A 72,089-nucleotide genomic window follows, 5' to 3' on the forward strand; every position below is an offset into this window, starting at 1 on the left:
TCCCCTCCTCCCACCCTGCTGTTTTTGCTGTCTGTGTTGTCTTCTCTTTTCATTTTCTCTCCTCTAGGATTCACTGGGATTCAATCCTGGAGACCTCTGATGGGGAGAGAGGTTCCCTGTTGATTGTACCACCTCAGTTCCTGGTTTCTGCTGTACTTCACCTTGACTCTCTCCATGTCTCTCTTTTAATGTGCCATCATCTTGCTGTGTGACTCACTTGCACGGGGCACTGGCTCACCATGTGGGCACTTGCACGGGCACTTGGCTTGCCATGCGGGCATGCTTTCTCTTCTTTTTCACCAGGAGGCCCCAGGGATTGAAGCCAGGTCCTCCCATATGGTAGGCTGAAGCTCTGAGCCACATCTGCGCCCCTCAGCTGTGATGTTTAGTATGAAAATGATAGGCTTATGTTTGTAGACTCCAATCAGGTTTGAACCTTCAATTTTAGTGATAGTCTCAAAATTTTCAGAACCAAGTTGGGAAACAACCCCACCCCCCAAATAGCAGAAGGGGCTAGCTAGATCACCCTACACCTATGGTCTGCCCTGACATTGACCAGGTACCTCCAGATCAGTTCTCTAGGTCTAGAAACTATTTTAGAATTTGAAGCCATCCCATGGATTACCTCGTTACCACTCAGATATTTTATATTAGGTGCCCAGGAAGCAGACTCTGAGATGGATTTTAGCAGAATGCTTATTAAGGAGTGCCCTTGGAACCAACACTTATGGAGATGAGGGGAAGGAAGCAGGATTGGGCAGAGGGCCAAATTGAGCTGTGATGCAGACCCAGTGACAATCCCAGTTGGCTCATATGCTGCTCTAAAGTTAGCATGACTCTTCAGACTTTTCCAACTTCCTGACAGCACTCCCAGCAGGTGGGGCAACAAGTCCATGGAAGGGGATCTGGGAAGCACATCTCAGTGGCCCCACACTAGGGAACCACAATCAGTAGATCCCATGGCAGAGTCTCAGACTTTGAATGAAGCACTGAAAGATGCCCATGAATCTTTTTAGGGTGCCTGAGTACCACATTAAATTTTCACATATCTTGTTAGGATGAATAAGGTTCTTTTGTCAGGCCTTAAAAGGAAAGCTAATAGTGGTATTCTATTTCCTTCTTCTCTGCCCCCCCTTTTTTTTCAGGTGCTGGGGACTGAACCCAGGACCTCGTATGTGGGAAGCTGGCACTCAACCACTGAGGCACATCAGCTCCTCTGAGTTGGTTTTTTACATTTATTTGCTTGTGTGTTTTTTTTTTTTAGGAGGCACCAGGGATCGAACCTGGAACCTCCCATGTGGGAAGCAGGTACTCAACTTTTTGAGCCACATCTACTTTCATTCCATATTTATTTATTTAAATATATTTTTAAACAATACTTAGATTACATAAAATGTTACATTAAAAAAATATAAGGGATTCCCATATGCCCACCTCTCCACATCTCCCACTTTTCCCCACATTAGCAACTTCTTTCATTAGTGTGGCACATTCACTGCAATTGATGAACACATTTTGGAGTGTTGCCACTAAGCATGGATTATAATTTACATTGTAATTCACACTCTCTCATTCAATTCTGTAGGTTATGCAGGATATATACTGGCCTGTATTTGTCATTGTAATGTCATTGAGGACAACTCCAAGTCCTGAAAATGCCCCCATATTACATTTCTTTGTCCCTCAGCACCTTCAGTGGTCACTGTCTCCACATCAGTGATATGATTTCTTCCATTGCTAGAATCATAATAAGTCTATAGTAGAATAGCAGGAAGTCTACTCTAGTCTATTTTATTGCCCAATCCTGAGGATTCTGGGTCATTCCACATTTATTAATTGAAATTTTACTTAAGGAAGAGCTGTTCCTTATCCCCCATTTATCTATCTGTATTTATTAAATTGCTCTTCATATCAGTGTGGACTCTTGGGTTTTTATTTTATTCTATGGATTATAATTTAATACCATTATTTTCTTGCTCAATTTGTTCCAGCTTTGGCCATTGGGAACTCTTTCAGGTTGGTTCCTATGTTCTTTTGAGAAGACCCCATCTTTTTGTGAGCTCTTTCTTTATGACTCTACAAAATGTTCCAGATTCATCCTGTATTTTTCACTGCCCCAACCCTGGAATCAACCACTTTATTTGGAAATGAGAAAAATACATCATATATTCAAACATTAAACAGGAGAGTGGACTCGGTGCTCTGTAACAATTTATATGTGCGTATGTATGTGTATACATGTACATACATAAGTCCATACATATATAAACAATAAATTTTATTTTAACATTTTTGCAACTTTCTGGACTCCCACCTCCGGTCCTCTTTGTAGACTTCCCTCTGAGTATCGGAACCTTCGTTTGACTCTCAGGCTGTCCAGGGAGGTTTTAGGCGGTGATACCCGTCAACAAAAGGGAACCAATAGCCGAGAGCACGGGGATAGAAGACCTGCGCGGGGTGGGGGTCGGGGTGGGAGGTTAGGGAGCAGAGGCAGGGGCTGAGCGGAGCGGCCGTTGGATGTCGCTGTAGGCCCAGGGCCCGAACTGTCGGGCTGCGCCGCTGGTGGTGCGGCGCTGCTAGCCGGAGAAGTAGGGAATGGCCGGCCCTAAACGCCCGCGGCGACGCGGCCCGCGGGCTCGAGAGAGGCTGGCAGCTGGGGGCGTGGCCTCAGCCGCGGCCGGCCCGAGGGGTGGGGCTTCTTCTGGGTCTGCGCCAACCGCCGCTCCCCACGGCCGGCCGGCTGCGCTTCGCCAAACGGTCTACGCGTCGCTGCCGCCGCCGCTCTCCCTCGTCTTTTGGTCCCGGGTCTTTCGGCGTCCCGTCGCTCGGGGTTTTTGTCGTCTTCTTTCGGGCCATTTCTCCGCTCTTCACTTCTCGCGGTTTCTCCCCGTGTCCTCAGTCTGTTCTGCTCCTCTTCCTCTCTGGGTCAACGTGCCCTCCCTGTCTCCCGAGCCTCGGTGCCGGACTCTCCCCCGGCCTTCGGTGTCCGCGGTCTGAGAGCCTGGCCCCGCGCCCCGTGGAAGAGCCTCCCGCGCCCAGCCCTGCTCCCAGAGAGACCGAGGAGCCGGGGTCCCGCGCAGGTGAGCGGGGCTGCGAGACAGGACCCCCTTCCCCACCGGCAGGTGGGAGTTGTGACTGGGGAGACGGGATCAGCGGCTGCATCTGCGCTGAGGAAATCCAGTCCGTTAGGATCCCAGACAGAGCCGGAGAATATAACAGGCTAGTTCTGTTTTTGTTTTCCTCCTACTGAAGCCAAACTTAAACCTTAGAATTTGCATTTTAGAGGTGAAGGGGAACTGAGACCAAGAAAACCTTACTTACTAACGAGGGGTCTGTGGGCAGCAGAAAGGACCCTGAGCTCTTGGTCCAGGTTTTGCTGCTGACCGTATATAATTTTTTCCCCCTGAGTTTTGCCTGGGTTTTCCTATCTGTACAATGAAGGATCTCTAAAAGCCCTTTCAGTGCAGATATCATATGTAACTCTTTATCTTCAGTGCAGAGCACAGGCCTAGCACATGGTAAGAGCTCCTTAAATATTGTTAGAAGTGACTAAATGTGATAGGGAGGCCTCCTTTAATGGTTCACCGCTGCATTGGATTAATTGGAAGCTGTTGATTTAGTGTTACTACATCCTGAGAAATAGGTGGTATCCCTGTTTTACCAGTTTGGAAACTGAGGCTCAGAGGTAAAGCGACTTGCTAATAAGTGTCAAAGCCAAGCAGACTTCCAAGTCCATGGTACACTATACCCTCCCACTAAGTGAGCAGGGAGGCCTTGATGGAAAGTTGAATATATGGAGCAACAGTAAGTAACTTGAATTCTCTGCTAAAATGAACAACTCTAAAGTAGATCTATATCTGATTCTTCTTTATCCCTAGATCCCAGCATATGGTCTGTGTGAAATAATTTGAGTGTCAATGCTAGAGCCACCATCTGTTACTGCTGTCATCAACTTGATCAACATTTTTATGATTAGTAAAAATTAATGATAGTAACTCTACTTCGTATAGTGATAACAGAGCTATAAAGTAATTGTGAAGATATAAAAATTTATAATCAAGACTTATATAGTGCTTTAAAGTTTATATCTCGAGTGGGTCTTCATATTGTTCCTCTGAGGTAGGTATTATCCATATTTTACAAGTGAGGAATCTAAGATTTCAAGCTCACGGACCCCTTGTTAAGAACTCCTGTTTAAAGTATGATGTGTTCCAGAGGTGAAGAGGGGTTTAAATGTTTTTAAGAAGGTGAATTTTAATTATCATCATCATCATGACCATCATGTGAAGAATTCAAAGAATAAAATAAAATATACAGTGATTGATTAATAGTCTAAGAATAATAATAACTCATATATTGAGCTCACAACTCTTGCACTCCACCTCACTGTAGCCATACTTAACTACTAATAGTCTGCACCACTCACTATGCTTTCTATTACCTATAGGTTTCATATCCACTTCCTCTGCTTTCAGTTGACCCGTTGTTCATCCTTTAAGACCCAGCTCACTCACTAATTCAATCATTCAGTAAATTTCTGAGTACCTGTCATGTATCAGGCATCGGTCTAGGTGTGGGGGTGTAGCAGTGAAAAAAACAGGTATTGCCCTCCCCTTTACAGAGCTTATATTCCATAGTGTTTATTAAACAAGTACCTAAGGCATCAGATGGTGATGAATGGTATGGAGAATACAGCAGGGTAAAAAAGAGCTAGAAAGTGGCAGAGGAGTAGCCAGGGAAAGCTTGAATAGAGTTTGGATAGAGTTGAAAGTGAGGGAGTGAGCCCTATGGCTATCTGGGAGTATAGTGTTCTAGAAAGAGAATATAAAGATATGAGGCAGGAGCTTGCTTGGCTCAATTATTGTCCTCTCTGAAAATCCTTCCTCGATGCCTTGACCTCGACAGGTGCTCTTTTCTCTTTCCCTATGTCCTTGTGTTCACACAAATAGCACTTATTACACCATATTGTGATGGTTCTTGTGTATGTTTACCTCCATAGGATGCGGGTTTCTTTAAGGCAGGGATCTCTGGTTCTTCTCTAGCTTCTCAGCATCTACTTTATGGCCTGACAGAGTAGGCACCCAGAAATATTGAATGAATGAATAAGGCCTTGCTGGCCTAAGTTATAGAGCCTGATCATTTTTACAAATGGTTTATAAGATAGGGCTTGGACAGTTTGGGGGGAAAATAATTTTAAGCTTGGTTCTTTCTGTCACTGACTTGATTCCCCTTTTTGTACCTTTAAGAGTGAAACCCTCTTCAAATTTGGAACTACCTAAGCAAATACTGAACATGGAAAAGACTTCCAAAGCAAATGTAATAGAGACTGTGAGGCTGAATCATACTGAAAAATTAAAACAGATCACTCCCAAACCTGTGTTTCTAGTTCCACTTTCTCACCAAAGGTCTAGAAGCTTGTTTGCAACTACCTCATGAATATCTCACCTGAATGGCTTTCTTTGAGAAGAATATCTGGAGACTTTAATTTTCAGCATATGGCAGGCTACCTAACCTGCAAAATGGTGAATAAAATATAACAAAGTCCTTCATAGCTGAATTTTCAAGAAAGTAGGAGAAATCTCTAAGGATCTAAAACCCAGAGTGAACTGAAAACCAGAGTAGTTAGTCCCTTAAATTGATCTCAGCTGCCCTGGGTATTTGCTGGTCTCAGTTACCTAAAAACTTGGGCTTTAATAGACTTGCTATTAAGGCTAATGAAGCTATGGGTTCTCATTGGTTAGGTTCTAGTTAGAACTGAGATCTGGGCATGAAACTTGCTCCCTTGAATATAAGAATATGAGGCAGGAGCCTCTCTGATAGGGTGGACTTAGGGGTGGGATCCACAGGGAGAAGACAAAAAAGATTGCCTATTAGGCTAGGGACCAGTAGAGGGGGAAAAAAGTTTCCCCCAGAATTCTTAACCACAGGCATTAACTCATCTGGATTTGGATTTATACTTATATTACCTGAATGACCTAAAAAAAAAAAACCAAGCCAAGAAATTGACATTGAAAACCATCCCAGGCTGATAATACTCGTAGAGTACTTGGCAAAAGCAAATGCAAAATTTCTCTGGAGAGAGACAAACTTGACACACTGCATGGGATTCCCACAGAATCTGGAGAATAAGTTTTTAAAATGAAAATGCATATTGCTTGCTTTTGTGTTAAGATGATGGTTTTATTTTTATTTTATTTTATTTTTTTTTCAATTTTATTCATTTTGTAAAAATATTACATTAAAAAAATATGAGGTCCCATTCAACCCCACCACCAAGATGATGGTTTTAAATGTATTAACAAACATGAGGGGAAATGGACTTGGCCCAGTGGTTAGGGCGTCCATCTACCACATGGGAGGTCCGCGGTTCAAACCCCGGGCCTCCTTGACCCGTGTGGAACTGGCCCACGCGCGGTGCTGATGTGCGCAAGGAGTGCCCTGCCATGCAGGGGTGTCCCCCGCGTAGGGGAGCCCCACGCGCAAGGAGTGCGCCCGTAAGGAGAGCTGCCCAGCGCGAAAGAAAGTGCTGCCTGCCCAGGAATGGCACCGCCCACACTTCCCTTGCCGCTGACGATAACAGAAGCGGACAAAGAAACAAGACGCAGCAAATAGACACAGAGAACAGGCAACTGGGGGGGGGGGAATTAAATAAATAAATCTTTAAACAAACAAACAAACAAACATGAGTAAATCTGTGCATCCACTATGGTCTGCAGAAATGGAATGATAGAGCAGAACATGTATGCAAGCCAGCATCTGGGTATGGACACACATTTAGTTTTCTCTTGTCCTTGCAGAAGTCATGGAAGAAGTGGTATCATGCTCCTTCAACAACCCTCTGTTTCATCAGGAAGACAAGAGTGGGATCACTTACCGGATCCCAGCCCTGCTCTACATCCCCACTGCCCACACCTTCCTGGCCTTTGCAGAGAAGCGCTCAACCAGCAGGGATGAGGATGCTCTCCATCTGGTGCTGAGGCGAGGGTTGAGGACTGGGCACTCAGTACAGGTGATTCTTTTTTTTAATATTTATTTTTTCCCACCCACTTGTTGTTTGCACTTGCTATGTCTGTTCATCTTCCTTGTTTCTTTAGGAGGCACTGGGAACCAGACCTGGGACCTCCATTGTGGAAGAGAAACGCTTAATCACTTGAGCTACCTCTGCTCCCTGCTTTGTTAGGTCTCTCATTATGTTTTCCTCATGTCTCTTGTTGCATCATCTTGTTGTAACAGCTCGCTGTACCTGCCCATCATGCCAGCTTGCTGTCTTCTTTTTTTTTTTTTTTTTTAAAGATTTATTTATTTATTTAATTTCCCCCCCTCCCCTGGTTGTCTGTTCTTGGTATCTATTTGCTGCTTGTTTCTTTGTCCGCTTCTGTTGTCGTCAGCAGGCACGGGAAGTGTGGGCGGCGCCATTCCTGGGCAGGCTGCTCTTTCTTTTCACGCTGGGCGGCTTTCCTCACGGGCGCACTCCTTGCGCGTGGGGCTCCCCCACGCGGGGGACACCCTTGCGTGGCACGGCACTCCTTGCGCGCATCAGCACTGCCCATGGCCAGCTCCACACGGGTCAAGGAGGCCCGGGGGTTTGAACCGCGGACCTCCCATATGGTAGACGGACGCCCTAACCACTGGGCCAAAGTCCGTTTCCCATTGCTGTCTTCTTTAAGAGGCACTGGGAACTGAACCAGGGACCTCCCATGTGGTAGGTGGGAGCCCAATCGCTTGAGCCCCATCCACTTCCCTACAGATGACTCTTGATCCCAAATCTGGGCCCAGGCCTCAGTTTCTCTCCACAGAGCTCAGAGCAATGCAGAGTCTGTGCCTTTTCCCATCAGTGCAGGAAAGGCCCTGTCTGGGGAGCTGGGCATAAAAAAAAAGCAAAAACAATGGCTTTTATTTATTGAGTGCTTATTGTATGCCAGGGGCTGAGATAGGTGTTTTATACTTATTTCATTGGCTCCTCACAGCCACTCTGTGACACAGGTATACATTTTACAGATGAGGAAATTGGGTCTGAGGCTGTCACATGCTCAAGGTCACACAGCTAATAAAATAGTAGAAACAGGCTTCAAACTTGATCTCTGACACCAGTGGCCTCCATAATTCAGCTTCATACTAAGCTAGCATTATCCCCTTTAATCCTCAGAAGCCACCCATGACTAGCTGACAGAGGGGATAACAGTAACAACCATACTACTACTATTACTACTACTACTGCTGCTGCTGCTGCTGCTGCTGCTGCTGCTGCTACTGCTGCTACTGCTGCTACTGCTACTACTACTACTAAACATTTTGTATGAGGTATATCCAGTTTTACAGGAGGAAACAGACTCATGAAATTAAAGTCACTTGCCTAAAGCACATACCTAATTAAGTGGCAGAACTGGGATTGGAGCCCTTGCCCTTAAGTAGTACATTGTTTTCCTGCATTTTTAATGGTGAAAGAATGGTTGCTGCCCTTGGGCCTGTGGGCTGCAGGGATATTTCATACCAAATTTTTTGCATTGTAGCTTTCCTTTATCTTCCAGAGCTGTAGGGAGGACCAGAAGAGACTGGATTTGGTTTTTTGTAAACTTTAATGTGCTATATACATGGCTTTATAATAGGTACTTTAAGCCCCCCTAACTTGCCCTGCTCTTCTGCCACAGAAGTCTGACAATCTCACTCTTAAAGCTTCATAGCCATAGTCGATGCCTAGTTCTCCTGTTATAGTACAAATGCTACTCTGCTGAAGGTGGACCTTGCCAGCAACTCCTGTCTTTGGGCATTTTGGCTCACAATTTCCTATGGGGAAGTTTTTTGCTTTAGGGAATTTCCAGTCCCTGCTTTTTTGCCTTATCTTGTCATGAGGCTTCCTCATGACTTCCCAGGTCCAACCACTGCCTTCCCCAAAGTTCAGCCCTGCATCCCATCAGAGCTTGGAATTCTACTTTTTTTATTTCCTTTTTTTTTTTTTTTTTTTTTTTACCACAGATAACTGGGTACTGTTATCTGGCCAACTTGGCACATGAGCCTAAACATCACAGGCCTTTAAACATTTTCTGTCAGATTATACCTGTTGTATAACTTTACTACCTAGTATCCACACACATTCACAAACTTATGCCCTTGAATTCATTCTCTTGTTTCTTTATTTTCTTCAATTTCATTATCTGATTTACTTAAGTGTAAGATCTTGGAGTTAGAAGAATCATCTAGTCCAACTTCCTTCTCAAAATAGAAATCTGTATTCCATTGGTAGGTACTAATAACTTATGATCAAGAGCATGATCTTTGGAGTTAGGCAAGTCCTATCACTTACTGGGTCTGTGACCATGGACACTTGACTCTTCTCTATTTCATTGTCTGCAAAATGTAACTAATAATAGTAATTACACATAGTAAAAACTCAACATTAGTCATCTTCCATAAAGGGCCAACTTGCATATCTCTAGTGATGAAGAACTTAATCCTGTGGCACCTCTAGTGATGAAGAACTTAATCCTGTGGCAACTGTTAAAATTATTTTTTGAACCAAGAATCTCTACTTCTTTATAACCCCTCATTGGTCTTGTGCCTTCTGAGGCTGTTGATCTATACGTAAAACATGTAAAGTCCATTTTCCAAAGACCTGCTCCTTGAAGATCCAAAAGCAGCATTTATGCTGAGTCTTCTATTTTCTGTGCTGAATTCTTTTTAGTGGCTGCTCATACCACAGTCCTGATACAGTGTCTGGTCCCTTAAAAACTGATAACTGTCCTTGGGACCTAGTCTGAGATGTTAGTGCCCTTTTACAAAGTGTGGGCCTCAGAATTGAACTTAGGACTCCAATGGTAGTCTGATCAGTCAGCAAGGAGGTAGGTGTCCTATCTTGTATTCTTTTAATACATTCCGAGGTAAAGTAGCAGTTACTTTTTGGCAGGTGAATAACACAGTTGTCTAATACTGAGTAGATGGTCACCTAAACCCCCCAAGTCTTTTTCACATTTGTTGTTCTTTAATCAGGTTTTTCCATCAAGATTTTTAAGCCCAGGACCTGTTTTACCCCTGTCAAGTCTCAGCTTGTGTGATTGTTCTGTTGTTCCAGCTGGTTGAGATCATCTTTGATCCTATGTTTTCATGCTTTCTTTACTATTTCTTTGGTTTCATGTCAACTTTATATTAGACATAGCTGGGCCAAATAATTTTCTGTTCTCAGCCACTAAGGATAAGTGAACTTCTGACTTCCAACAAGTAGACTGCCCAATAATTAAGTTGACTTTATCACATTCTTTGAACTAAATACAGTACACAGGCACTCTAGAATAGAATGGGCTGCCCCAGAGATAGACTAGTTGAAGGAAACGGAATTGGCCTTTTATCCAGACTGAAAAGAATTCTCTGTAGGGTGGAAGTTAGCACGAGTGACTGTGAGAGTCTGTGATCTAAACTTTGCTTTGTAGTCTGTTTTGCCCATTCATAAAGGAATTGAATTTTTTAAAAACTTATTTCTTTTTTGTGTTGGATAGTTAGTATATTCATATCATATGCCTGAAAAATGCAAATGGTATGAAAAGGTATACATTCCATTCCCCTACCTTCTATTGAGAGTTACTATTGTTTCTTGTATATCCTTCCAGTACTTCTTCCTATAGAAACAAAGAAATGCAATTTAACAAAAGAAGCCAAGCATAAAAGAATACACTTGAGTTTAGTTTTGCTTATTTTTAACATATATATTTTTTTTGTTCAGTATTATAATCTTGAGATTCATAGAGTTGTGGGCAGCTTTAATTTGTTCATTTTCATTGTTATATACGTTCCATTATTTGAACATACCAGTTTATCCATTCTATTACTGGTGGATATTGAACATTCTGATTATAAATAATGCTCCTATGAATATTCTTGTACATGTGTTTTGGTGCTGTGAGCATGCATTTTTGTTGGGTATGTATCTCAGAGTGGAAATTCTGGATCATAGGGTATGTTATTTTCAGTATTAGTAGATAATGCTTGCCAATTTTTTTCTAGAGTGGCTGTTGTGAGGGCTGGTCTGCTTCAGTTTGATCCTTACTCCTAGGATTTAGTCTTTTAGGGTTCTAACTCAAAGCATGGGTGGTTTACCAGGGCCTCTGATGTTTTTCCTTTTAGCTCATAAGGCTATTAGATGAATTGTTCAGCTTCTCATCCTTTCACTTACCTCTTGAGAATTAGTAGAGATATCCTGAGGGGAAAAGGGATTCCAAATGTCGTGCTGACCTCTCTGAATGAACTTCTCTCAATTCTTAGCCTATAATTTTTCATTAACTTGTTTGTCCTCAGGTTCTTTCAAACAGATGTTTTTGTTTCAATATTTTATTTGTCTTTTCTAGTTCTTAGTGGAAGGGTTGGTCCAAATTACCTAGTTGGCCATAACTGGAAGTCCATTTCCTCTACCTTTGTTGTGCAAAAAGAAGCATACTACATTTACTGTTCTGTACTTGCTGTGTTCATTTAACAAAATATCATGGAGATCTTTGTATATCAATATAGAGAGGCCTTTTTCTCTTTTACCCCATGTATTGTGTGTTCATTTAGCTAATCCCCTATTAATGCAGTTTTGGGATGGATATTTTGCTGTTTCAAGCAATACTACAATGAATAATCCTATATATACTTAACTTGATGAGCCGATACATCTTAAGGAAAATACCCAGAATTGGTAGGAAAAGATAAAAGCATTTGTAATTTTGATATATGTTATGTAAGTGTTCAGACATTTTTATATGAGTGCCTATTTCTCTACCAACAGAGTTTTGTCAAACTTTTTGATTTTGTCAATTTGTTAGATGAAAAATATTATGACTGTTTAACTCTAATTTGCATTAATTTTTTCATATGTGAGCTTATTTCCATTTTTTTTTCCTCTTTCTGCTGAATTGTCTGACCTTGTTCTTTCCCCATTTCTATTAGGTTTCTGAAAATTTTCTTACTAATTTCTAGTGTTATTTTAAAATATATTGAGATTAGGCCTTTGTGTGTGATATGTTTGATTAGACATTATTTCCTTTAATCCTTAGAATTCCTCTGTAAGGATGTTACTAAATTTTCCATTTCACTGATGAAGAAATAGAGCTAAAATAAGATCAAGTAAGTTGTCCAAGGTCACACAGTAAGTGATGAAGCAAGGGTTTAAATTTAGGTGTCTCTGCCTCTATGCTTGAATTTTTTTTTTGTCGTTCTTTTTTAATGTTTTTTTTTTTTTCCTTTTCTTTTTTTAAATTATTTGTTTTTATTTTCATTTATTTTTTTCTTTTTCTTTTTCTTTTTTTTCTTTTTAAATTTTTTTCCTGAGATGCTGGGGCTGGGGATTGAACCCAGGACCTCGTAAGTGGGAAGCTGGTGCTCAACCACTGAGCCACATTGGCTCCCCTGAGTTGACTTTGTTTGCTTGCTTGTTGTTGTTTTTGTTTTGTTTTGTTTTTAGGAGGCACTGGGAACTGAACCCAGGGCCTCCCATGTGGGAAGCAAGCACTCATCTGCTCCCCTTTAATTTAAAAAATTTTATTTTTTCTCATGCTTGAACTTCTTTTTTTAAGTACATTTTTTTTCAAAGATTTATTTTTTATTTATTTCTCTCCCCTTCCCTGCCCCCCCACCCCGTTGTCTGCTCTCTGTGTCCATTCATTGTGTGTTCTTCTGTGCCCGCTTGTATTCTTGTCAGCAGCACCTGGAATCTATGTCTCATTGCATCATCTTGCTGCATCAGCTCTCCTCCTTGTGCGCGGCGCCATTCCTGGGCAGGCTGCACTTTTTTCCCACTGGGTGGCTCTCCTTATGGGGCGCACTTCTTGTGCGTGGGGCTCCCCTACACAGGGGACACCGCTGCGTGTCTTGGCACTCCTTGCGCGCATCTCATGCTTGAACTTTTAATGACACTGTTATGAACTGTGTCCTCAGGTAGTACAGGAAGGAAAAACAATCTGTCTTAAATTTCCCTTTATTTGCCTAAAACTTCCTTATTTTCCTGCCTTGCTTTGCTTTTCTTCCCTTTCTTTAATTTTTATTCTTTTGTCTGCCTTTCTTTTTAAAAACATTTATTTAGCGCCTATCATGTGCCACATGCTAGAGATACAAAATTAGTAAAATTTGCTCTACTTTCAAAAGGCTTATAGTTTAGGAAGGGAGATAGTCATATGAAAAAATCACAGTGTTATATAATAGGTGCTATAACAACTGTGTACACAGAGTAAGCACTGATTGCTTTCTGTAGAGGAAGGGAGGAAATTTCCCAGAAGGCTTCATAAAGGAGTTGACTTTTGAGTGTTTTTTCAATATAAAATTTTATTTACATATACATACATGCAAATATGTAAGCAGTAGATGTACAGTAAAAGTTATGAACTTACAAAACAAACACACATATCACCATCTTGGGCTCCCATATATCACCCCACCATCAACATCTGGAATTGTTGTGAAACATTTGTTACAAACTATGAACTCTACAATAGCCCATATCTTCACATTTGGTGTATTTTCCCCCACTTCACCTGATTACTAACACCCTGTGTTAGTATTATATATTTGTTATATTTCATGAGAGAACGTTCTCATATTTGTTCTTTTAACCACAGTCGATTTTCCATCACAGGATTCCCTGTGTTATGAAATCCCATGCTTTGTACAATCCATTCAGAATGTACACTCAGTGGCTCTCATTTTCTTCACATAGTTATTCTGTCATCACCTCAATTTTAGAATGTTTTCATTATTCCACAAGGAAAAATTCCATACCCCTTATTCTCCCCTATTGTTGTCCCTTAGAATTGATAAATCTTCTTTACCATTGTTGCAAAAATATTACAATATTACTGTTAACTACCATCCATAAGTTATATTAGTTATAATTTTCCTATGTATCACCATTTTTTTTAAGATTTATTTTATTTATTTCTCCTCCCATTCCCCCCATTGTCTGCTCTCTGTACATTCACAGTGTGTTCTTCTGTGTCTGCTTGTATTCTTATTAGGCGGCTCTGGGAACCGATCCTGGGACCTTCTGGAGTAGGAGAGAAGCGATTATTCTCTTGCACCACCTCAGCTCCCTATTCTATGTCTTCTCTCTCCTCTGTGTCTCCCGTTGCATCATCTTGCCATGCCAGCTCTCCACATCGGCCAGCACTCTGTATGGGATGGCTTTTCCATGCCAAGCGGCATTCCCACACAGGGCAGTACTCCTGCGTGGGGCTGCATTCCCATGTGGGCTGGCACTCCGCATGGACCAGCTCTCTGCATGGGCCAGCTTGTCCTCACCAGGAGGCCCTGGGCATCGAACCCTGGACCTCCTATATGGTAGATGGGAGCCCAGTTGGTTGAGCCACATCCATTTCCCCCATGTATCACCATTTGAGTACGTTTTGAAGGGTGAATTGGGAATCTAGGTAAAGTGAGGAAGAGTATTCCCTGGTATTTCCCCTTTCCAGCTTCATGAGGCATCCTATAATATTTGCGAATTTAGTGAATCCCTGGGCTTCACGGTTTTATAGATTTCAGTACCATTTCTTATCTCTGAAAAGTACTAATGCTTTTAATGCACCTCATATCTTCCTATTGTTCTCTCATTCCTTCTTTTTCTCTCTCTTCCCCTTGTCTAGTGGGGACCCCAGGAGGCCCTGATGAAAGCCACATTACCTGGGCATCGGACCATGAACCCTTGTCCTGTATGGGAGCAGAGGAGTGGTCGTGTGTACCTGTTCTTCATCTGTGTACAGGACCATGTCACTGAGCGGCAACAGATTGTGTCAGGCAGGAATGCTGCCCGTCTCTGCTTCATCTGCAGTCAGGATGCTGGCTACTCATGGAGCGAGGTGAGGGACCTGACTGAGGAGGTCATTGGCCCAGAAGTGAAACACTGGGCCACATTTGCTGTGGGCCCGGGTCACGGCATCCAGCTCCAGTCGGGGCGGCTGGTCATTCCTGCCTATGCCTACTACATCCCTCACTGGTTCTTTTGCATCCGCCTACCATGTAAAACCAGGCCTCATTCTCTGATGATCTACAGTGATGACCTAGGGGCTACATGGCACCATGGCAGGCTTATTAGATCCATGGAGACAGTGGAGTGTGAGGTGGCAGAGGTGACTGGAAGATCTGGCCACCTTGTGCTGTATTGCAGTGCCCGGACGCCCAATAGGTGTCGGGCAGAGGCTCTCAGCACTGACCATGGTGAATGCTTTCAGAGACTGGCCCTGAACCAACAGCTCTGCGAGCCCCCACATGGCTGTCAAGGTAGTGTTGTGAGTTTCCAGCCCCTGGAGAGTCTCCATGGTTGCCAGGATCCTAGTGACAAAGATGCTCCCCACATTCAGCAGAGCTTTTTGCCTGACAGCTCACTGAGACTGGAGCAGGAATGTGGAACTCTGTCAGAATCATGGCTCTTGTACTCACATCCAATTAATAAGAAACGGAGGGTTGACCTAGGCATCTACCTCAACCAGGCCCCCTTGGATGCTGCCTGCTGGTCCCGCCCCTGGATCTTGCACTGTGGGCCCTGTGGCTACTCTGATATGGCTGCTGTGGAGGAGGAAGGCTTATTTGGGTGTTTGTTTGAGTGTGGGATCAAGCGGGAGTGTGAGCAAATTGCTTTCCGCCTGTTTACACACCAGGAGATCCTGAGCCATGTGCAGGGGGACTGCTCTAATCCTTGTAGGAACCCTGAGACAATTCAAGACTAGCTAATTGGCTTAGGACCTACCTTTCCATAGAAAGGAATAGGAACCACAGCCAAGATAGGGGGGCTATCCTAACAGGGGTTACTGAAGTCTACAGAGAATCCAAAAGCCTAGTATTCTGTTTCCTACCTTTCTTCGCTCCTCCTCCAAAAAGCAAAATGAAAATTTTGCCATAGTTTCTGCAGTGGAAAGAGCACTGAACTGGGAGCTGGGAGACCATGGACATGGTCCTGGCTCTGCCACAGACATGCTTCATGACCTGTGCCACCTTACCTCTCTGGGCCTCAAGTCTTCTGTAAAATGAAAGGATTGGTTCTATGATTTCTCTTCTTCCCATCTCTGGGAGAGGCAGAGTGCCTGGGTGCTCCATGATCAGTAAGTCCTGGCTGCCTGTAGGACTGTGATCTCCAAATGGAAATCAGAGGGCTTACCTTTTCAAATGACACTCCCCTCATTCAAATGTAAGGTTACAAGCAGGTGTCATAGCAGGAATGATGATTTGGATGGTTTGTTCCCATTTTTAATAACAAAAGCCCCTACACCCTTCTAATCATGCTCAGAGCTCTGCAGTTCCTCTGTCTTAGAGGAACTGGGCACAACAGTAGAATCATGAAGTCACCTACCTTCTCCAGCTTTGCAGTTCTGCTCAACCTTCCTTTCCTTATCCAGAAAGCATCATTTGCTATGGAGATAATGAGAAGCTCAGTGTCAGTGGTCTTTGATAATGGGACTTTTTCCTATGAAAGATGGACCTGAGGTTCACTTACTAGGATGATTCCTGATAGGATAAGATCATGGTTAGGACTTTAAAGCATTGGGTAAAACTTCCCACAAGGAGCTCACAGTTTATGGGGTCAGAAGAGGGAGAAAGTAAATATACCTGGTGGAATAGTTTATAGACATTGGGCCTAATGGGTAATGGTAGCTCTTGATGTCATTTTCTTAGTTGCATTTTCAGTGTAATGAGTCATCTGACCAAAGGCTTATCAAAGCTGCTTGTTTCCCTCAAGTTGTTTTCTTAGAATGTTGTCCTGGCCCAGCCACTCCTTTACTCATGGGGAAGGTCTTCAACCTCCCTCTTAGGAAGATCTCTGGACTCCCAACCCACTGAGTTGGGTCTATTTGTTTCAACCTACTGGAATCACTGTTTGTGAAGTAGGGAAGGATGACTCTTTGTCTTATAGGTTTGGGGCTGAAAAAAAGTGATGCTAGGTCTTTCAGATGATACCAGATTGGTTGCTCTTATCTCAGATTTCCTCCCCCGTTGCTTGTTACTGTGACAGAAATCTATCATGAGAGATTTATTCCTTTGGGTAGGAAAGCTCTTTTGTCCCTTTTTAGGAGGACAGTGCATTACACTGGTATCTGCTAATATATTTCATGCTCAGTATGGACCATGGAAAGCAAGTCTTAGCAATAGAATATAGTCTGGGGGCTAGGGGTTGCAGTTGTACTAGTAGGATGGAGGAAGATCCTACAGGATGAAAGTAGAGATTAACTTCCCCTACTTTAGCATAATGTTTAAGGCCATGGCTTTTAAAAATTCTCTTAGCATCTCATACATTGCTATAGTAATCTTCTTACTACAGAATTGTCATTCATTCGCTTATTTATACATTTATCTAAATATTTCTTGAGTGCCTGTACATAATGCAAGGTACTTTTATTGCCATCTCTGATGGAAAATTACCTTTAGCTCCCTATTGCTTGCTAAATGGTGTTTACATTCAGCCTGGCATGCAGGACCTTCCAGTTATATGAGGCCTACTGTCAGGGAAGTGGGATAAAGTAATGAAATAAATACTTCCCACTGCTTCCTTCTATGAAGCCCAGTGTCAGGGAAGATCTCTGTCAGGTTGACAGGTTGAGAGACTGGGGACTTGGGGATGAGCAGGTGCAGGGAGGAATGAAGAAGGGGAGAGGATTAAAAAGGCAGGCTTCTTTTCAATAGTAGAAACTCCTTGTTCAACAAAGCCTTACTGAGCACCATACCCCAAATATATAGGAATAGGAAGGATGGCTAAGTTCTACAGCCAAGACTAAAGGATGATAAAAACAAGAATATTAAGACTTCCTTGGAACTATTGAAGAAGAGAGTCAGTGAAGGAAACTCAGTTACATGCCAGTATGGATCAGAGCTGTCATACTAGTACTCATAAGATGTCTCATTTGTCTCTAAATTCTACTCCCTCACACCTTCCCTTTTACTTTAAGTTTGCTTCTCCTTAATGACTAGCCTAGAAACTTCATAACAGGGAAAGGGCCTTTGTGTATATTTCAGGAATAGTAAGAAAAGAGGGTTGGGGGACAGAGAAACTGAGTATGAGTACTGGAGATGAATGGAGTAGGTGATGGCAGCTGTGAAGAAAAAGAATGGCAGGTAGGAGTCCAGGCATCTTCAGGGAGAGAGAGAAAGTGGCATAGATGTGAGGCCTAGGCTAGAGTGATGGTGTCGATGGTGTCCACTGTGAAGAAGAAATTACCACAGAATAGAGCTGTTCCCTGAAACCTGTGGGAAGAGAAAGAGGCCTGCACAGGCCAGCAGCTTGGCTGCAGAGAAGGTCCTACCCAACCCTGTAACTTTAAGCTGGTTCAAACTTGCTCATGCTCCAGGGGACCAATGAAGACTTATTTGGTCACACCAGCCCTGCTTGTACAAATTACTCAAAGCTTTCAGGTCCCTGGGACCTATACCATGATAACGGTACCCTAGGTGAGCTTATTTCAGCCACCCTCAGATTGGGAGAGAATGGAAAAGATGGGATAGGTGATGGCAGCTGTGAAGAAAAGAGGAAAGGAGACTGGAGACCCATAACATGTGCAAATGAGAGAGGACTACATAGGCTGTGGTCCTTTGCCCCCAGGTGTCTTCTCACCCTCTCCCTTAGACCCTTATATCTATCCAACCCATGGCTCATCATTGGGAGTGCAGGAAAGCATGGGTAGGAGCCTCCTGTTGCTGGTATTTAGTTACCCAGACTAGCCTCCCACCCACTCATTCAATCTGCTGGTCCTGCCCATTCTCCCTGGTTCCCTAACTCCAAAGCAACTAATATCCATGTCAAACCCTTGTTATTTGGATGCTTTATTTGGATTTGCTTTTTCTGGTTACCGGGACTTCCCACTGATGTCCACAGGGTATCATGCAGCTGCAGCTGTGGGTAAGAGACCTTTCACCCTGCTTGCCAGGTAGCCTGAGGGACCCACAGAAGTCAACTTGAGGCTGCACAGCCTCCTCCCCAAGGCAGTATTCACTACTGACACTCTGGACAGATTAAGCTGCTCACTCTTCTCCAGCAGGCCCTGAGTTTTTCCCACTTCATTATTCAAATAGATGTCATGTCATCCTTCTCTGTGCTGTGAGAGTGTATTGTCTCCCTTTGGTCCTTACCACAGGCTGTGCTGTATTATTGTTGTCTGCAATTGTATCCTCTAGCCCTCTCTCAGGCTGTGAACTCCTTGAAGGCTAAGTCTCTAGGACCTCTGTGTGTCCTTTTTACTTTGATTTATCTATAAATATATGCTTTCTACCATATTTTGAATTCCCTGAAGGTAAGGACTGGATTTGATTCCTCTCTTTATCCTCTGTACCCAGCACAGGGCCTGGCACATAGTAGACAGCAGTAAAGATATGCTGAATAAATGAAGGAATCAAATACCCTTGCCCTTTTGGAGCTAATTGAGGAGGCCAGGGGGAGTTCCACCCCAAAGGGGAAGAGGTTGCATCCCTCTGTGGTTTGCATAGCATTCTAAACCTGCCTAACACTCACCCTAAGTGAATATTCTCTATGCTGACCTGCTTCCAAGCCAGTTATAGTTCTTCCTGGGAACAGGTTTTGCTCTGACTCAATCTTGGCCCTGCCTGGGTGTCCCACAGATCACAGCCCAAGCCCCAAATCAAACCTTTGGTTGGTGGTCTCATTTCACTGGCATGTACCCTCTATCCCTGATTAGTTTTTCTGTAACTGCCGCTGCAGCATGACTCAGAGATGCTGGGGCTCAAGGTATTCCTAGCATGTGTTGGCTCTGTGGTGACAAGTGTAAGAAATGTGCCATATAAACTACTATGACTCTTTGATAACAAGGACGATGAATAAAGAGCTTAATTCTGGGGACTTCTGTTTTGTTTTATTTTTAAGGAAATTGTGAGATGATAATTGTCTTAACTGTGTCTAGTTTGTACCCAACTTCTTTCCAAAAAAAAAATACATTCAAGGTAATTTCTTGCTTTTCATAATAATTTTTACTTTCAGAAAACTTTATTAATAGTAATCCATTGCACTTTGATACATTGTCATTTGAACATAATTTCCTATTAAGGGAAGCAAGGTAGGGATTACTATGACTGGTCTCATTGCATGATAATACACAGAAGCTATTAAGTGGAGAGCCAGGATGCATGGAATCAGCACTGTCTGCCACCAGCTCCAGTGCTTGTTGCTGCACATCTTCCTCTTTCTTTAAAACACCTTGAGGTTGTTCTCAAACTGTTGCTGGAGAGGCCACGAATACTTACCTCAATGAAGTGGGGTGACAGCTTTAACTTGACTCATGATTTTTATTTATTTTCTGTTTGTTTCATTGAGATTCTTAAGGCACAACTGAATTTGACCAAATGTTTTGGCATAATTACTCGAGCTCCATCAGCAGGCCTTTCTATTTTCTTAAAGCAAACTGACAGTAGAAAAAAGGTTTCAAGTGGACATATCTTCTGTCATAACACTGAGAGTCATATAATGATGAAAGAATAAATGTTCAGATAACTGCTAGTTTACCTCTTAAAAGTTTTATGATAATTATTTACATAATCATTTAAAAAGAGAAATCCAATGATGCAACCACATTAACATTTCTATTTTCTTTTTTCATGTTTTATTAGATTGCTTAATTTCTGAGGGGCTTTGGGGCCTGAAAATAATGTGCATTACTACACGAACTTCAGTGCTCAATTAAACTTATATCCACTAAAACATCTAAAACATTGGAGGCCTCTTGCATATTTAAACATCAATAACAAATTTGATTAATTAAACTGCCTTAAACATACATACCAATTGCAAGTTTAGTATCACAGTCTTTTTGAAAATTTCAGACACCATAAGCCGTAGATAGAACATGGAAGTCCAATGGTTACAAAACCTATCCTTATACCAAAATGGGGTGAAAAAGAACTGATACCATGAATTTAACATTGTTGCTTATTATTTCACCTTTTGGAAATTTTAATTTTTAAGTCTTTCTAGAGTTTCAGTAATTTCACCAGATTTCCGTTCCCCCCCCCCGCCCCCTCAACCTTCCTGGGGATTTAGTAATAGCAGATCCAAAGGAAAAAGAATACCATTTCAGACAAGCTCACTCTACCGGAAACATTAAACTGGGAGGTTGAAGGCCTGGAGCCACAGACAACTATCTTGTCTTCCTTGCCCAGTGGAGAATGCCTTTATGCAGTAAAGGTGGAAAGAATGGAGCCAGGGAGAAACATGAGTGCTGAGAGGCAACAAGGCTCATTATGATACCCAGTAGGGTCTTTCCCTGTTATGGAAACTGATGACCCCCCTTCCCAACCTTTATTTATGTCTTAAGCTAGTTCGAGGTGGATATGTATATTGTGCAACCATAAGAAATCTAAATAACACCCACCCTCACAGAAAACTTGATTAATTAATTAGTACTGCAGCCTATTAGTCACTCCCTGGAGCTGAACTACAAGCCGGAAGAAATGAACTTAACACAGACTTCTGAAGTTGGTCTGACAGTATTCCTAGAGGGTATGTTACCAAGAGAGACATTAGGATAGGATATAGAGAGACTGGTCTAGGAGTCAGGAGTCCAGGAGTCTAATTCTAGAGCTTGCCACGGACAAGATGGATGACTTTATGCAAGCAGTGGTCCTGCCTGGGAACCAGTTTGTTCAGCTATAGCATGAGTATAATATTTACCCTGCCACCTCACCAGGGGTTTGATGAGCTAGTGAATCTCTAAAAGGGTTTGGTAAATAGTGAAGTGTTGTATAAATGGAGGATAAATTACCTTTCCTTTGTTGAACTCTATTGTCTATCAGCATTTGCAACATTTCACTTAATAGCTGAATGCTGAGAATGGTGGTGATTTGATGGAGGACGGGAGGGAAGGAAGGCAGGGCCCACTGAGGAGGGTGCTCCAAGGTTTCTTCAGATTGGACAGCTTTTGTAATCTCACCTAAGTCATATCCTTAGCAAATTGCAAACCCAATGACTTTGACCAACCTTCTGACTGCCCCAAACCTTTTGCTTCCTTACTGTGAGGAATGACCCATTCTATTTATGGAAGAGGGGAATCTCAACCCCAAGTAGTCAGAAAGGGACTTGATCTGAGTCATCTCTGTCTTCTGTGCTTACCACAGGGTCAGATAGAGCAAACTATAGTAATTGAAGGATGCAAGGGGAATAACATTTTTCAAGTGCTTACTGGGTGCTGTGAGTTATACATGTATTCTCTTATTTAACAGTCCCTTTTTTAGAGACAGGAAAGCCAGGACATAAAGGTTGCATATTGTGGTTCCACTTGTCACACACCAGTAAGCGAAGTCAGATTTTATTCCAAACCTTTGTTTTGGTGATAGATAAAATGGAAGGCAGAACTGGGGGTGATGTGTACTTTTGATGTGAGGCAGAGACAATGTTCGTTAAGTCCTTGGAACATGGTAGAGCACTCAGCAGTTGGTAAGAAACTGGTAATGATCCCTATAGTAATAATATATCTCACAGTTGTGCTTGAGTGGCCTCTCAAATCAAAGACCTTCCCCTTCCACTCCATCCAAGAGAAATGCATTAGTTTCAGGTCTCATTAAATTCAGGCCTTTCCTTGGAAGTCTAGACCTAGCCAGAGATAACTTTCTAGAACTTCCAACCTTCAAAGCAGCTGCCTTCTAAGACCCAGGTCATCCTAAACATAGACTTTGTATGTCATCAACTAGGAATAGAATCAGGAACAAGAGCATGGATTTCCTTGAGGAGTAAACATGGAACTCGATAGCAGGTGAAGCTGACTTAGGTGCCAGGTGAGAAGGTCAGCGCCCTGGCAGCTAAACCACATGTTGGGAGACAGGTTTTATTTGGGGCTGTAGCCAGCAACCCTCTACCTTTCCCTGTGGTGGGACAGTCTCTGGAGCTGCACCCAGTGGCTGGGTCTGCACCCATCACACAGTGATTGGCCTTCCATACATTGTAACCCTCAAAACCACTAGGGAAGTTCAGGCATTATTGTCTCCAACCTACAGATGAAGAAACAGCCTCAGAAGCGGTGAAGGTACTTGGCCAAGTATCTTAACTATAGTTTCTTCATCCGTAAAGAGAAGGATGATAAAAGTACATAACAGGGTTGTTGTGAGGATTAAGTTAGTTAAAGTATCTAAATTGTCTAGCACTTAGATAAAAGTTAAAAAGAGCCTGGTACATAGTAGATATTTAACAATGGAGTGGCCATGATTATGATGATTTTTCTTAGCCCATCACATGTACACTGTGTTAACAGTGCTTTTCAAACATACACGTGCATTTGAATCACCTGGAGAGATTTAAAAAATATATGTAGATTCCTGGATCCCACCCCTCACCCCCACCTCCAGAGAACCTAATTCAGTAGGTGTGCAATGAGCCTTGGGAATGTTCACCTTGAGTAAGCTCTCAAGTAGTGCTGATGCCTCCGGTCCACAGACCACTCTTTGAGTAACTATGTTACAGTACTTCTCCATCTGTTACCTCACCTACCTCCTGCTTACACTTCTGCCAGCCCCATGATGTAGGAGAAACTGAGACTGTAACTACCAATGTCCATGTGGAACCAAGCTGCCATTCTCAAATAGTGTCTAAGTTGGGTCCCTGCCTGCCAGCCAGCTGTATCTTTCCTGGGTCAGAAATTCAACTTCTCTCATAGCACAGGATGGTAATTGCCTGGGATTCCTACTGAGATTCTTGCCAAAATCTCATGGAGATTAAAGGTGATACCACAGCTTGGGCACAGACCTGTAGATCAGGCACAGACCTGTAAGAGCCCCAGCTGAGTGCAAGACCCCTGGGCTTAGCCAAGGACTGACTGGGTGGGCTGTGGGCAAAGAGACCCTTACATGAGTTGCCGAGAACTCATCTCTTTGAAGAGTGGATTTCTCATGCCTGCAAGGGTGAGAATGAGTGTCAGAGCACAGACCAATTAAGCCCAGACAGTGATCAAGATTCAAACTGCTGGACCCCTTGGGATTGGGAGTCAAATGTGGATGCAAGGGTGAAGTGGTTGGGTCCACTTGATGCCTGTCAGATAATAACCTGACCCTATATATGATCTGGACTGTCTTGCTCTGTTCTTGATGGCCACACTGTGTGACCATAAGGCAAAGGTCCCCTGTGCTGTCTCCTGAAACCCCTCTCCTTACTTCCCTCCACTCAGGGTCTGCAGACCTAAGTTTCTTTGGGGTCAAAGATTTGGAAAATCGTCAGGAAGCTACAGAACCCTTCCTGCTGCAGTGTGGGCCTGGTTTGAAAGCAGGTTTCTGTATTGAACTTGAATGATGGTCATAGGCTGTGGTGTTTGGGTAAAGGCCAAGTCCTATTGGCAAGTATTAGCTTTGAGGGAAGATTGCTATGTCCATTTGTTCCACTCTATTATTCCATCTCCTAGCATAGTAGGTACTAATGTTTGTTGAATGAATGGCCTTTCCAATTTCAGTTATTTGAAAAAGCAGAGATCGTCCAAAATTGGGAGTGGGGAATTCAAAGGTGGATCTTAGGCTGGCTGGGGTTCTCCTTCCTTTCTTGACTTCATTCCCTTGGTTTGAGACTTCATGGCATCTAAGTGACCCAGAGGATGGTCCCTGGTCATCCAAGTTAATGTGAATCATGGATCAGGAAGATGGCATAAAAAGGACCCCAAGCTGGAGGTGAGAGAGATCCACTTTGCCACCCCAGTAATCCAGGTTCACGCCTTGTTTTATGTTGTATTCAAAAACCTTTCCTAAAGTCTTGTCTGAACACCCCAAACCTGGCAGCTGCTGTTGTCAGTGTTAAGGGATAGTTGGGGGATTGCATTTGGCCTGGAGCCCTGAAGGTAGAGAGCAGGGCTCCCAGTGGTCACCCTAGTGGCAGTGTCAGGAATCAATGAGACCAAACTTAAAGGGGAAGATGAGTCCTGAGGCCAGAGTCTGGTATGTCAACTGCCCCCCACACCTCATGTGAAGATTCTCTCTTGAAGAAGGTAACAGTTTCCTTCCAACATTCAGGAGAGTGGAGTGGGAGTTAGGAGTAGATTCCATGTTTGCTTTCCAGGCCAGGGAGTATCCCAATGCCTCAGGAATTGCAAAAAGAAGGGCACACTGCTCACACTGGGCACATAGCCCAGAGTCGGAGTTGGGGCAGATTCTCCTACACCTCCTTAGGCTCAGATGGAGCCTGACAAGGATTCAGAACTTCAGACACACTCATGCTTGTTGGGCAGCTGAGACTGGTCCTAGGGCTCCATGGGTTGCAGATTAAGTAGATGTGCTTGGGCAGGGTTACCACTTTCAGTGCACCGCAATAAAAGGTCTAGTCACAGGGCAGGTGGGGCATGAAATTCAGCCTGCGTGGAGCTCCCAAGTCATGTACCTGTAGGGCTGTAACTGCCCAAAGTAGACATCGTTTTCTAATTAGCTCAGGGTAGACCATCAAAAACCCTGGGTTTGAGTGTTTGAAGTGGGGAAATGGTGGCTGCCTGGGAGCTCTGGGCTGGGACCCAGTGCCTGACTGCTGTGGGGGACACTGGGGCCAAGGGCTGGGCCTCCTTGCACTGTCTAAGAGAGAGGTTGGCCAAAGGCCTATGAGACCTGGGCTGAGTGCCCCACACTCAGGGCCTGGGATATGCCTACCCTTTACCTAAAAATGGGACATTTGGATTACTCTGAAAAAAGCCTCTCTATATGACAATTGGATCTATAGACTGAAGGTGGGGATTAGAAAAATATTTTTTTCTGTTTAAAGATTGGGAGGTAGGGAGGGTAATAGTTAAATGGCATTTAGAAGAATGCCATTTATTGTATAGAACTTTGTGGAATATAACAGAACTATATGAAATTGAGGTTATGCTGGAAATTGAAAGGAAGCTTGGAGCAGAGGTACAGAGTTTTAGGCTGCGATTCCAGTTTTGGCTTTCTTTTTATCCCCTTCTTCCCTCCATCCCTTCCTTTTTTCATTTTTTTAAAACTAGCTATGTGAGACCTTGGGCAATGTACTGACCTCTCTGAGCCTGCATTTCCTCTTCTATGAAATGGGCATAAAAACACCAACCTCTTAGATTGGTGAGAGGGTTCAGGGTGCACCTATGTGATACACTCGGCACAGAGAGAGGGTCAGCTTGTTCTCTCTCTGCCTGCTTTATTTACATTGTCAAATATGAGCAGGGCCACTGGGCTTGGAAGGCAGAGTTTGTTAGTCATTCTGGGGCCATTGAAGGTCTCTGCCTTGTGTCCTGGGGAACCATGGTGACCACTGAGGAACCCTGGATATTGGCCAAGGAGAGGTCTGGAGACTCACTGCTCCTCCAGCTTCCTGTTATGCCCTTCCAGACCATTCTCCACATTTAAGGTCCCCTTCATCTATAGGATAAAACCTATAACTTGGGGTTCATGGTCCAATCTGTCTTTCTACTCCATCTCCCACAGCGGCCTCTGTAGACATTGTTGAGTGTGTCGGAGCAGGCCACAGTGTTTATGTTCAAGGTTTGTCTGCAACACTCTGTGCCTTTCTCTGCTGGGAAAATTCTCTCTACTCCCCTTGGGAAGTCACACTCACTGAGGTACCTTCCCTGACCCCTAGGTCAGGTTAGACCCCATTTCTGGGTTCCTGCTGTCCCCCTCTAACAGAACACTGACCATTTGGTGTACAATGTTCTGTTTCTATAGATGTGTCCTTTTCTAGGCTGAGCTCCTCAAAGGCAGGGACCACTTCTGATCCTTTCTATGTCCCCAAAGCCCAATCTTGGGCCTGGCACAGAGTAGGAGTGCTTCAAGGATTTGTTGAATGAATGAGTACATGAGTGAAAATTATAAGGAGGATAGACAATTGCAGGCAAGTGGCAAGTAGCAGGTGGCCCTGTCTCCAAGTCTCAGAGGATCACCCGGGTTGGGTGTAGAGTAGGGAGATCATTCTGTTGGTCTCTTTTGTCAGAGGATATTGAATCTGAATTTGTTTCCAGAAATCAGGGCATGTGGTTTGAAAGATTTTCTGGGAACAGCAGGACAAAAGGTCTGAAATCTGAGACATCTGTGAGGAACTGTCAGAGATGGCTGCAGACTCAGGAGCAGTGTCAGGTGGGTGGGTGTGGACAACCAGTACCAGGGAGCGAGGCTCCCAGCTAATGGCCCCAGAACTGACCTGTGTTGATCAGAGCTCTGGGTAACATGGAGGTTCTCAGTTCCTCTGGCCCTCCACCCTTTAGGGTAATCCTTTCCTTCAGTATTTATTTAAGACGTCACAAGTCTTCACCCTATGTTCACCTCTATGCAAAGTGTAGTATCTTTCCCAAGATTCCTGAGGATTCCTGTGGAGTTCATATTCTCCTGATCGCCTCTTACTCTTAATTCCTACTGTTGGTGAATTCCTGTGACTCTGTATTGTTTTGCCTCAAGTGTGAATGTTGAACCTGTTCCTCCATTCCCCTAACTACCACTATCATAAGCATCTGCACGTAGCAGACTTTCCTTCAAGAGCTGGGGGTAAAGCTGCAAATTATAGCACAATGCAGAACAGAAAGGCAGGGGAGGAGTTATTATGCCCTTTGTAGAAGAGGAGGAATAGAGGCTTGGAGATTGACCAGGTGACTTGCAGAAGTTAGCAACAGAACTGAGACTGGATCAGGTCTTCTAAGCAAGAGACTTTTGGGGTTGTTATTCACTTTTCTGAAGTTCTATAACCCAACGAGCTATCCAGGTTTATGTTAAGAACTGGTTGCACACACAGAAAGACTGTTCTAAATTATGAGCTTTGAGGGAAACCTGGGGAGTTGGGAATTTCCTGAGTGTGACTCCCCTGCCCTTCTCTTTGCTGGAACTGACCCTGGTGCCATGCCCTGCCAGAAAAAGATCCAGGCGGATCAAACCTTTACTGATAGCCTAAGAAAAGCACATTGGTGCAGTTATTTAGTTTAACCTTCACTATGGTCCTGAGAAATGGCATTATTAGCCCCCATTTCAGATGAGAAAAATGAGGCTCATTGTGGAAGTGACTTGTCCGAGGTCATACAGTTAAAGTCATAGCTCTCAGGGCTGGGCTTTGCCAGAAACTATGGCGCACTGCCAATATTGGCCACCAGGTGGCAATCTCCCCTAGCTCTGCTGACCACAAGCAACCTAGAAGCTTAAATCGCCTTGGCAATTGTTGGTGACTGAGCAGCAATCTCAGCCAGGTCTTTTGAAACTGCCCTGGGGCATCATTTGTTAAACTGCTGACCTGAGAGGGGATGGTGGCTTGCCAGAGGAGGAGGCTCTGTGAGTGAGTACATGAGCTCAGGATCTGGTCCAGTCTGGTTCTATTTGAGACTGGTGGTCTCTGCTGACCTGTTGTTAGTGGGGAGAGGGTGGGCATGATTTTCTTGGCACAGTGTTCAGTGTCACTGCTACTCTCTTTGTTGCCAAGGTCCCACTCAGAGATGAGTGGCTGAGTGTTCCTTTGACTCTGCCAGAGGCCTGTGGCCTAAACCCTTCTTTAGGCGGGTCATCCTTACCTGGCCCTAGGGCCATCTGAGCCGCTCCAAGGCTCTGACCCGTTTTTAATGGCATGTTTCTTTGCATGGATCCATGGGAACTGCTGTGATCTTCTTCCATGTCTACCTTATAGCCAGGAAGAACTGGGAGGGGGTCCTCTGAGTCCCCTGGTATACTTCACCTCACCATGTTCCCTGTAAGCCCTGCTAGCTGGATGCACCTCCTCAGTGGTATTCCTGCCACTGGATATCTCTTTACTGGAAACTTCCTCTCAGTCTCTGTGTGGCTCAGTGGTGGGTCTGTAGATTCCTGGCTCTGCTAGTTTCCTGCAGGATAAGAGAGGCTTGGTTCCCGATCTGACAGGCACTCCCATTTTCTACGAGGATCTCCGGAATAACTCCCCACTCTCCCTCACCGCAGTAACTTAGCAGGAACCAGGCTTTCCTCATAAGGCCACCTCTGGCTTTGACCCTTTCCCCTCCTAAGTCCTCTGTGTGTGTGTGCAAGTGATGGTAATAGAGCTATTCTGCTGCATCTGCATAAGTATCTCTCTTCACAGAGCATGGCCTTAGAGCCTCTTGTCCTCAGCTTTGGGCCTTCACTACAATTCCACGAGTCTGAAAACTTAGAGAAAGTCTTGCTGACTGTCCTATCTGGTAAAGGTCACAACAGCAGCCTTGTAGGACCCTGAAAGGGTTTGGTTCAGAAGTGAGGGAGACTGGGGGCTCCCTGAGGGCAAGGCCTTGCTGTTTGAGCTCTGTGTCACCAGCACCCAGGCCCCGCATGGAACAGACTCAGAGATTTCTCACCTGAATGACTGGCCCTGAGGTGACTCTCCAACCCCCCAAATTAGGTCTGGTCAGCCTCAGAGCAGCAATCCCTGAAGCTCCCCATGTTGCTCTCTGTGGGAAGAGGGTGAGTGGAGACAGGAGGGGTGGAGAACAACAAATATTTATGAAGCCAAGCATTGCAAAGTAATTATTTCGAGGTTTCTTAAGCTTCTGTCATCCATATGTCTCCTCCATATTTTTTTGCTAAATCCATGTATTATTCTTAATATTTTTCTTTATCAGATTTTATATAAATACCTAATTTCAGTGGCTCCTAAGCAATAATATTAATGAAATCACAGGTTTGGTATTAATTATATTTTTTCCTAATATGCATTAAATTAAATATGTAGCTATTAAAAATAGCAGGAACCACAGACAAACACCCTATGTATCACGAGTGAGGTGTATACCACACTTGGGTTATTTAGGTTTCACAAACATCTCTCAGGTCAATAATGTTATTTCCATTTTACAGGTGAAGAAATGGAAGCTCAGTGAGGTGAACTGAGTTGTCCAAGGATACAGAGTCTTCTGATCTTGGCCTCACTGCCTTCAGATAGGAGAGGGAAGGGAGGACCATGTGCTCAGGGTATGATGGGGTGGGAGGGGCAGGGGGACACTACCAATGAGAAGTGAAAAGAGGTGGGGAAGCTAGAGAGTGGGGGACAGGACTCCATTTCAGAAAGGCAAATGACCTGAGTCTCAATGTCCTATGCACAGTAATGGCCATGAAAATAGCTGCAGATTTGCCTGCATTTGTGTGACCAAGATTTATTGTGCCAACAACTCCGGTAATTGGATGATGAAAGCACTGCAGCTGGGACTGCTGGCTGGAGATTAATTATTAGGGAAAGGAGAGGGGGAGTAGCCTGGATGCTGCCCAGCTGTGGTGAGACTATAACCCACTGGAAGAGGAGGTGGGCAGACCTTAGAAATCTTGAGGACCCCCTCACCACTCCACTGAGACCTAGAGAGGGAGGCAATTGTCCCAAAGCCACAGCCATTTCCCAGCAGAGCCAGGATGAGAGCTCCTCTCTGAGAGAAACTCAATCTGGAGGAAAGTTGGGCAGGCACAGCAGCAGGAGGTACCTATACTTGGAGCCATGAGGCCAGAGGGGAAAACCTAACTTTGTCTCTTCCAAACACTGTTGTCTTTGGAAGGTGACTTGATACCTTTGAGCCTCAGTTTCGCCAACTTTAAAATGGGGATTATGGTGCTGCCTTTGCAAGGAAGCTGTGAGAATCCAGGGAAAGTATTGGAATCTGTTTAGACCTAGGACCCACTCTAGGGAAATTTTCATTCTCACCTCCACTGCCCAGGTCTGGCCCTTTCCCCTCACACCTGGGTCCTGTAGGCTTCTTTACCTGCTCCTCAGAGCCCTGAAACTTAATGTCCAGCTTCTTGGGGCATTTTCTGCATGGATGTCAAATCTTTCCAGCAGAGTGGGGAAACCCAAAAGGGACTAGGGGTGGGGGATCTTAACAAAAGACCCCAATAGGAAGGCAGATTTGGGGAACAGAGTCAGCCCTGGGTCCAGCAATTCATCCAACCTAGGAGAGCCTTTTGATGGCTTCTGACTCTGCTTCTAGCTGGCAGGACTCTGGCTGGGTTTTAAGGGGTTTGTTATCTCCCTCTCTCAGAAGCAACAGGGTCTGAGGGTAAGAGCTAGAGATGAAACATAGGAACCCTGTTTCACTTGGGGTTAAGGAAGAACTTGGAGTGGGTCCAGGAGAAAACAGGCTCTTGGATTCCAGTTTCACCTCTGCCACTTCTAGCTAGCTGCAGACTTCGCACAAGTTATTTCCCCTCTTATCCTCAGTTTTCTCATCTGCAAAATGGGGGTGTGATCTAGTTAGATTTCTTTAATTGCAAAGAACAGAAAATAATTGAGCCTATTAAGAAAGAGGCAAGTTGGGGAAGGAGTCAGCTATGGGGACTGGAATTAAAACCTAAAAATTGGGAGGAACAGAGGCCAGTCTGGGGCCTGGCTCCTCTCACTCTCTCTTTGTCAATGGATCTCTGTTGCTATTTGCTCAACTGCTCTGCTCACCTCCCACTTACCATAGGCTGATTCCTACCCACTCCTCGGGGCCTCTCCTCCTTATCTCACAGCTTCTGCTTCCCCATGTTCTCAGACAGCTTTCGTGTACACGTGGCCCCTCATGGCTACAACTCAACCTCTGGACCATCTTGTAGTGTCTACTTCTTACTGCCTGATGCTCCCTGTCCTTCCCAATTTATATGTATGGCATTGGGAATCTGGTCAGCCCTGTTCAATTTTCCTGCCCAACCTTGTCAGAGATTTTGGAGGTGTTGTGATCTGGTCACAGGGCTCTCATAGGTCTGTGGGAGGGACAGGACCCCTGGACTGACATGCCTAGTACTAGATGGGGCTTGGGGTTGGATTAGCTCCTATATATATAAAGTGCTATACATGGCTCCTGACATACTGTAAATGCTCAGAAAAGTTTTCCTGAATGAAACTCAGAAATTCCTCTCTCCCACTATCGCCCCTTCTCCTGCTCCCTTACCCTTCCCTTCACCTAGGCAGAGGCCTCCAGCACTGGATCCCCCTCAACCCTTATCTTGTAGCTTCTCCTGGTCTCCCTTCCTTCCTGGCACCTGCCTGGATTTGGCATGGGGTGATCTTCCCATCTAGACTTTCTCCAACTCCCAGCACTCTGCACTCCACAGCCCAAACCCCAGCTCTGCTCTCCCTCTTAGCAGATCCCCAACTGAGGTCTATGCCACTGGGAAGGCAGTGGATAATGATCGTAAGTAGCTGTTATTCTCTGAGTGTCTCTGCTGTACCCAGTCCTATGCTCAATGCTTTACCGGTTTATGTTGTTAACACTTCACAGTTCCCCCTTGAGATGAAAAACGGAGGATTAGTGTGGTGAAGGACTTGAACCCAGCTGTCTGACTCCAAATCCTAAGCTCAAGAGCAAAGCTATTGATGTGAGCTCTATCATCGTTCCTCCCTTCCAGGTGGAGTTGCGAAAGGTCTGGCCAATATTTCCCTTCTCTCTAGCTTTACAGGAAGAGCTAGCTAACAGCTAATTTTTATTGAGCACTTAATATGTGCCAGACACTGTTCTAAGCCCTTCATATATATCAAATCATTTATTCCTCACAATAACTCTATGGGGAAGGCACTTTCAATATTTGCAAATGAGGAACTGGAACCTCAGCTTTAGGTTAAGTAGCTTGGCCAAAGCCACACTATCCTGGTGGAGCCAGGGTTCAAATCCAGGCTGTCTTACCACAGAGATCAAGCTCTTAACTGTTATACTGTAGTACAGTGGCCAGAGAGCTGGCCTCACTCCAGCTCAAGGCCCTGGAGTCCATTTTCTTCCCACATCTTTCATCAATCACCTCGTCAACATTGTTATTATTTATTTTAAACCCCCACCCCAAGATGGCTCCCTCATCTGTTTGCTCGCTGTGGCTGCTCATCTTCTTTAGGCAGCACTGGGAACTGAACCCGGGACCTCCCATGTGGGAGGCAGGCGCCCAACTGCTTGAGCCACATCCGCTTCCACCTCCTGAAGTCTTTAAGCTCTCCCTCTTTACAGGTTCCTTCTCATTTATGTTCAACATGCTTATGACTTTCCCATCTCAAAAGTGTCATTCCTTAATCCCATTTTACTCTATAGCTACTACTCTTTCTCTCTTCACCATCACAGCCCGGTTTCTTAAATGAACCTCTTCACTTGCTGCCTGCACTTCCTCACCCCACTTCAAACTGGCTTATACTCCCCCACTTCACCTAAACTTCCCTAAGCATATGGAGATTGTGCCCCACCTTTCCAGAAGAAAAGAAATTTATGCTCATCAACAGTCTAAGAAACTGTCACTCAAACATGAAATCATCTATGTAAATTGTAAAACATGTTACAGTTCTGGTAATTCTACAAGTTTTTCATCAAGATTAAAGAAATGAACAAAGTAAAGCACTGAGTACTTTGGTATAACTCAAAGCAATCGCTATCCAGCTGGAGTTTTGCTTTTCTGTTCACATGCTCTATAATATACTTGTCATTCGAGTGTTAAGGCAATAGCCACGGTATCCTGCAAGGCAACAGACCAGTACCTGCACTGTTTTATTTCACTTGGTACACGCAATTCTTACTTTCTTCACTCATTTAACAGTTCAGCTGTGGCGAGGTGTGGCTTCTTTCTTGGTAACTGCAATGATTTGAAAACAGTATCAAAATAAGTTTCCTTTTCTTCCAGGCGCTTTCTCAGTTATCAAGCCTCCCTAGCAATGCTTATATAGTTCTCATCCTTTCTCTCTTCCTTCTGCTTTTGTCTTCTTTTTTCTTCCTTTCCTGTCTCTCCTCTATCTCCCTTCCTGACATTGCTACTTCCCTCACTTAGTTCAGGATTTCCAGGAGAGGTTGGATAGGAGTCACCACTGTGTCAGTGTCAAAACTCTCCCCTATAGCCAGTGGACAGAGATAATTCAGGACACAGAAAAGTTTGTGGGGGGCACTGCAATAGTTTGGTAGCCCAGTGACCATGAAGTCTACTCGTGCCAAGGTTGCCTATGGCTGCTGCATGGGAACCTCTGCTCCAATCCTGCCTGCTGGTCCCTAAGCCCAGGTGAAGTTTTAGTCTTCATCTTATTGACCAATCAGCAGCAGCAGGCACCACTTACTTTGACCTTGCTGAAGCAGTTCCATTCCTCCTGGGCTGACATCATATTGTACCACTCTGAATCACTGTCTATTCTACCGCTGCTCATCCTGTCAGCCTTGGAGATCTCCTTCTAATGACCTAATCCACTCCCACAACTGTAGTTACCCATTTGTCAATGACTCTCAAATCTCTATCTGTAGCCTGGGTCTTGGCTGCAAACCCAGCTCTCCAAGTCAGCTGCCCAAAACCAAACTCATCCCCTTCTCCCAAGCCTGCTTGTCCTCTTGTGCTCTCCCTCTATCCGCCCATTCTCCCTGGCTGGAAGCCTGTGCTTCATCTTTGAATCTTCTCTGTCCTTTGCTTTCCACATACACATAATCACAAAAATCAGATGGATTCTGTGCCCTCTTAGCATCTCTGGAAACTGCTTTCCTTTCAAGAAGGCAGAACACAGTTAAAGGAGTATGGGCTCTAGGGCTGGACAGACCTGGGTTGAAATCCTCCCTGGATATGTGACTTTGACCAACTCCTTTAATTCACCGAAAACTAAATTTTCTTAGCTACAAAATGGGGATAATACCCTACTTTGAAGAGTTGTTGTGAGAATTAGAAACAATCATGTAAATACCTAACACTGTGCCTGGCCCATAGTAGCAATGATAGTATTCATTATAATAAAGATAATGACAATGATTATTATTTTTGGGCCCACTTTCCTGCTCCAATCTAGGACATCATCTTTGCTTTCCTGGACCATTGCAACAACCTCCTCACTGGGCTCCCTGACTTCACTCTCCATTACCCTTTCCCAAATTCATTTTTCAGATTTTTCTAAAATATGAATCTGGGCTGATTCTTCTCTACTTTGAACTCTTCTCTCCTCTCTCCCCACTTCCCATCAATCCTTGCCTCAGTCATACTTGAAGGTCCTTACACACACATTGGTCTTTCACTGCCTTCTGCCATGGTGGGATGCCTGTTTACTTGGAGTCAACTGCCAGCTCCTTGAGGGCAGGGAGCAGTTTGATTTCTTTTCGTGGCCCCGAGCCTACACCGGGCTTGGCATAGAGAATGGGCTCACAGACTGTTCTCAGACACTTGCCTAAAGTGGGTCAGCGGTAGTGTCAAGGCAGAAACTCAAGTCTCTTGTCTTCCTGCCAGGACTCTTTCCTCTATGCATGTCATTTTGCCCCAGCAGAGAGTAGGGGCCCAGGGCCGGTGGCTTTTGGGTGGGGGAAGCCCCCCAAATAAAGGCAGTAGGTGACCTGAGGACATCACACATCCCATCCTGGCCCTGCACCCAATAAGCAGGGAAAGGATAAAATTATCCACTGCCCACATCCTGTATCTCCCCATCTGACATGGACTAGAGATAAAAAATGAACGACACAAAATCCAATCTTCCTTGGTGCAGAGCCTGGCAGGGTGGGCAGGGAGGTGGGGGTTGGTGCCCAAGCAGCTGCTCATCGTGCAGCACATCTCATATTTATTGGCTCATAATTGAAGGCAGCCTGGAGATGTCCCGGCACTGGCCCCCAGCAAGACAGATGGGGCACAAGGCTGGGGGAGGGAGGCAGGACACAGTCTTCCTTCTAGGACTGTAGCTGTGGAGGGGAGGCAGGGGGAGGGAGGCAGCTCGCCAGCTGCTGCATAGGCCCGAGAGTTCAAAGCTTTAAGTCACCTTCCAAACACTGCACAGCCAGGAGGAGACCAAGCCAGGATTTCCCCTCTGGCCCATGGCTCCACGTACAGGCACCTCCAGCTGCTGTGCCTCCTGCAGGTTCAAGGGCCTTGCTTCCACCCTTTCCAGACCCATAATCTCAGGCTTCTGGGTTTTATTACCAGTGAATGGGAGTTGTTCTGGGATTTCGGAAAATCTGGGCTATTAACTTGCTGAACAGCTTTAAGTAAATCGTTTTACTTCCCTGGGTTTTGTGCTTCCTCCCTGCTTGGGTTACATTAGCTGGCCTTGACCCACCCCAGACTCTACCTCAGCCCTCCTCAGGTGCATATGCATAAGGGGATTTCTGAAGTTAACTACAAAATCTTGTTTTTCTCCCCAGGAAGCAGGACCTACACAAACTAGTTCTAACCACAAGGGCATGCGAAGAAACAGCTGGTCCCAAAGTTAACCTTTGGGCATTATAATGTCATTATAATAGTAAAAAATACACCCACTGAAGCATTTATTTATTCCCCTACCCCCTCCTCACACACACACATACTTACACACTAGGAAGTGCAAGGCTGTGCACTTCCCAGCTGGCACCCACCACCTAACCTGAACGATAATTCCACATTCACTGATTTCCTTAACCAAGCCCCTCGAAGGAGCCAATATAATGCTGCTATGCTTGTCTCGAGGAGGCAGACCCGAGGCTTAGTCTCCAGGCCTCTGCGAGACTTGTCTTGCTAAATAAATGCTTTCTCTTCTCAAAATACTCCTTGTCACTAATTGAGTAGGTGCGCATGGGGGGAGGATCCACTTTCAGTCATAACACCTCCTCTATGAAGATTGAGGGGTTTGACCTAGAAACTTCCAGGTTGTGCATTTTAGCAATAGCACTGAAAGGCTCCCATTGGGGAAAGGGAAAGAAACAAGAGATACTGCCAAATGTTAAGAACCTGTCATGGCTCCTAGTTGCTTATGGAAATGGTCTAAATTCCTGGGCCAAGCTTTCAAGGCTCTCTGAAACCTGCATAGTGCCACCTCTATGACTTTGTGCCATTGTAGGGAAAGGGTCTTGGGCTGGGGACATGCACCCTGAATTCTGAACCAGTCTCACCATTGTCTTGCTGTGTGACCTTGGGCAAGTCCTTGACCATTTCCAGATCTCAGTTTCCACATCTGTGGCAGTTTGAGATTATTTCTGAATTCCAAAAAGAGAAAGAGTATGTTTGTAATCTAATCTATTCCCCTGGGTGTGATGCCCTTTGGTTTCATTGCATTCAGCTGAGATGGCTTTGATTAAATTACCTTTAAGATTAGGGTTTTGATTTGACCACATCAGTAAGGACTGACTCAGGCTGAGTGTCTGTTTGGGCTGTTATAAATGGACAGTCAGTCAAGAAGACACATGGGAAGAGAGAGAGCACTACCATTTTTGATCCTAGAGTCCCGGGGAGAGATGAGTCGTTTGTCTGATAGTTTGCAACTGATAAAGCCCAGAATGAAAGAAGCCCTGTGCCAGCAGAGAGGGGAAGCCCTGAGAGATGCTCTGGGCCAGGCTGCAGCTGAGAGAGAGGAAGCCCAGAGGGAAGGCTGAACCCTCGCAGAGATCAGCGACCCTTGTGCCTTAAATACTTGGCAACTGACAGTGAGAAAGCAACCTTGAGTTGGACTCTTTAGGGCCTTGTAACTGTAAACTTTTACTGCAAATAAATACCCTTTATAAAAGCCAACAGATTTCTGGTACTTCGTATTGGCACCCCTTTGGCAGACTAATACACCATCTATAAGATTTCTGTGTTATCTACGAGGCAATCAGTCCAGAGCCAGGTTCTGTCCTCTCTCCTTCTAAGTGACTCCCAATCCATCCCTCCTCTTCTTCTGCTCCAGTTAATGGCTGCTGCTTCGTCTTTCTCTCCTGGACTAGTGTAACAGCCTCTTTACTGGTCTCTCAGCCTCCAGCCAGCTCCTCCCCTTCAAACTATCCTTCATGTTTCCGTTGGTGTGACCTTCCTAAGGCAAATCTCTCACCATGCTCCTGACTGCCTCAGTCAAGGTCCTTAGCTTGGCATGATCTGGCCCTGTCTTGGCTCTTCTCCCTCTCCATGGGCCTGCGGGCTGTGGCGACCATTTGCCAACTGGCCAGTAGAGGCCCCAGTGGCCCTGAAGACATCAGAAGGTCAGCATGGCACCTGCTCCCGCCTCTCCAGTGGATTCCAGGGTTCCAAACCCCACAGGTTGCCTGCTCCATGGAGCTCCTAGACTGAGGAATGAGTGATGCTGTCTGTTCTCTCTCCTGCTGCTGAAGATCAGAGAATGGCTGAGCCAGATGGGTCCCAGAGACTGAGGAGTGAGTGATGCTGGCTGTTCTCTCTCCTGCTGCTGAAGACCAGAGAATGGCTGAGCCAAATGGGTCCCAGAGGATTCAATAATCCTCTATTGAATAGATGGGGAAACTGAGGCCCAGAGAAGGACAGTGATCATATAGCTAGTCAGTGCCGAGCCAGGCTGAGGCTGCTCCTTGTGCCTGCCATCTGGGGTAAGTGCCATGGGGCTAGTAAGGTTGCCAAGGGGCAGACCCTCCAGGGGCTTGGACAGGAGGAGAGGACAATGTGGCTCTCCCCACCATTCCCTTTAGGGGTGGGGGTGGGGGGGTTGAGGTAGCTCATCAGGAGAGACTTGGGAGAGGGACTTGGCTTCTGATGATTGAGTTCTTGTCCTCACTGTTGGGCCCCCTGCTGATCCTGCCCAATTATGGGCTGCTGGTCTCTGCACTTCACCTTCTGCAACTTGTCCAGCTTCATGGACACAGGAGGGAAGGAATCAAGGCATCCATGGTAAGCATTTGTGAGCATCTATAGTCACAGCAGCAGGGGCCTATACAACGTCCTCCCAAGTGTCCATCTAGTGCAGGGGTCCTTAACAAGGGGACCATGAGCTTGAACTGAAATTCAAAAGACCATTATTCTTGTGGGGTCATCTTGGTGCAGGTGTGATATATTTATTTATACAGTATAGTGTGGACTTAGTAAGGAGTCCGTGGTTTTCACCTGACTGTCAAAGGGGTCTGTGGAACAAAGAAGTTAAGAACCCCTGATGTGGTGTGTTTTGCATATGCCAATGACAAGAAACTCACTTTCTCCTAGAACAGCACCTTCCTTTGGGGGACAGGTTGGCCTGCCTGGGCAAGGGAATTCAATTTCTCTGAGCCAAAGCCTGAGGACCTCTCAGAGAAAGTTGAGGTTCCCCTGTAGGGTATGCTTCCAGGCTTAGCATCACCTTGCAGAAAGTGGGAGAGAGATAGGGACCCCCCAGGACTACTTTTCCTCCAGGCCCAATTGATTATTAAATGATGTGATTTCTGGCCCAGTCCCACTGCACAAGGAAACTTAGAGATTTGGGGTCCCCAGGAGTCTACTGACTCTAATTCTTAGAGAGTGCAGAAAGAAAGATTGAGACCCAGGGTAGGATAGGATTTTCCCAGTTCCCACCATATGGTAGAGCTGGGCCTGAAACCAGAACACAAAGCCCCAGCTTCCTAGTCAGGAGACTCCTCAGCCTACCACACTCATACTCTCTAACACGGGGTGGTGGATGGGAATCCTGCATAGAGGTTTTACAGGGGCAGAGAGAGCGACTACTGAGCAGAGCTTGTCCTCAGTAAAGAGCACAGCCTGCCTTGCAGGAGCTCAGAGTCCAGAGAGAGGGCCATGGGCCAGAGGAGACTTCTCTGTCCCTCCCTGCACAACAGTACATGCTTCATCTGGGCCACGGCAAAAGTTGCACAGTGCACAAAGCCACCCATCCAGTCCTCACTCCACTCAGAAAGTCCTCTGTGTATGTATGTGTGTAGGGCTGGTTTCATCTGCCCTCAGTGGATACCTTTTTCTAATTCATCTACGGAGAGAGGGCTTTTTGTAATTCATCTGCCACAAGGGGGTTTTATATACAGACCGTGGTGTAGGCTAGTGGTGACTGGCCTATATGAACACCTGTAGATTAGTAGTCTGGAGTCAAGCCATGCAGGGCACTGAGAACCAGGCCAAGGAGCTTTGAGCCCTATCCCACAAGAGAGGGGGATGCAATGAGGGTTTTAAAGAAGGGAATGACATGGTCACACTTGTGTTCTTGAAAGATATCCTATGTGTATCAAGGAAAGTAGGTTGGAGGGAGCCACAGGAGAGAGAGAGATCAGGGAGGAGGCTGAGGCCATGATCCCAGAGAAGGATAATGAGGCTCAAAGTGAGGCAGAGGCTGTGGAGATGGACAGGAGATTGTGAATTTCAGAGATCTTCTGATGCTTGTGTCCAAAACAAGGTGAGCAGCTGGTTGTGGGATGGGGGAAGAGGAGTTAAGGGTGAGGCCTAGCCTTGTACCTAGAGTCCTAGAGTGTGGGCTTCCCTGCAGGGGAGTGCTCTGGGCCCAGACTTGAGGCCCCGTCGCTCACCCAGTGACCAATCATCCACTTACTCAGCCATCCATCCATCTATCCATCCATCCATCCATCCATCTGTCCATCCATCCATCTACCCATCCATCCATCCATCCATCCATCCATCCATCCGTCCGTCCGTCCGTCCATCTACCCATCCCTCCAACCCTCATTGAAGCCACTTTACCAAACCTTCACAGTCTGGCAACTGAAAAGACAACAACTGATGATCCCTGCTCCTGTGGGCTCAGAGATCCCTACCACCCAACACCTCTTGTTGCTGGTCTCTGTCCATCATGGGGGGTGGGGGGTGATAGATGTGACTGGCTGGTATTCTTCCTGGAAAGTTCTTATTAGTCACATGGGCTCAGGTCTGGGGAAAGAGAGTCTTGACAGCATCATGATATTGTGTGGGCACCTGGACACTGGGAAGGGGCTCAACTTCCTTTCTTCCTTTTCTAAGTGCCTCTGTTGGACCTGATTCCCATCTCTTGTTAGGTCTTGTACCTAGTGGGTGCAGCCACCCATTCAGAAACATGAACTCATTTGCTGGATGTTAAGGATGCTTGGTGCTTGCCTTAGAGTGGCTCACAGACATAGACAGAGATGGACAATAGGGACTCTTGAGGTAAGAGAACATGAGGCAGTGGTGGTGGGTGGAGAGGGAGGGAAGAATGCTGGAGATTAAGGAGGTAGAATTTGTGACCAGTTGGGTGAAGGATGTGTGGTTTCCAGGGTCTTGGATGCCCAAGGGTGAGGGAGGCCAGGTGGGAGCTTAGGCTGCACTTGCCCTCATGAGGACCAAGCCCCCAGAGCCCTCTAAGAGGATCAGTCCTGATCAGAAAGATTGGCTCCTACCAGTGGAAATGACCTGGGAGATTTTCCCAGTTCCCTCTTCACCTCCCAGGGAGCCAGCAGTTCAGCTCTGAAGTCACTGCTCTGGACCAAAGGCTATTTTATGCCTCAACAGTGAAGAGCAGGCCCAATGTGATGTTCACACCATTAGGGAGCTTTTCCAAGCTTGAGGTTGTTGGTTTCCTTCATGTAGAACTTTGTCAGCCTAACAGCAGAAGCATTCTATTCAAAAACCAAAATTGAATGCTACCTGCATAATGTGTCAGTGACATCATAAATCCTGTGTTCATTCCACACACAGAGCAATGTGGGCTCTAGGAATCCAAAATCTGTGCCTTTATTTTCCTTTAGTTTTTATAGTTTCATTTTCACATTTAATTATTTAACTTACCTAGGGTTTATTTAAGTGTATGGTATAAAGTGAATTTCTAAAAATGATTTTTTTTTCCTTCCAATTAGACTGTATGCATATGAGTTGTAATCTAGGTCAGAAATTTTCAGACTGATTATGCAGAATACTAGCTTCACAAGATGCTTTGGAGGAAAAAAATATTCTATAGTCAAAAATGTTTAGGAACTGTTGTATTCCCGTACCCCTCTTACAGATTCACAATGTAAGTTAGCATAGTGAAGGCTCTGAGGAATCCTGCAGTAAGGAAATTTTTATACCTTTGTTTAACCTAATGTTTGTTAATTTTGACTACAGAACCTGTTTTTAACAACAGCTATTAACACAATGAAAAATGCTCTCCTTTGAATAAAGATGATACTAGGGCAGAACTAGAGATTGATCTGTTTAAGATCCAGCTTCTATACATTCATGGGTCTGGGATGTGGCCAGGAAGAGTGAAACATACACGATCAATTCTGCTCCACAGCCTGCTGTGCTAAGAGCTCTGCCAGGAGCCACAAACTCTGGGTGCCTAGGGAGGATGAGGTGGCCTGGCATTGGTTAGGACTTCACAGAGGGCTGTTTGCCCTAGGCCTTGAAGGGTGAGCAGAAGTGTGTAAGGTGGCATTTGTGAAGGCAGTGACATGAACCATATTTGTAGAACCATGGCATGTAAGGCACTATGTTAACAGAGATGCCAGAGTTATACTTCCTTTCCTTGGGGAAGCCAGCTGAGACTCCAAATGCCTATAGCAGGGGCAAAGGGGAGTGTAAGTGTCAGCCAGAACTCTCCCCCAGGGGGTATGTAGCCTTCACTTGATAAGTATTGGGTCTGTCTAGATGAGGCAGGGTCTCTCAGAGCCTCATTACTGCCGTCAGCACAGACCACACATGTGGCTCTCTCCCAAGGCCTCTCTCCTCGGGGAGTCTGCAGAGCTCTTTTCTTGTCTGGAACAAATAACTGGGGTGGGATGAAAACAGAATGTGGGGACCCAGATTCCTAGGGATTAATTAGGACTCTTCAGTGAGATCTGTTTCCCCTCTGGAGGCCAATTAGGACAACTGGAAGTTTGGGAGGTGGTGGGGGGTGTGTGGGGAGAGAGGTAAGTGTGCATGAGGCAGGCCCCTCTGGGGGATGGGTAGACCTCAGGGGAACTCTGTCCACTTACAGGAAAAGTACAAGTGCAAAGATAATCACAAGAACTGTTTTTGTTATCTAAGAATAGTCCTTTAGTGTTACACTGTATGGAGTACATTATCATCATCACAGAAACTACCCTCACCTCCATAGTAACTGTCATGTACTGAGAATTCACCAGGGACCAGGCCCTAGGCTAGTCCTTTATATTCATGACTTCATTCTTAAAAACAGCTTGTTGAGATGTAACTCACATTGAGCTATAATTCACACACCACACAATTCACCCATTTCAGATGCACAATTTGATGGTTTTTAGTAGAGCCAAAGGATTGTACAATCATCGCCATGGTCACTTTTAGAACATCTTCATCACCCCTAAAAGAAATCCAGAACCCATTAGATATACTTCCCCTTTCCCCAACACTCCCCAGTCCTAGGTAGCTAATCTACTTTATGTGTGAAGTGGATGCTCAACCACTGAGCTCTACCCACTCCACTCTAATGGTCTTTTGTGCTTATTTCACTTGGCATAATGTTTTCAAAGTTCATCCATGTTGCAGCATGCATCAGTACTTTATTCCTTTTTATTGACGAATAATATTCCATTTTTGATATATCACAATTTTCTTATCTGTTCATCAGTTGGTAGACATTTCAGTTTCCACTTTTGGCTATTATGAATAGTGCTGCTATGCAAATCAGTGAGCAAGTTTTTGTGTGGACATATTATTCATTTCTCTTGGGTATATACCTAAGAGTGGACATGACCTTCTTTTAAACGTCAAAATAACCCTGGTGGTAAGAAGTCTTTTCCCAGTTTTACAGTTTAGGGAATGGAAGCTCATAGAACTGAGTGACTTATCTAGGGTCACTCAGCTACAAAGCAGAGAACTGGGATTCAAACTTGGTGTGTTGACTCCAAAGTCCATATTCATTCTACCATACTCTGTTTCATAGCATGTGAGTTGTCTTAGTGTAAAATATAAAGAGTTCATAATAACTTAAGCTTCTGGGCAGGCACAAGAGGACTATTGTGCTCTGGCCTCGGCCTATGCCCACCAGACTCCTCTCTCTCCTCTTCTCTACCACCATGCCAGGCACTCCTACATCTTGCCCCAAATGCATGCCTGCATCAAGACTCTGAGCCTCCACTTATGTGGTGTCTTTTCCTATCTCCACAGTCTACCTCATGAACACCTACTTCCTTATTCATGAAGTATCGACCCAGGTGCCTCTTCTATGAAGCCCTCCTGGACTGCCCCAGATACACTTGATCTCTCCCCTGTGGGCACCCACAACTCCTGTGCATCATTACAGCACCTCTCACATGTATAGTGACTGACTTTCCTTCCTTAAGGATAGGGACTAAGGCAAATTGATCTTTGGTCCCCAATGCTAGAAGAATGTCGTATCCACAGATATGTTTGAATTAATCCTGAATGAATGTACTGCTAAGAACAACATTCATTTATTTATTTACTCATTCTGTCAAAGGAAGACAACACCACTCAATATCTGAAACAATAAGCTGGACAGTATTGCTTGCTAAAAAAGAAAGCAATGTGTTGGTAAGTCACAATCTCTCTAAACAAGGCAAAGAGATAATATATACGGTTTTGAAAAGCATGGAGTTTAGAAACTGGTGGATTTGCAGAAGCAGGAGTGTTTTTAGGATTGGTTAACATTTGGTTGAGGACGTAGGGCTTCTTGAGTGAAACTTGCTGATTGGCTGATTGGGTGACCTTCAGAAGTGTTAGAAAGCAAGTTGTCATTGATTGATTAGGATGAGTATAGCAGCTTGATATTATTGGTGAATTCCAAAAAGAAACACTGGCTTATGTTTGTAAACTTTTCCTCTGGGCATATGAGATTATATTGGATTCAATATATTGAATATATTGGTTTACTTAATCAAGTAAACCTCTTGTGTCATTAGGGCATTGAGTCCCTGCCCCTTGGTGGGTGGGGACTCACAGATAAAAGGCATGGTAAAGGACAGAGTTGAGGGTTTTTGATTTTAGAGTTTTGATGTTGGAGTTTGATGCTGAAGCCTTAAGCTGAAGCCCCAGGAAGAAAGGAACCCTGAACCCAGAAAGAAGCAAAACCCTGGAAGGGAGGAATGTAGGAAGCCTGAACCCTTGCAGACTTTGGCAGCCATCTTGCTCCAACATGTGAAAATAGACTTTGGTGAGGGAAGTAACTTATGCTTTATGGCCTGGTATCTGTAAGCTCCTACCCTAAATAAATACCCTTTATAAAAACCAACCAATTTCTAGTATTTTGCATCAGCACCCCTTTGACTAATACAATGAGTTTATAAAAATCAGCCTTATTAAGGTATAATTTGCATACAATAAACTGTATCCATATAAAATGAACGATTCAGTGCATCTGGACAGATATACACACCAGTGAAACCACTCTCACGACAAAATATAAAATATTTTCACCACTCCAAAAAGTTTCCTTGTGCTCCTTTGCATTCCATCTTTTACTTCATACCTGGTCCTGCTCTCTGTCACTATAAATTATTTTGCACTTTACAGAATTTTATTTAAATGAAATAATGCAATATGTACTCTCTTTTGTCTGGCTTCTTCCATTCGGCATAATAATTTTGATACTCAACCATGAGTTTGCAGATATTAGCAGTATATTCACTTTATTGCTGAGTCGTATAGATAGACTACATTTTCTTTATCCATTTACTTATTGGTGGGTATTTGGATTATTTTGAATGCTGGCTATTTTGCATAAAGCTTCTGTGAACCATTTGTGTATAAGTCCTTGTGTGGACATGTTTTCATTTCTCTTGAATATGTGTCAATACCAGGATTGGAATGGCTGGGTTTTATGGTAGGTTTTTGTTGAATGTTTTAAGAAATGGCCTAACAGTTTTTCAAAGTGGTTGTAATATCTTACATTATGCCAGCAATATATGAGCGTTCTAGTTGCTCTATATCCTCACTAACACTTGTCATTGTCATTCTTTTAAATTTTATCCTATGTTGGGAAGAATGCCCTCAGATTTGATGATTTGCTAGAAGAACTCACAGAACTCCAAAAGCTGTTATACTTACAGGCTTTTTTTTTAAAGTAAAAAGGATTAAAATTAAAATCAGCAAAGGAAAAAGGCCATAGAACAGAGTCCAGGAAAAACCAGGCACAAGCTTCCAATTGTCTTCTCCCAGTAGAGTTACACAGTCATTTTCCTGGTAATCATGCATGACTACCTGTGCGGAGTATTGCCCAGCAGGAGAATTTACCTGAGTCTTGGTATCCACAATTTTTTAAAAAGATTTATTTATTTTTAAAATTTATTTCTTTCCCCTTCCCCCCTGCCCCAGTTGTCTGCTCTCTGTGTCCATTTGCTGTGTGTTCTTCTGTGACCGTTTCTATCCTTATCAGTGGCACCGGGAATCTGTGTTTCTTTTCGTTGCGTCATCTTGTTGTGTCAGCTCTCCGTGTGTGCAGCACCATTCCTGGGCAGGCTGCACTTTCTTTCGCGCTGGGTGGCTCTCCTTACATGGTGCACTCCTTGCGTGTGGGGCTCCCTTACGCGGAGGACACCCCTGCGTGGCACGGCACTCCTTGCGCGCATCAGTACTGTGCATGGGCCAGCTCCACACGGGTCAAGGAGGCCCGGGGTTTGAACTGCAGACCTCCCATGTGGTTGGCAGATGCCCTATCCATTGGGCCAAGTCTGCTTCCCTATATCCACAATTTTTATTGGAGGCCAGTCAAGTAGGCTTGAGGCACTCACTTGGCTAACCTTAGCTACTCAGTCTCCAGCCCCTCCAGAGGTCACACTGATATAGCTTCACTGAAGGCCCAGGGTCCCAACAGAAAGAGGTGTTCACCATAAAGCACATTATTATCCTAAACTACCTGAGATCGCCCAAGACCTCAAGTATACAAAGATACTCTTATCAGGCAGGATATTCCAAGGACTTAGAGGTTATCTCCTGGGATCCAGTCCAGGGCCAGTCCTGAAGACCTTCGGAATGTGCTCAGATTGGACAACCCAGGCCTGCTAAATTCACCCTTTGCTGCACATAGCCTAATTTAAACTTCAGACTAATGAGTGTACAATGTTATCTCATTGTGGTTTAAATTTCTATTTTCCTGATGACTAATGATGTTGAAGTTTTTCGTGCACTTAAATTCATATATCTTTTTCACTAAAAGCCTGTTCAAATATTTTGTCCATTTTGTATTGGATTGTTTGATTATTTATTATTGAATTTTGAGAGCTCTTTATATAACTTTCGATATTCTTTGACAATTACACATTTTGTGTCTATTTTCTCCTATTCTGTCATTTGCCTTTTTGTTTTCTTATTAGTGTCTTTAATTTTTAAAAAATTTCTATGAATTTTATTCACACATTTTCCATATCCACCAAACATATACTTCCCCTTCTCCTTTCCTCCTATTCCCTGGTAACATCTAATCTACTTTCTGTCCCTGTGGATTTGCAATTTCTACACATCTCATAAATGAGATCATAAAATATTTGTCCTTATATGTCTTTCTTATTTCACTGGGCATAGTGGATTTTTTTCCCTCCCCCTCATTCCCGCCCTGCTGTTTTTGCTGTCTGTCCATTCACTGTGTGATTTTCTCTATCTATTCCTCTTTTTGTCTTCTCTTCTTGTTTTTCTCCTCTAGGAGTCACTAGGATTCAGAAAACCTCTGATGTAGAGAGAGATTCCTTGCACTTGTGCCACCTCGGTTCCTAATTTCTCTTGCACCTCACCATGACTCTCCCCTTCGTCTCTCTTTTATTGCATCATCATCTTGCTGCATGACTCACTTGTGGGGACATTGGCTCACCATGAAGACATACTGTTTTGTTTTTTTTTAACCAGGAGACCCCAGGGATCAAACTCAGGTCCTCCCATATGGTAGGCGGAAGCCCAATCACTTGAGCCACATTTGCTTCCCATGGGCATAGTGTTTTAAAGGTTCTTCCATATGGCAGCATGTCTCAGAACTTCATTCATCTTCTTATGATCAAATAATATTCCATTAGGTGTATGTTCCCATATATATTTTTTTATCCATTTATTTGTTGATGAACAATTGTGCTGTTTCTACCTTTTGGCTATTGTAAACATTGGTGTACAAATATCAGTTTGTGGCCTTGTTTTTACTCTCTTTGGGTATATACCTAGAAGTCAGTTTTGTGGGTAAAACCTTTTCCTCAAAACCGACATATTGCTTTCCACAATGGCTGCATCATTTTACATTCCCACCAACAATGCATTAGAGCTCCAATTTCTTTGCATCCTCTCCAACACATGTTGTTTTCTTTTTTCTTTTCTTTTTTTAAAAATAATAGCCATCCTTGTGGGGTGTGCAGTGTTATCTCACTGTGATTTTGATTTGTATATTCCAAACAGTGGGTGATGTTGAGCATCTTTTCATATTCTTGTTATCTGTTTGTATATCTTCTTTGGAAAAATGTCTGCTTGAGTTCTTCATTTTTTTTTAGGGTAGGCAAGGGAGTAGAGTTTAAGGAACAAGAAAACTAGAAATGACATAAGTACACAACCCTGGAGACATGGAGGTGTGCTACAGGGTGAGATGTAGACGTGGGGCCCCAGGTTAAGCCTTTTTAAGACTTTCCTCCTCCCCCTTCCTAATACTGGGGAGGACCTCCAGTTGTTTGCTGTTCTGATCTGTTGCCTTTTGATCCCTGCCTGTTAACTCTCACAGGCCCAATGGGAGGCCTGTTTGGAGTAATCTGGGTCATTTGCCCATTTTTAAATTAGATGATGGTGGTTCTATTGTTGCATTGTAAAATGTATTTATTGTATTAATCCCTTACCTGATATATGGTTTGTAACTATTTTCACCCATTCTGTATGTCATCTTTTCACTTCCTGGATAATATCTTTTGATGTACAAAATTTTCAAAATTTTGATGAAATTTTCAAATGTATCTATTTTTTGTTATTGCTTGTGCCTTTGGTGTCATATCTAAGAATCCATTAGTAAATTTCAGTCAAAAAGTTTGCTTCTATATTGTCTTCTAAGAATTTTATGTTTTATCTCTTATATGTAGGTCTTGATCAGTTTTGAGTTCATTTTTGTTCATGGTGTGAGGTAAGGGTCCAATTTCATTCTTTTGCATGTGGTTATCCAGTTGCCTAGCATTATTTGTTGAAGAAACTGTTCTTTCCCCATTCAATTGTCTTAGCACTCTTGTAAAAATCATTGAGCATAGATGCATGGGTTTATTTATGGAATCATAATTCTATTCCATTTATCTATATGTCTATCCTAATGCCAATATCACACTACTTTGATTACTGTAGCTTTGTAGTAAGTTTTGAAATCAGGGAGTGTGAGTCTTCTAACTTTGTTCTCTTTTTTTTTTTTTTTTAATTTTTTTTAGCTCTCCAGTGTCCCTTGCAATTTCAAGTAAATTATAAGATTAGATATTCCCATTTCTGTAAAAAAGGCAGTTGAGAGTTTGGCTGTGATTGCATAGAATCCAAAGTTTAATTTGGAAAGTATTTTTATCTTAACAATACCAAGTCTTCCAATCAATGAACATGGGATGTCTTTCTATTTATTTAGTCTTCTATAATTTCTTTCAGCAATGTTCACTAGTTTACAGTGTACAATACTTGCACCTCTTTGATTAAACTTATTCCTAAGTATTTTATTCAATTTGATGCTATTGTAAATTGAGTTGTTTTCTTAATTTCCTCTTCAGATTGTTCATTACTTGTATAAAGAAAGCAACTAATTTTAAGTGTTGATCTTGTATCCTGCTAACTTCGGTGAACTCATTTATTAGTCCTAATAGGTTTTTGTGAGTTATTTAGGGTTTTACATATATAGGACCAAGTCAACTGTGCATAGAGGTAGTTTACCTCTTCTTTTCCTATTTTGATGCCCTTTTTCTTTTCTAATTGCTCTGCCTAAAATTTCCAGTACAATGATAAATAGCAGTGGTGAAAGCAACCATCATTATTTTGTTCTTGATCTTAAGGAGAATGCTTTCAACATTTCAACACTGAGTATGATGTTATGTGGGTTTTTCATAAATGCCTTTTATCATGTTGAGAAACTTCCTTTCAGTTCCTAGTTTTCTGAGTGTTTTAATCATGAAAGGCATTGGATTTTGTAAAAAGCTTTTACTGTGTCAACTGAGATGATAATTTTCTCTTCATTCTATTAATATGATGTATTACATTGATTTTTGTATGTTGAAACACCCTTGGATTCCTGGGATAAATCCCACTTGGTCATGGTAGTATACTCCTTTTAGTATTCTCTGGATTAAGTTTTATAGTGTTAGTTGATGATTTTTCCATCTCTGTCCATAAGAATATTGGTCTATAGTTTTCTTTTGGTGGTTTTGTCTGATGTTGATATCAGGGTAATGCTGACCATAGAATGAGTTAGGAAGTAGTCTTTCCCCTTCTATTTTTTGGAAGAGTTTGAGAAAGTTGGTGTTAATTCTTTGAATGTTTGGTAGAATTCACCAAAGAACCCATCTGGTCCTGGGCTTTTCTTTGTTGGAAGATTTTTGATTAATTACTCAATCTCTTTACTCATTATAGACAGGTTAAGATTTTCTATTTTTTCTTGACTCAGTTTAGTAGTTTGTGTGTTTCTAGGAATTTGTCCATTTCACCTAGATTATCTAACTCATAGGTATACAATTGTTTTCACAGTTTCTCTTACAATTCTTTTTATTTTTTGTAAGATCCATAGTAATATTCCCACTTTCATATTTGATTTTAGTAATTGAGTCTTCTCTCTTTTTTTTCTTGTCGGTCTAGCCAAAAGTTTGTCAATTTTTTTGATATTTTCAGAGAATCAACTTGTGGTTTCATTGATTCTATTGTGTGTTTTTTTTTTTTCTATTTCACTTATAGCCACTCTGATATTATTTCCTACCTTTTGCTAGTATTGAATCTAGTTTTCTCTTCTTTTTCTAGTTCCTTAAGATATAAAATTAGGTCATTGATCTGAGATTTTTCTTCTTTTTTAATGTAGCATATATGACCATAAATTTCTGAGAACTGCTTTTGCTGCATCCCAAAAGCTTTGATATGTTGTATTTTCATTTTTTCCCTAAGTATTTTCTAATCTCTCTTGTGATTTCTTCTTTGACCCACTGGTTGTGTGTATTGTTTAATTCCCAGTTCTTTGTGGATTTTGCAGTTTTTCTTCTATTATTGAGTTCTAGATTCATTCTATTTTGGTCAGAGAAGATATTTTGTATGATTCCAGTCTTTTAACATTTACTGTGACTAGCTTGTGGCCTAAAATATAGTTTATCCTACAGAATTTTCTATATGTACTTGAGAAAAAAGTGTCTTGTTGAGTGGAATGCTCTACATATGACTGCTAGGTTAGTTACTTTATTGTTCAAGTGCTCTATTTCCTCCTTATTGGTCTTCTGTCTAAATGTTTTATTAATTATTGACACTGGGACATTATTTAACTTTCTATTTCTTCCTTCAATTTTGTTAGCATTTGCTTTTTTATATATTTTAGGCTATGTTGTTAGGTGTAGATATGCTTATAGTATCTTCTTGATGGATTTATCCTTTTAGCAATATGTAATGCTCTTTTTTGCCTTTTGAAACAATATTTGACTTAAAGTCTATTTTGTCTGATATTAGTATATCCACCCTGTAGCTCTCTTCGGGTTACTCTTTGCATGGGATATCTTTTTCTATCCTTTCACATGTAACCTGTATGTGTCTTTGTTTGTAAAGTGAGTCCTTTGTAGATAGCATATAGTTTGATCATGTTATTTTTTACCCTTTGTGTTAATATCATCCTATTAATTGGAGAGTTTAATCCATTTACATTTAAAGTGATGACTAATAAAGATAGATTTATTTCTGATATCTTGCTTTTTTTTTTTTCTTATGCCATACCTTTTTTTGGTTCCAGAATTCTCTCATTTCTACCTTCTTGTTTTTGTGTTTGTGTGTATTTTAATAGTGTACCATTTTGATACCCTAATTTCCCTTCCTGTATGATTTTTTAGTTTTCTTATAGTGGTTACCCTGGAATTACAATTCTTTTTTTTTTTTTAAGGAATACTGGGGAATGAACCTGGTACTTCATATATGGGAAGCAAGTGCTCAACCACTGAGCTACACCTGCTCCCCACAAACTCTTTTTTAATGTAAGCACTTATATATATAAATTTCCCTCTGAGCCATGCCTTTGCTGCATCCCATCAGTTTTTGAATATAGTGTTCTCATTTTCAATTGTCTGAAGGTATTTCCTAGTTTCCCTTATGATTCCTTCTTTGTCCCATTGGTTGTTTAGGAGTTTATTATTTAATATCCACATATTTGTGAATTTTCTAGTTCTCTCTCTTCTCTTGCTTTCTAGCTTCATTACATTGTGGAAAGAGAAGATACTTCATGCAATTTCAAACTTTTAAAATTTATTGAGATTTGTTTTGTGGCCCAACATATGATCTATATTAGAGAATGTTTCATGTGCACCTGAGAAGAATGTGTAATCTTCTATAGTTGCATGAGGTATTAAATATACATCTGTTAAGTCTAGGTAGTTTATAGCATTGTGCCAGTCCTTTATTTCTGTATTGATCTTCTGCCTAGATGTTATACACTTTAGTGAAAGTATCATATTAAAGTCTCCTACTAATAATGTGGAACTTCCTATTTCTCCCTTCAATTTTTAATTTTTAAATTTTTTATTTCTCTCCTCTTCCCCTCTTCCTCCGCCCTCCCCCCCCAGTTGTCTGTTTTCTGTGTCTGTCTGCTGTGCCTTCTTCTTTGTCCGCTTCTGTTGTTGTCAGCGGCTCGAGAATCTGTGTTTCTTCTTGTTGCGTCATCTTTTTGTGTCAGCTCTCCATGTGTGCGGTGCTACTCCTGGACAGGCTGAAATTTTTTTTGCACTGGGAAGCTCTCCTTACAGGGCGCACTCCTTGCACATGGGGCTCCCTTACGCGGGGCCACCCCTGCACGGCACAGCACTCCTTGCACACATCAGCACTGCATGCGGGCCATCTCCCTTCAATTTTATCAATGTTTGATTTATATATTTTGGAGCCCAGTTGTTAGATGCATTTGTTTATAATTATCATATTTTATGAATTGATCCTTTTATCAATATACAGTATGGAAATACCATATGACCAGGCCATCCCACTCTAGGTATATACCCAAAAAGAATTGAAAGCATGGAGTCTAACAGATATTTGCACATTGTTGCTCATAATGGTGTTATTCACAATTGCCAAAAGATGGAAGCAACCCAAGGGTCCGTCAACAGAAGAATGGATAATCAAAATACACCAAACTTAGTATATATATACAGTGGAATGTTATTCAGCCATATAAAGAAATGAAGTTCTAATACATGTGACAACATGAATGAATCTTGAAGATATCATATAGTGTGAAATAAGCCAGTCACAAAAGGACAAATATTGTATGATTTCACTAATATAAAACAATTAGAATAAGCAATACATAGGATCAGAAACTAGACTACAGGTTACCAGGAGCTGGGGTGAGGTGGGAATGGAGAACTAATGCTAAATTATACAAAGTTTCTATTTGGGGTGATGGAAAAGTTTGGTAATAGATGGCGGTGATGATAGCACAACATTATGAACATAATTAGTAACACTGAATTACATATTTGAATGTGGTTAGAGGGGAAATTCCAGGTTGTACATATATTACTAGAAAAAGTTAATAAAAACAACATGGGGCTGTACAACACTGTGATGGTTTGAAGCTGTATGCACCCCAGAAAAGTGTGTTCTTAAAGTGAATCCATTCTTGTGGGTTTGAACCTATTATAAGTAAGATATTTGGTGAGTGAAAAAACCTAATGTAAAACTTGGGACTATAATTGGAAGTACAATTTTAATATTCTTTCATCAATTTTTACAAAAGTGCCATACCAAGGTAAGGTGTTAATAATGGAAGGAGTGGGGAGAGATATATGGGAACTCTGTAGTTTCTGCATGATTTTTCTGTAAATCTACATCTTCTCTAATTAAAAAAATTAACTTGCTCTTCAAATGGTATTTTTAGCAAAATGAAAAGGAAAGCCAAAATTATCTGACAAAAGACTTGTATTTAGAATATATAAAGAACCCCTACAATACGTTAGAAAAAATAAGCAACCAATTTTAAAAATCCATATATTTTTATTGTAGAAGTTGTGAACTTACAAAACAATCATGCACATGTGTAAATTCCCATACAACAACACTTCACCAACACTCCACACTGTCGTGGACCATTTTTTACACATTACGAGAACATCCTCAGACTATTACCACTAACTATGGTCCATAGCATACATTTGGCATATTTTTTCCATATTCCCCTATTATTAACACAGTACCTCTTTGGCACTGATGCAAGAATATTACAGAATTGCTGTTAACTAAAGTCTATAGGTTACATTAATTGTGTTTTTCCCGTGTTTCTCCACATTCCCAATACCCTGCAATAGTGATATATATCTGTTCTAGTTTACAAAAGGATATTTTTGCATTTGTACCATCAACCACAATTCTCACCCATCTCTGGGTTCACTGTGTTATTCAGTCCATAGATTATTTCCTTCCTCCCTTCCTCCCTTCCTCCCTTCCTCCCTTCTTTCCTATCTACTTCGGCTGCTGAGTGTGACCCCTCTGAGGACCCCCAACTCTTTCTTTTTTTTTTTATCTTTATTTATTTTTTAATTACATTATGAAAAATATGAGGTCCCATTCAACCCCACCGCCCCCGCCCCCCACTCCCCCCACAGCAACACTCTCTCCCATCATCATGACACATCCATTGCACCTGGTAAGTTCATCTCTGAGCATCACTGCACCCCATAGTCAATGGTCCACATCATAGCCCAGACTCTCTCACGTTCCATCCAGTGGGCCCTGGGGGGATCTATAATGTCCCGTAATTGTCCGTGAAGCACTATTCAGGACAACTCCACGTCCCGAAAACGCCTCCACATCTCATCTCTTCCTCCCGTTCCCCACACCCAGCAGCCACCATGGCTACCGTTCCCACACCCATTCCACATTTTCTCTGTGGACATTGGATTGGTTGTGTCCATTGCACATCTATGTCAAGTGAGGGCTTAGATTCCATATGGGTACTGGATGCACTCCTCCCGCTTCCAGTTGTAGACACTCTAGGCTCCATGTTGTGGTGGTTGACCTTCTTCAACTCCATGTTAGCTGAGTGGAGTAAGTCCAATAAATCAAAGTGTAGGAGCTGAAGTCTGTTGAGGCTCTGGGCCTGGGTGTCATATTATCAGTCCAGAGATTCAAATCCCCTACATATATCTTAAACCCAGCACCGGCTACAATTCCAATAAAGTAGCATGCAAGTCTTGTGAAAAGAGATCCCCTCTGAGTCCAATTCCATCACGCAGAAACACCAGCTCCAAAGAAGGGCTATCTGTCATGGCAGTGAACCCCTTCTGCCATGACCATAGAACCCGTGGGTCTCTTTATCCCTCAAAAGAACCAATACCTGGGGTTGTATCTACCTTATCTGTCTCTTAGACTCTGTTCAGTTGTACATAGGGGTATTCCTTCTGACAACCTCCAGACTCTTTTTTTAGAGACTCACAGCCTTATAATCTCATTTCTCCTTTCCATTTCCCCCTTACATTAGGTCAAACAGCTTCCCGAAGTCATGTCATTATATGTAGACAGGTATATTCTGCTGTTCCGCATTGAATCTTTAATTCAAGGTCATTTTCTAGTTGCTTCTTCAGCTGGTATGTGGTAGTGATCCCTTGGTGCCAGGGAGGCTCATCCCCGGGTGTCATGTCCCACGCTGGGGGGAATGCATCGCATCTACACGCTGAGTTTGGCTGTGAGAGTGGCCACATTTGAGTAACATGAAGGCTGTCAGGAGGAAACCCCCAGGCACAATGCTACTCTAGGCCTTGTTCTTATTGCAGGTGTATAGGCTCAAAAGTGTAACCATTAGTATCACGAGCCCACTGTTGGGCCCTCCTTCCTTCCTGGTTCTTGCCGTTGCACCTGGAGGATTGCCGCTGCTCTCCCAGGGCCCACAACAGTGACCCCCCGGCCAGGAGCCCAGTACCCCCCCAGCTGTTGTTTTTGTTTCCACTATGAGTATATATAGACATTACCATATACCCTGGGCATATGCCCTGTATAACTCCCTGTCAACCATATATATCCTGTCAATAATATCCCATATCAGTATTCCTCCGCTGCCATTGTTGAACCACTCTGTGATCCAAAACTTCCCATAAAGTGAATCCCAACATAATGTCAGCTTCAGAAGAGTCTTAGATCACCGAAATTCATATATACAATATACAGTATTTCGCCAGATCCACCATAAAACCTTTTCCCTTGCACAGCAATAATCTTTTAACTTATTCATATCATATTTACTGAAACTGATGTACAGACTCCGAGACAATAGCTTTCAAAGAAGGTGACATCTGTGCATACATTGTGGTCCATACTTTAGGATATACAGTTTTCAAAATTTTTTAGTTATCCTATGTTTTACAATATGGTTTACATTATTGGTCTGTCGTCCCCTATATGTTTTTGGTGTAATATTAGCTGTTTTATATTCATCCTCGTGTACTCTCACATAACTCCTCTTTTGCCCCCTTATTTACCTTTATTCCATCCATTCCACATCCATTTTCCCCTCCCCTTAGGGCCCACAATGCCTGCCAATCTAATACCCTGGGAGCCGTCCTTTCTCACGAGAGATACAGTTCTCTCTATTCAACGGCATTAGTCTTCCCCAGGATATGGGTCCACCCCACCCAATGGTAGAACCCACCTTGGCAAAATGAGCCTTCAGCTATTCCCTCCAGAGTCCGTCACGCATCAGACCATACTCCCTGAGCGTCCTAACCAGGTAACCCTCCTACTTATTCTTTGATACGTTTTATTCAACATTTACTTCTCAACGAACTTCTGACACTCTCCCATATTCCCTCCCTCCCACCTATTTCTTGGACAATATTACCCCTCTTCCCATCCCCAGCCCCCCTCAAACCCAGAAAACCCCACCCAAAGGTAACCCCTTGCCCCCATTTTGTCCCTTCTTTGTGCTCATACTTACTGCCAGCTCATCACAGATTCCACCCCTGCAGACATTAACTCACATCCTTCCTCCACCCCCCGATTTCCTGTAAGCCACTTTTCCAAACTCTAGCTCTCTGAGGCAGTTAACTTATTTCATATCATTGAGGTCATATAGTATTTGTCCTTCAATGCCTGAGTTGCTTCACTCAACATAAGATTCTCAAGGTTCATCCATGTTATCACGTGCGATTGTAGTGTATTGGTTCTTACAGCTGAATAGTATTCCATTGTGTGTATATACCACATTTTATTGATCCACTCATCTGTTGATGGACATTTGGATTGATTCCAACTTTTGGCGATAGTGAACAATGCTGCTATGAACATTGGTGTACATATATCGGTTTGTGTCCTTGTTTTCAGATCTGATGGGTATATACCCAGCAGTGGTATTGCTGGGTCATATGGCAGATCTATGGATAATTTTTTGAGAAACCGCCAAACTGTCCTCCAGAATAGTTGGATCCTTCTGCATTCCCACCAGCAATGGATGAGTGTTCCCCTTTCTTCACATCCTCTCCAGCATTTGTATTCTACTGTTTTTTTTTGGCTGCCAATCTTATGGGAGTAAGATGGTATCTCATTGTAGTTTTGATTTGCATTTCCCTGATTGCTAGAGATTTGGAGCATTTTTTCATGTGCTTTCTAGCCATTTGTATTTCTTCTTTGGAGAAGTGTCTGTTTAAGTCTTTTTCCCATTTTTTAAATGGGTTGTTTATCTTTTTGTTTTCAAGATATATGAGTTCTTTATATATGCAAGTTATAAGTCTCTTATCAGATATATGGTTGCCAAATATTTTCTCCCATTGTGTGGGTTCCCTTTTTACTTTCTTGACAAACTCCTTTGAGGTGCAGAAGGCTTTAATTTTGAGGTAGCCCCATTTATCTATTTGTTCTTTTGCTGCTCGTGCTTTTGGTGTGATATTCATGAAGCCATTTCCTATTACAAGGTCCTGTAGATGTTTCCCTACACTGCTTTCTAAGGTCTTTATGGTCTTGGCTCTTATATTTAGGTCTTTGATCCATCTTGAGTTGATCTTTGTATAAGGTGTGAGATGGTAATCCTCTTTCATTCTTCTACATATGGCTATCCAGTTCTCCAGGCACCATTTGTTGAATAGGCCATTCTCTCCCAGTTGAGAGGGTTTGGTGGCTTTATCGAATATTATATGGCTATATACATGAGGTTCTATATCTGAACTTTCAATTAGATTCCATTGGTCTGTGTGTCTCTCCTTATGCCAGTACCATGCTGTTTTCACTACTGTAGCTTTGTAGTATGTTTTGAAGTCAGGAAGTGTGATTCCTCCTATTTCGTTTTTCTTTTTCAATATGTCTTTGGCTATTTGGGGCCTCTTTCTATTCCAAATAAATTTCATAGTTAGTTTTTCTAGTTCCTTAAAGAAGGCTGTGTTGATTTTTATTGGGATTGCATTGAATGTGTAGATCAGTTTTGGTAGGATAGACATCTTAATAATATTCAGTCTTCCTATCCATGAACAGGGAATATTCTTCCATTTATTTAGGTCTTCTTTGATTTCCTTGAACAATCTTGTATAGTTCTCGATGTATAAGTTTTTTACCTCTTTAGTTAAATTTATTCCTAAGTATTTGATTTTTTTATTTACTATTGTGAATGGTATTTGTTTCTTGATTTCCTCCTGATCTTGCTCATTATTGGTGTATAGAAATGCTACTGATTTTTGCGCATTGATCTTATAACCTGCGACTTTACTAAACTCATTTATGAGTTCTAGGAGCTTTGTTGTAGATCTCTCAGGGTTTTTTATATATATAGGATCATGTCATCTGCAAATAATGAAATTTTTACTTCTTCCCTTCCAATTTGAATGCCTTTTATATCTGGTTCTTGTCTCAGTGCTCGAGCAAGTACTTCCAAGACAATGTTAAATAGGAGCAGAGACAATGGGCATCCTTGTCTTGTTCCTGAGTTTAGAGGGAAGGATTTCAGGATTTCGCCATTATAAACAATGTTGGCTTTCGGTTTTTCATATATACTCTTTATCATGTTCAAAAAGTTTCCTTGTATTCCGATCTTTTGGAGTGTTTTTATCAGGAAGGTGTGCTGTATTTTGTCAAATGCCTTTTCTGCATCTATAGATATAATCATGTGTTTTTTTTCTCTCAATCTGTTTATATGGTGTATTACATTGATTGATTTTCTTATGTTGAACCATCCTTGCATACCTGGAATAAATCCCACTTGGTCATGGTGTATAATTTGTTTAATGTGTTGTTGAATACGATTAGCAAGTATTTTGTTAAGTATTTTTGCGTCTAGGTTCATTAGAGAAATTGGTCTGTAATTTTCCTTTCTTGTGGTGTCTTTGTTTGGCTTTGGTACTAGGGTAATGTTGGCATCATAGAAGGAATTAGGCAGTGTTCCTTCTGTTTCAATTTTTTGGAATAGTTTCAACAGGATTGGTGTTAGTTCTTTCCGGAATGTTTTGTAGAATTCACCTGTGAAGCCATCTGGCCCTGGGCTCTTCTTAGTTGGGAGATTTTTAATGACTGATTCTATCTCTTTGCTTGTGATTGGTTTGTTAAGATCATCAATTTCTTCTTTCGTCAGTATGGGCTGCTTATGTGTTTCTAGGAATTTGTCCATTTCCTCTAAATTGTCATTTTTGTTGGAATATAGTTTTTCAAAGTATCCTCTTATGATAGTCTTTATTTCTGTGGGGTCAGTGGTGATATCACCTTTCTCATTTCTTATTTTGTGTATTTGCATCTTTTCTCTTTTTTTCTTTGTTAGTCTCACTAAAGGTTTGTCAATTTCGTTGATCTTCTCAAAAAACCAGCTCTTGGTCTTGTTTATTTTTTCAAGTGCTTTCTTATTTTCTATTTCATTTAGTTCTGCTCTTATCTTTGTATTTCCTTCCTTCTTCTTCCTGTTGGGTTACTTTGTTGTTGTTTTTCTAATTCCGTCAAAAGTGCAGTTAGTTCTCCAATTTTTGCTCTTTCTTCTTTTTTGATATATGAATTTATGGCTATAAATTTCCCTCTCAGTACCGCTTTTGCTGCATCCCATAAATTTTGGTATGTTGTGTTATCATTATCATTTGTTTCAAGGTAGTCATTGATTTCTTTTGAGATTTCCTCTTTGACCCACTGTTTTTCTAAGAGTGTGCTGTTTAATTTCCAAATTGTCGTGTGGAGTCTGGGTCTCTGTCCCTTGCAAATTTCCAGCTTCACTCCACTGTGGTCAGAGATATTGTTTTGTATGATTTCGATCTTTCTGAATTCATTAAGCCTTTCTTTGTGGCCTAGCATATGGTCAATCTTGGAGAATGTTCCATGTGCGCTTGAGAAAAATGTATATCCTGCTGTGTTTGGGTGTAATGATCTATATATGTCTATTAGATCCAGCTCTTCTAATATACTGTTCAAATGTTTTGTTTCTTTAGTGATTCTCTTTTGAGATGTTCTGTCCAGAGTTGATAGTGGTGTATTAAAATCCCCCACTATAATTGTAGATGCATCTATTCTTTCACTTAGTTTTTCCAGCGTTTGCCTCACATATTGAGAGGCGCCCTTGTTAGGAGCATAAATATTTATGATTGTTCGATCTTCTTGACAGATTGTCCCTTTCACTAAAATATAGTATCCTTCTTTGTCTCTCACAATTGTTTCGCATTTAAAGTCTATTTTGTCTGATATTAATATAGCTACTCCTGCCTTTTTTTGGTTGTTGTTTGCTTGTATGATTGTTTTCCAGCCATTCACTTTCAACCTCCATGAGTCTCTGGGTCTAAGATGTGTCTCTTGTAGACAGCATATAGATGGGTCGTATTTCCTTATCCAGTGTCCCAGTCTGAATCTTTTGATAGGTGAGTTTAGTCCATTGACATTCAGTGTTATTATGTTTAGAGAGTTATTTATGGTAGCCATATTTTGGTTGGATTTGTGTTTGTTACATTTTGTTTGTATTATTTTATTTTCCCCTTCTATTTTTGTCTTTCTTGTTGCTTTTACACTCTCCTCCATCTCTGACTGTCCTGTTTTTTCCTTTCTTCCTGCAGAATGTTGATATACTCTTTCAGTTTCTGTTTATCTGTGAATATTTTGAACTATCCATCATTTTTGAATGCTAGTTTAGCTGGATAGAGTATTCTTGGCTGGAAATTTTTTTCCTTTAGTACCTTGACTATATCATACCACTGCCTTCTTGCCTCCATCGTTTCAGATGAGAAATCAGCACTTAATCTTATGGAGTTTCCCTTGTATGTGATGGTTTTCTTTTCTCTTGCTGCTTTTAGAATTTTTTCTTTGTCTTGAGCATTGGATAATTTGACAAGTATATGTCTTGGGGTGGGCCTGTTGGGGTTTATGACCAGTGGAGTGCGCTGTGCTTCTTGGATATGTACATCTGTCTCTTTCAGTAGATTTGGGAAGTTTTCATTCATTATTTCCTGCAACAGTCCTTCTGACCCCTTTCCCTTCTCTTCTCCTTCTGGAATGCCTATAATACGTATGTTTGAGCGTTTTGCGTTATCATTCAGGTCCCTAAGTCCTATCTGGATTTTTTCTACCTTTTTATTGACCACTTCTACTATCTGATTGATTTCCAATGCACTGTCTTCCACATCACTAATTCTCTGCTCTGCCTCTTCTAGTCTGCTGATATTTGCTGCAAGTGTATTTTTGATTTCTTGAATTGTGGTGTTCATTTCCATCATGTCTGTTATTTTTTTGCGCATGTCTGCAATTTCCCCTCCAAGTGTTGTCTTCATGCTGTTAACCTCTTTCATTACTTCATCAAATTTGTCGGTGATAAATAATCTGAGATCTTTCATTGCTTGTGCGAAGTCCTGTCCCCCTTCCTGATTGGATTCAGCCATGTTTTCCTGATTACTGGTTTGGTTTGTAGATTTTTGTTGCTGTCTTGTCAACATTTTTTCTTGATGGGTTTAATCAGTTCCTTAGCTTCTTTGTCTAGTCTTGGGGATTAATTAGCTGTTGTTTTTGCGTAAGTGTTATATCTTCTCTTTGTCACTTTGTTCTTCTTATTCCAATTTCTTATTGCTAGTTAAGCTCACTTTAAAGGAAAGTATTAGTGCTGGGGAAAGGCAATTGTGTAAGGGAGGAAAAAGTGTGAAGTAGTATTGGTGATATATGTTAACAAAGCAACAATATGAGTTCTGGGAGGATGGAGGTTAGATCATGTAAATTGTGTAGAGTTATAGTAGTAGGAAAGTACCTATAATGAGGTAGATGACTGAATATGGGAGGAATGTGGTACGTACTAAGAGGCTATTGTTTCCGTGAGAGAGGGAAAGAGAAAAGAAAGGTAATAGTTTCAGGGATGAATACCAGATGGAAAACTAAACAAAGGTATTAGAAATTAAGAGTTAGACACTTTGCGGATCAAAGAAAGGGAGATGGAATATAGGAGAGATAGCAGATGGTGGAGGATATCAAGTTGTAGGGGAAAGGGGATAGTGTAGATAGGCTAAATCTATTCACAGAAAAATGAGGCAGTGGAGGGTGAGGAAACCCAGCAAATGTGAGGTATTTCCTGTAGGACCTATTGTATTGTTAAGATAAAATAGTATAAGAAGAATATTGAGGACAGGAAAGAGAGGATTAAAAACAACAACAACAACAACAAAAATAAAAAAAAAAAAATAAAAAAAATACAAAAAAAAAACAAAAAACAAAGAACAGAAACCCCGCCGCCAGGCTCGGCTGGGCTCGGCTGGGCTCGGCTGGGCTCCGGTCCCCTGCCCTCCGTGGCTCGGCTGGGCTTGCCTGGGCTTCGCTAGGCTTGGCTGGGCTCAGGTCCCCCGCCCGTCGCGGCTCGGCTGGGCTCGGCTAGGCTCGGCTTTCCCGCCCGCCGCCCGCCGCGGCGCAGCGCGGCTCGGCTCTCCCGCCCGGCGTGGCGCGGCTGGGCTCGGCCGAGCTCGTCTGGGCTCGGCTCCTCGCCCGCCACGGCTCGGCTGGGCTCAGCTGGGCCCGGCTGGGCTTGGCTTCCCTGCCCGCCACCCTCCGCGGCGCGGCTGGGCTCGACTGAGCTCGGCTGGGCTTGGCCCCCTCGCCCTCCGTGGCTCAGCTGGGCTCGGCCCGGCTCGGCTTCCCCGCCCGCCGCCCGCCGCGGTGCGGCTAAGCTCGGCTGGGCTCGGCTCCCTTGCCCGCCGCCCGCCGCGGCACAGCGCGGCTCGGCTCTCCCGCCCACCGCCCGCCACCCGCCGCAGCTCGGCTGGGCTCGGCTCCCTTGCCCGCCGCCCGCCGCGGCACAGCGCGGCTCGGCTCTCCCGCCCGCCACCCACCGCGGCGTGGCTCGGATACCCCGCCCGCTGCCCACCGTGGCCCAGCTAGGCTACCCTGGCCGCCGCCCACCGGGGCTCGGCGCGGTGCTAGCTGCCTCGGCTCTGCCTACCCAAGGAGGGAATCCTCCACACGTAGCTGGGATCTCCGTGTATATTTCACGGATGGATCCTCTCTGTTACCTTCCCTCCAAATCGATGTCTAAACACCTTGGGACCAGGAAAAATCCCGAAACAGCCCGGTCCCAAGGAGTCTCCGACGCCTCCCAGCCGATTCCCTCCAGGAGCTAGTAACCCGGAAGTTCACTCAGCCGCCATCTTGCCTCCTCCTCTCCCCAACTCTTTCTTGAAGACTGTTAGCTATATAAACTCATTTGCCTTTACCATTTCCCCCTTTTATTCAAGGTCATCATTGAACCATCCTTCTTCACTTGTCTTTGCCCTTGCAGTTGGGGGATTGTTGCTGTTCCGTTGGGGAATGTGACAGAGCTCTCCTGGCTAGGAACTCAGCACTCCCTCAGTTATTGTTTGTAACTGTAACTACTATGAAAATACCCAATGAATATCCTAACATTTTTATATACCCCATACACATGCCCTGGAGAACTCCCTCCCAACCATGTGTCCCCCTTCAATAACACCCATACCAGTGTTCCTCCCCTGCTGTAGTTGAACCCCTCTGTGGTCCAAAACTTCTTAAAAAATGAAGCCTAATATATTGCCAAATTCAATTAGTAGGAAAATGAAATAGTAATGATAGGTTTAAGGATTAGAAATAGAATACATACTAATTTAGAAAAACTAAAATAAAGTAAAAAATAAATTGGGGTATTAAAAAATGAAAAATATCATCAAACTTTGTTTTTGATGTTTTGCCTTTCTTCACTGTAATAGGTGTTGCCCTGAATGTACAGTGGCAAGGCAATTTCTTTCATTCCTTCCTGTGTCTACATCTTTAAAAAAAAATTTTTTTTTAAATTTTGTCTTCAAAAAAGTTTTAGATCACAGTAAAGACACATATGCAATATAGGGGACTCCAATATATCCAATATCAAAACCTTTTCCCCCTTCCCCAGTAAGGCTCCTTTTACATGTTCATATTATATTTGCTGTAGCTGATGTACAGATGTTGAAACACAGTTATTAAACATGATTCCATTTTGTTTACATTATGGTTTATATTTTTGACTGTACAATTTTCTAAATTTTTAATTAGCTATGGTTTACATTATAGTCTACATTTTAGCCTATAGACTTTTATACATTTCTGGTGAAATTTAACATGTCCTATATCCATCATTGCAAGATCTTGTGGAATATTTCCATTGACCCCAGTTACCCTGCTTCCATCTATTCTGTTCCTCTCTCCCCTGCCCCTCAGGGCCCACAATGACAACCAAGCTTCACTGCTTGACGGACCAGATTTGCCGATACTTGCAACAATGTTGAGGACTTGACACTCTAGACTGTCCTACCCCACTGGGAGCTACCAATTCTCTCGAAAGACACAATTCGCTATGTTTGAGAACAGCAGGCCTCCCGAGGATGCGGGTACACCTTCCCACACATTGTATGAGTCTCCACACAATGATGTAACACACTATCACAAGATGAGCACTGACACACTCCCTAGAAGCTGCGCCTGTGCAAGATGCCCCCTATTAAGCACCTTAAACAGGTAACTCGTCCTTGTTACATTTTCTAAAGAGTTTTCTCAATGTTGTAGTTTCAACCACATACCTGACAATCTCCCATGTTCTTCTGTTCCCCCCAACCCTCCCCCAAATTCCTTGGGTTATCTGACTCATCCTCCCAAACCTAGCCCCCCTCAAGCCTGCAAAGCCCCACTCAGGAGTATCCCTATGCCCCTGTCTTATCACTTTCCTGTACAACTACTTACTTCCACTTTATCATAGATTTCACCCATGAGCATCAGCTCACAACCTTCCTCTCCTCCAGAATTTCCTGTAAGCCTATCATTCAGTCTATAGCTCTCTGAGACAGCTTGCTTTCCTTATTTCACATCAGAGATCATGTAGCATTTGTCCTTCAATGCCTGGCTTGCTTCACTCAACATAAACTCCTCAAGATTCATCCATGTTACCCCATGTGTTTGTACTGTATTCCTTCTTATAGCTGAGTAGTATTCCATTGTATGTATGTACCACATTTTGTTTATCCATTCATCTGTTGATAGGCATTTGGGTTGATTCCAACTTTTGGCAATAGTGAATAATGCCACCATGAACATTGGTGTGCATATATCAGTTTGTGTCCTTGTTTTCAGTTCTTTTGGATATATAGCAGTGGAATTGCTGGGACATATGGCAAATCTATAGCTAGTTTTTTGAGCAACCACCAAACTGTCCTCCAGAATAAGTGGATCCTTCTGCATTCCCACCAGCAGTGGATGAGTGTTCCCACGCCTCCACATCCTTTCAAACACTTGTAGTCTTCAGTTTTTTTAATAGGCACCAGTCTTATGGGAGTAAGATGGTATCTCATTGTGGTTTTAATTTGCATTTCCCTAATAGCTAGTGATTTTGAGTATTTTTTCATGTGATTTTTAGCCATTTGTATTTCTTCTTTAGAGAAGCATCTGTTCAAATCTCTTGCCCATTTTTAAAATGGGTTGTCTTTTTATTTTCAAAATATAGGATTTCTTTATATATGCAGGATGTTAGTTTCCTACCAGATAAATGGCTACCAAATATTTTCCTCCATTAGGTAGGCTGTCTTTTCTTGACAAACAATTTTGAGGAGCAAAAGGCTTTAATTTTGAGGAGGTCCCATTTATCTATTTGTTCTTTTGCTGCTTGTGCTTTGGGTGTGAAGTTCATGAAGCCATTTCCTATTACATCATCCTGTAGATGCTTCCCTACATTGTTTTCCAAGGTCTTTATGGTCTTGTCTCTTACATTTAGGTCTTTGATCCATCTTAAGTTGATTTTTGTATAAGGTGTGAGATGGTAATCCTCTTTTGTTCTTTTGCATATGGATATCCAGTTCTGCAAGCACCATTTGTTGAAAAGGCCATTCTTTCCCAGTTGAGTGGGTTTGGTGGCATTGTTGAATATCAGGTGACTGTATATGTAAGGATCTATATCAGGACTCTCAATTCGCTTCCATTGGTCAGTGTATCTATCCTTGTGCCAATACCATGCCGTTTTCACAACTGTAGCTTTGTAGTATGTTTTGAGGTCAGGTAATTTGATTCCTCCCATTTCATTTTTCTTTTTCAATATGTCTTTGGCTATTCTGGGCCTCTTTCCCTTCCAAATAAATTTCATTGTTAGTTTTTCTATTTCATTAAAAAGGCTGTGTTGATTTTTTATTGGGATTGCATTGAATCTGTAGATCAGTTTTAGTAGGATAGAAATCTTAGTCTTCCTATCCATGAACAGGCAATATTCTTCCATTTGTTTAAATCTTTGATTTCCTTGAACAGTGTCATGTAGTTTTCTATTTATAAGTCTTTTACATCTTTAATTAAATTTATTTCTAGGTATTTGATTTTTTAATTTACTATTGTCAAAGGTATTTGTTTCTTGATTTCCTCCTCAGATTGCTCATTATTGGTGTACAGAAATGCTACTGATTTTTGTACATTGATCTTATAACCTGTGTCTTTACTGAACTCATTTACAAGTTTTAGAAGCTTTGTTGTAGACGTCTCAGGGCTTTATATGTATAGGATCATGTTGTCTGCAAATAGTGAAATTTTCATTTCTTCCTTTCCAATTTGGATGCCTTTTATATCTGGTTGTTGCCTCAGTGCTCGAGCAAGTACTTCTAACACAATGTTCAATAGGAGTGGTGATTGTGGGCATCCTTGTCTTGTTCCTGATCTTAGAGGGAAAATTTTTACGATTTCACCATTGTAAATAATGTTAACTGTGGGTTTTTCATATATACCCTTGATCATGTTCAGAAAGTTTCCTTCTATTCCTATTTTTTGCAGGGTTTTTATCAAGAAAGTGTGCTGTATTTTGTCAAATGCTTTTTTCTGCATCTATAGATATTATCATTTAATTTTTCCCTTTGATCTTTTTGTATGGTGTATGACATTAATTGATTTTCTTAATGTTGAACCATCCTTGCATACTGGGGATGAAACCCACTTGGTCATGGTGTATAATTCATTTGATGTGTTGTTGAATATAATTAGCAAATATTTCGTTGAGGATTTTTGCATCTAGGTTAATTAGAGAGATTGGCCTATAATTTTCCTTTCTTGTGGTGTCTTTGTTTGGCTTGGTTTTAGGGTAATGTTGGCATCATAGAATTAGTCAGGCAATGTTTCTTCTACTTCAATTTTTTGAAACAGTTTAAGCAAAATTGTTGTTAGTTCTTTCTGGAATGTTTGGTAGAATTCACCTGTGAAGCAATCTGGCCCAGGCCTCTTCTTAGTTGGGCTTTTAATGACTGATCCTACCTCTTTACCTGTAATTGGTTTGTTGAGATCATCAATTTCTTCTTTCATCAACGTAGGCTGCTTATGTGTTTCTAGGAATTTGTCCATTTCCTCTAAATTGTCCTTCTTTTTGGCATATTTTTTTTCAAAGTATCCTTTTATGATATTCTTTATTTCTGTAGGGTCAGTGGTGATAACCCCTTTCTCATTTCTTATTTTGTGTATTTGCATCTTCTCTCTTTTTTCTTTGTTAGTCTAGCTAAGGTTTGTCAATTTTATTGATCTTCTCAAAGGACCAGCTCTTTGTTTTATTTTTTTCCAGCACTTTCTTATTTTCCATTTCATTTTGTTCTGTTCTGATCTTGTTATTTCTTTCTTTCTTCTTCCTTTGGGGTTAGCTTGTTGTTGTTTTTTTACTAATTCCTCCAAGTGTGCAGTTAGGTCTTTGATTTTAGCTCTGCCTTCTTTTTTTGATGTATGAACTTATGGCTATTAATTTCCTTCTCAGTATAGCTTTTCCTGCATCCCATAAGTTTTGATATGTTGTGTTGTCATTTGCATTAGTTTCAAGGTAGTTACTGATTTCTTTTGAGATTTCCTCCTTGACTCACTGTTTCTCTAAGAGAGTGTTGCCTAACTTCTATATCTTGGTGCCTAATCTGGGTCTCTGGCCCTTGCATATTTCCAGCTTCATTCCATTGTGGTCAGAGAAATTATTTGGTATGATTTCAGTCTTTCTGAATTCATTGAAACTTTCTCTGTGGCCTAGCATGTGGTCTATCTTGGAGAATGATCCATGTGCACTTGAGAAGAATGTATATCCTGCTGTTTGGGTGTAATGTTCTGTATATGTCTCTTAGGTCCAGCTTCTCTATTATATTGTTCAAAGTCATTGTTTCTTTATTGATTCTCTGTTGAGATGTTCTGTCCAATGGTGACAGTGGTGTATTAAAGTCCCCCACTATAATTGTAGAGGTATCTATTCCTTCACTTAGTTTTTCCACTGTTTGCCTCACATATTTGGAGGTGCCCTGGTTAGGAACACAAATGTTTATGATCGTTCTTTCTTCTTGAAAAATTACCCCTTTTACTAATATGTAGTATCCATCTTTGTCTCTCACAATAGTTTTGCATTTGAAGTCTATTTTGTCCGATATTAACATAGCTACTCCTGCCCTTTTTTTGGTTATTGTTTGCTTGTAAGATTGTTTTCCAGCCATTCACTTTCAACCTCCTTGAATCCTTGAGTCTAAGATATGTTTCTTGTAGACAACATATAGATGGGTCATTTCCTTATCCGTTCTTTGAATCTGTGTTTCTTGACAGGTGAGTTTAATCCATTGGCATTCAGTGTTAGTATTCTCAAGGAATTACTTACAATAGCCATATTTTCTTTGGATTTGTGTATGTCATATGTTTTTTTTTTCTTCTCTTTTTGTCTTTTTAGTTGTTCTAACACTCACCTCCAACTTTGTGTCTCCTGTTTTTTTCTTTCCTCCCACAGAATTCCCTTTAATATTTCTTGAAGGACAGGTTTCTTGTTGGTATATTCTCTTGGTTTCTGTTTGTCTGTGAATATTTCAAACTCTCCATCATTTTTGATTGTCAGCTTTGCTAGATACAGTATTCTTGGCTGGAAATTTTTCTTTTAGTACCTTGACTATGTCATACCACTGTTTTCTTACCTCCATGGTTTCAGATGAGAAATCAGCACTTAATCTTATTGAGCTTTCCTTGTATGTGATGGTTCTCTTTTGTCTTGCTTTCAGTATTTTCTCTTTGTCTTTATTTAGCATTGGATAATTTGACAAGTATATGTCTTGGGGTAGACCTGTTGGAATTATACTATATGGGATGTGCTGTCCTTCCTGGACATGTACATCCATCTCCTACAATAGGTTTGGGACGTTTTTAGCCATTATTTCCTCCAACATCCCTTCTGTCCCCTTTCCCTTCTCTTCTCCTTCTGGAATGTCTATAATGCAAATGTTTGTGCATTTTGTGTTATCATTGAGGTCCCTAAGTTCCTGCTGGAATTTTTCTATCTTTTTATCAATCAATTCTACTATCTGTTTGACTTCAAATGTACTGTCTTCCACATCACTAATTCTTTCCTCTGCCTCTTCAAATCTGCTGTTATTTGCTGAGAGTGTATTTTTTATTTCTTGGGTTGTGCCGTTCATCACCATTATATCCATTATCTTTTTGCATATGTTTTCAATTTCTTCAGTATGCTCTCCAAGTGTTTTCTTAATATCCTTAATCTCTTTCTTCACTTCATTAAATTGGTCCATTATATATGCTTTGAGAGCTTTGATTAGTTGTTCGATGTTCTGATCCTCTTCCTGGTTTTTAGTTTTTCATTGGATTGGGCCATGTTTTCCTGATTATTGGTATGGTTTGTAATTTTTTGTTGCTCTCTGGTCATCATTTTATATTGATGGGTTTGTTCAGTTGATTAACTTTTCTGTCTAGTCTTGTGGTTTATTTAGGTGCTGTTTTTGTGTGTGTGTTAAGTCCTCTCTTTGACACTTTGTTCATCTTATTCTATTTCCTTGCTGTTCTCTAAGTTCCCTTGAAGGAAAATATTAGGACCAGGGAAGCAAAAGAGATAAGAAAAGAAAAAGTGTAGTAGTAGTATTGATAGTAAATGTTAGCAGAAAAACCTTGTGAGATCTAGGAGAATGGATATTAAACTCATGTAAGCTGTGTAGAATTATAACAGTAAAAAAGTGGAGTACCTACAATGAGATGGTAAACCAAATGTGGGAAAGAATATGAATTAAAAGGCCAATGTGGTCAGGGGAGAGGGAAAGAGAAAAGAAAGGACAATAACATAAGGAGTGAATAAAAGATAGAAAACAGAATAGAGGTGTTAGAAATAAAAAGTCAGAAAAATTAGGGGCTAAACAATAAGAGGTGGAATGTAAGAGAAACAATAGATGATGGAAGATAGAAAGATGTAAAGGAAAGGGGATAGCATTGGTAGCCCAAATCAGTATACACAGAAAAGAGGAAATCGAGGATGAGGAAGCACAGCAAATAAGAAATACTGCCTGCACCATCTAATAGAAAAAAAGGAAAAAGGAAAAAAAGGAAGGGCAGGAGACCATGGGGAGATAAAGAGGAAGGAAAGACAAGAAAACAAACCAACAAAAAAGACCAGACAAGGCCTCAAGCAAGGAATCCTCTTTGCAGTTGAATAAACTGCTTAGGAATCTATCCTTCCCCCTTTCTCCCTTCCTCACTTCTCTCTCTTCCAGGGCAGCAGGAAGGCTCTGAGAGGGCTCCCCTTGGAGATTCAAATGGGACTCTGGTGAATCAACTCAGCTCAGAAAATAATGACTTTTAGTTTCTTTGAGAGAGAGTACCCACACCTTGCCAGGAACCCTAAATATGTTATTGGAAGCCTATAAAGCACATCCTACTGTCCCTCTCCCTTAGATGTGCTATGCAAGACTAGCTAATTTTCTGACTCCTCCTTCTCCCAGACCAAGTTTCCCTATCCCAGGGCATTTAGGTAAATCAAGCTCTCTTAGCAGATCCACCTTTCCTCTCTTCCTAGCCTCTCCCCAAGCCAGCTGGTATGCTACTCCAAGCTCAAAAAAATGGGGGACTAGCCAATCCAACCTGCACTCCTTGGGCCCCTCTGCGTGCCTCACCAAAACCCTCCCACTCTCGGAGGTCATCTGAGACCAGAGGGCTGGGTGAATGTGGGAGTTTGGGGAGTGCTGGGTTCAGGGAATGCGGGTTTAGGAGAATGCGGACTCAGGGAATGCAGGTTTGGGGAATGTAGGTTATGGGGAACACGGGATTTGGGGAACACAAGGTTCAGGGAACACAGGTTCGGGGATCACATGTTTGGGGAACATGGGCTGGGGAACACCGTCCTGCATCCGGCAGTGTTCAGGGGATGCTGCAGCTATCAGCCCTAGGGGAAGGGTTTTGCCTTCCCAGAGCTTCTGGCTCTAGTGTCAGAAACCCATGGTTTTACCTTGAGCAAACACTCCTTTTGTCACAGTCTTTCCAGATTGATGTCCAGAAACCTCCTGCTTTGTGGGTTCCTAAAACTGCTCACTCAGGCAGTATTCTGTCCCCACTCAGCCAGTTTTTTGGAGGAGAGATGATGAGGGTACACTCACTCAGAAGCCATCTTCTCTACTTTTCTTTCAATTGACATTTATATCCCTAGACTACCCTTTTCAGCCACAATTCCATTTATAAACCTGCTGCTACTCACTATAATGTTTTACTATCAACTCTATCCATTTCCAAAAATTTATAGTAAGTTAAATAAAAATTCTACATACATTAACATCAATAGTCCTTCACAGCCCTCCTCTTATGTACTAATAACCTATACTCCAGGTTTTAACTCCATGCATTTATTCTTCATATTTAGTTCATATTAGTGGGACCATGCAAAATTTGTCCTTTTGTGTCTGGCTTATTTCACTTAGCATAATGTCTTCAAGATTCCTACATGTTATCGTGTGTCCCAATTTCATTTCTTCTTACAGCAGCATAGTATTCCATCATATTTATATATCACATTTTGTTTATCCAACATTGGTTGTTGGAAACTTGGGTTGTTTCCATCTTTTGGCAATTGTGAATAACACCTCTATGAACATCGGTGTGCTGATGTCTGTTTGCATCGCAGTTTTCAGTTCTTCTGCATATATTCCTAGCAGAGGAATTGCTGGATCATATGGCATTTCTATATTTAGCTTCCTGAGAAACTGCCGAACTGTCTTCCACAAAGGCTGCACCATTTTACAATCCCACTGACAGTAAAGGAGTGTTCCCATATCTCCACATCTCTCCAGCCTTACTGTTTTCTGTTTTGTTTTTTTAAAAATAAGGGCCATTCTATGCAGTGTAAGATGATATCTTGTTGTTTTGATTTGCAT

The 72,089-nt window shown here is 42.4% G+C and overlaps 1 protein-coding gene across 1 annotated transcript; it reads left to right on the top strand.

The window, feature by feature from the left end:
• The first annotated feature begins 535 nt into the window (after nucleotides 1–535).
• On the top strand, nucleotides 536–19,789 carry NEU3 (neuraminidase 3). The gene is made up of 4 exons (XM_004482660.5): nucleotides 536–559; nucleotides 2,444–3,080; nucleotides 6,798–7,009; nucleotides 14,598–19,789. The coding sequence occupies exons 1-4, from the start codon at nucleotides 536–538 to the stop codon at nucleotides 15,675–15,677; spliced, it is 1,953 nt and encodes a 650-aa protein (XP_004482717.2). The 3' UTR covers nucleotides 15,678–19,789.
• The last annotated feature ends 52,300 nt before the right edge of the window (nucleotides 19,790–72,089 follow it).

This window comes from Dasypus novemcinctus, chromosome 10 (genome assembly GCF_030445035.2).
Source record: "Dasypus novemcinctus isolate mDasNov1 chromosome 10, mDasNov1.1.hap2, whole genome shotgun sequence".
NCBI lineage: Eukaryota > Metazoa > Chordata > Mammalia > Cingulata > Dasypodidae > Dasypus > Dasypus novemcinctus.

Excerpts from the sequence above, each read along its gene's own strand:
- NEU3 (XM_004482660.5), top strand. The coding sequence starts at position 536 with ATGGTCTGCCCTGACATTGACCAG. Across the intron at positions 560-2,443 it reads TCTGCCCTGACATTGACCAG|AAGACCTGCGCGGGGTGGGG; the intron begins GTACCTCCAGAT and ends GCACGGGGATAG. Across the intron at positions 7,010-14,597 it reads GGACTGGGCACTCAGTACAG|TGGGGACCCCAGGAGGCCCT; the intron begins GTGATTCTTTTT and ends CCCCTTGTCTAG.